Raw genomic sequence first — 70,144 nt, 5'->3', positions numbered from 1 at the left:
GAAAAGGAGAAAAATAAATATAAATATAAATAAATTAACTGCATGACTGGTGCCCACTTTCTACTTATGATATTGGTGATATATTTTTTATGTCAATATTTCTCTAATTGAATGGATATAGATCTCCTAATTTTGCCAAATTTTTACCAGATTTGCTATGAGCAGATGATACTTATAATCAATGTCTTATAATATGTGTTACATAGATGCTTTGTTTAAACTTATTTTTCCCTATATTCATCATTTCCTTCTCACACAGGGATTCTCAACTGGTTTACCAGAGAGACTACAATTACCACTCTTGAGGACTTTGCCTGGACTTGAAAATTGTTCAATGCTGAGGCCTGCTTATGCTGTAGAGTATGATTTCTTGCCTGCTCATCAATGTTCTCGATCTCTTATGACAAAGAAAATTGATGGGCTTTTCTTCTCTGGTCAAATAAATGGAACTACAGGCTATGAAGAGGCTGCAGCACAAGTAATTATTTAGAGTACCTTTATTCAGTTGATGTATTGTGGAATACAATCTGTCTATAGTTGTTGATGTAATGGTACATTCGAAAGTATTGCATAACATAATTAACTTGGTTAAAAGGAATTTTTTGCTTTCTGGTTATTGTTTATAAAAAATGATTGCTTTCTGGTTCTTTTCTGAAGGGCATTATTTCTGGTATTAATGCTGCCAGACATTCAGATGGCAAGTCCCTCATTGTTCTTGAGAGGGAAAGCAGTTTTGTAGGAACATTGATTGATGATCTGGTCACGAAGGACCTTCGAGAGCCTTACCGCATGTTAACAAGGTAATGATCTCATGAAAGTATCTAAATATTCATAAGTTCATTGTGATTTCATACCTTTAGTTTTGATAATCAACTATTGAAATGGCATCAAGCGTATGAGGAATTTTGTGGGTTGGTTGAGGTTATTGCATATTTGATGGTTCGACTTGATTACTTCATAAGTGGTTACATCAATGTTTTGCAAGATACAAGCAAAACTTGTAAGACTGTTGAATTTTGTAGTTTTAGATTCATCAAAGAAGTGGATATCATCTTCCTTGAGTTGCCAATGGTGTTGAACAATAGGTGCATAATGAGAGGAGGTCACTTGATAAGAAGCAAAAATGAACAGATAGAACCTAGACAGGGAGGGTGCAGCTAGAATTTATGGGGCTTTAGGAAAAGGAAAACCTCTCATATCTATATGGGGTGCTGGAAAAGGGGCTGATGTTCACCCTACCCTGACTCGAGAATTGTTTGTTAAAGGTTTTTTTTTATTGGGTCTTTTCCTTGTGGTTTTATTTTATGACTTGTTTGGAAGATATGCTCATCTATCTAGACATGGAAGTTTTCAGCTTGGGCATCCTTCATACTATCCAATTGGTTAATATGGTCAAGAAAACCATGTATGTCCTATCTAAGATCTTCCATGTCCTATCTAAGTTTGGGTAAGATGCTGTTTTCTTTTTCTTTCTTTTCGTTTTTTTTTTTTTTTTTTGGGGTTGAAAAACAGGGCAAAATAGGCAATGTAAATAGTTGGAAGATAATTTTAAAAGAAGAGAGGAGAATAGCTAGTTCAAACTAAATTTATAAGATAATACAACTTTTAAGTTTGGTTCTTATGGTGTACAAACGTTCCGAACATGATTTCATATAATTGTTGAGTTATGGGCCGTGTGATAGTTTGACGTATCTGCTTAGCCACAGTCATCTTTGCGGAAAATAAATATGTACTTTATATGTCAATTCTTGAGCTTATTAGTATTAAAATTCCATAACATTGTATCGTTTATTTTCCAACGTAGCCGCTCAGAGCACCGGTTACTTCTTCGATCTGACAATGCTGATAGCCGTCTCACACCATTGGGGCATGAAATTGGGTTAATAGATGATAGACGATGGAAACTCTACCAGGACAAACAAGCTCGAATTTCAGAAGAAAAGAAGCGATTGAAAAGTGTCCGAATTTCAGGTTGTCATCTTTATTTAATGCTTCTTATATTTGGCAGCTTCTTTACACCTTTAATATTGTTGTATACTGTTGTGCACTTTGCTCTGTTCAATCTGGCATCTTTAATAAACTATTATAGGAAACGTACGCTTTCCACATCTAGTTTACTGAAAGTTTCAATTTGGCCTTGATTTCAACTTCAACTGTTAACCTTGCAATTTAGGGTAAAAAATATTTTTGGTCACTGGGGTTAGGTTCAAAGACAATTTTGGTCACCATGATTTCAACTTTCTCAATCACGTGCAGTCGTTAACAAATCAAGTTCAATTCCTTAATTCTGTCAATTTGAACGCACTTGCTGCATACGTACCGGGCAATTATTGAACTTTCACCCCAGCCCAACTATCAGAACCTCATTTCTCTCGCAATTAACGTGGAGGATTAGAAAAGGGGACTTAGGGTTTTTACTAAATGGGAAAAGGGGGCTCAATTTGCAGTCAATTTTGATCTGATTTACGGTTTGTGAGTCGATGTTGTCTCTCTGGTTTCAATATGAACAATGATGCCAACCCTGCATTTTTCAGTTTATGTCAATATTTTCCTTCCATTTAATTGTCTTAACTAGAAGGAAGAAACATCCAAACAATTTCATTCAGATCTGAAGTCCAAGTAGCTAGGCAAGCATATCATTCACTCTCTGTTCATGTGAGCATCATGTGGTCCGTATCCCACCTTATGATCTATTATGGGTGTATAAATTTAAAGAGATTTGTATAAGAAAATTTATTGAATGTATCCCTTTCAATTTTGAAATATTTTCAGATCAAAAACAAAAATCTTGAAATATTTATCAAGATAGGCATCCCAAATTGCCAAAACTTAGGGCTTGCAGGTTACAGCAGAAAGTGGTGGGATAGTAACTGCGTACTGCTCAGGAACATGGTTCTCAAATCTGCGTACTGCTCAGGAATATGGTCATGTTAGGTTGAGATCATTTTGGAGACACCCAAAGTCATTTTTTGTCCAACTAGATTAATAGAATTGCTTGGAGGGACCTAAGCGTGAAAAATTGAGTACAGTGTGTTGACATTGTTTAAACGGAAAAGGAGGGACCAAATAAGCACAAGTTGGAAATTATGTGGTTGATATTATTCAAATTGAAACTTTAAAGCAACTTGTGGAGAAAATTTACAATGGGAAGAAACTCAGATGTGGGAAATAACTCATGGAGCATTGTGGTACAAGTGACTGACTTGTTCTATTGAAGTTATTGAATTAGAATCTCTAAGACAGTCTTCTGAAACTTTTAAAACCGTAATCTTGTTATTGTTAATTGAACTCACTCCATGGCATAATCTTCTCTAGTGGTTTTTTATCAAATGCCTGTCTATTCTGTCATTGAGTAACAGGAAAATATGCCTATCATATGTAATGCATTATTTTGATCCACATGTTTCTCTTATAGGAGCAATAGATAAAAATGTGACCTCTAAATTTCATTGCCTTTTGGAATGCTTCTTGCAAAGTATTCATGTCATTTGTTGTATACTACTTTTTATCATGTTTTAATTTATAAAGTTATTGTTCTCCTTTTTTTTGTCACTTAACCATTGTTCATTCCTTTTTATTTTTGCCCGTTTAAATAGTTCATTAAGTTGGGTATAGTATTAAAAAGTTGAATAAACTGAGATCTGCGGGTTTTGGGATATATAACTGGAACTTTTAGTTATTGTTTTGTACTTCTATCAGGAGGGGAATTGGCTGCTGATGTTACTCGTCTTTCTAGTCAGCCAGTGAAGGACTTTACTACTCTGGAGAGCCTTCTCAAGAAACCACACATAGAGTATAAAGTTCTTGATAAGCATGGTTTTGGGAGTAAATTGTTGTCTAGAATAGAAAAGGAATGTGTGGAGATTGACATCAAGTATGAGGGTTTCATTTCGCGGCAGCAGATCCAACTCCAACAAGTGAGAGATATTATCTGTTTTCAAGAAATCCTCATTACTACTTTAAATCATGCAACTCACTGATTGATTTCGTATTTTTAATAATCTCAAATAGGATTTTTAGATACTTAGCGATTTTGTATTTTGTTTATCCATCCTCTCATATTATCCAACTCGTGTTCTACTTATAGATGGTCCATCAACAGCATAGACGACTTCCAGAGGATTTAGATTACTATGCAATAACAACTTTATCACTTGAAGCACGTGAGAAGCTCGCCAAGGTGCGTCCGATATCTAATTTTATTATGGCTTAACCTTTTACCAAAATGCCTAAAACTCTGCAGTATGTGGCAGAAATGAATTTTCTTTATTATATTATTGACAAAATGGTTGTAGTTCCAAACTTTGTTCTAAATTCTTCCCTTTTTTTGGGGTCATTGTACATTCATAGACACCCTAATGTAACGACTGGTGGATGAAAATTGGAAGCATGATACTGAATCTGTTACATGATATTAAATCGCCCTGGAGAAATTATGATTGTTGATGACTAAGAAGATGCACTGATGTAGGAAAACAAACGGTTAAAAAGTAGAAGATAGAGAAACTTAAAAGAGATTGATCTGTTTGATACCAAATATATTGAGTCTCGCTAACTCTTGGCATTGAACTCTTAGATTGACCATTGATTTATTATTTATCCATTTGTGCCAACCCTTTTACTACCATGGGCATTTCTCTTCGGAACCAAGTGACCTCATTGTCATACTCGGGTAACAGGCTTCGTCTCAGACTTGCTTCTGAAAGTGATCTTTCCACTGTTACCAAGCTGTTGCTCTCATTATGCATCTTATAGCAGTTGTATATTGCTTTTGTCTGAAAAATCTGGTTTAATCGAAATAACACGTTCTCAGGTGAGGCCGCAAACCATTGGTCAAGCAAGCAGAGTTGGTGGGGTGAACCCTGCCGATATCACCGCCCTCCTCATTATCCTTGAATCTGATAGGAGGAGAGCGCAGGAACAGAAGAAGCTCCAGCTGCTAAATTCTATCAAGACAGATACAGATCCACATGTACCTGAAGAAGTTCCTTCGACTGGGACCCTCAGCTCATGATATTTCTGTGCTTTTCAGAATTGGCATTTGAGTTGTTGTATTCAGGTGTATCCGAAAGTATCACGGTAAAGGAACCACTCTGAGGATCGAGCTATCAGCTGCTGTGTGTTAAACTGCAAGTCTGCAACAGAAGTGAAGATAGAAGTTAACGTACTAGTGTAGTTGAAGTGCAACTTTTATATAAGATGTTTTCAGGCTATCTATATTCTCAGTGGAAACGGAAACTATCTATTTAGGTGTTCTATTTTTACATTTAGGAAAGTAGATTAGGTAACAAATGTTTTCTTTTAAAATTCGAAAATGCAATAAATCTATCAAAGCCATTTTCACACTCTAATTTTCTCCTCGTGCACCCCTCTTTTTTAATTTCTTTTCTATCTTGTGATGATTGGAATTCCGAATCTACCCTTCCAACTGACTGAAGAGACCTCTCTGGTCTGGCCCTTTTTCTTTTCGGTTACACTCATCTGGTCTTCATACCGAATATGCAACAGATTGTGTTTATTTTTTTTATTTTTTTTACGAGATATTGAAAAGAGAAATAAAATTTAGGACCTCGAATGTAGGTGTAAATGTTCTTAACCACTTTAGGATTCGGCTACAAGCCCCTTGTATCTGTTTATTTTTTTTCATTCGGCTACAAGCCCCAGTATTATTGTTATCCGTGTACTGGAAATCTTGTGCCCCAATATCTTTATTTTTTTCAAGAGTTGTATTTGTGAAGATTTAAATCTCTATAAATTGGGAAAGAAATACAATTGGAAGCAACGCGTATAAAAAAAACAAAAAGGCTTAAAGGAAATGTAAAATTGAGATTCCAATTGCCATTTAGACTTTGAGACTTTTTTCAAGCAAATCCCAATTTTGGTGTTCTTGGAAAATTTGAATTAAGCAATGAGTTTAACTTCTTTGTTATTAATCATCTTACTAGGAACTCTGGCTGTATCCCAAGCCACCACGTCCACGTATGCATTGGCGGACCTAGAAATTTTTTAGCGGATGTGCAATATTGACTAAGTATGAAAAATAGTTTTTCGGAATAATCATTTTCTCAAGATAATTTTTGGCGGCTTTTATTCCTTACACATCAAATAAGAAAACTTGATTTTATGGGATTTTAGTATGAAGTATATATTGACTTAATGAGCCATCATTTTCAGCATAAATCGTATTTTGCACTAAAACCGATTTTTCATATTTTGATTATATTTGGTGGGAATTTGATTTTCTAGTATTTTTATTTGAATCCAAATGGGGGGTACTTTCTTATTTACATTGTAAACTTAAGCAAATGGAGTAATATAAAAATAAATGAAAGTAAAAGGACAAAGATATGAACGAGATGCAACGTAGCTACATAAACAGTGAAGAAAGAGACGCTTTGCAATTTTCAAGGACAGGTTTTTGAAGAATTTGAACAAGCAAAGTGACAACTCTTCGACAAGGAGCTTTCATGGCTTTTCTGGTAGTTGTGTGCGATTCTCCATCTTCGATTTCATTACCCCTTTTTGGATCCACCTCTTTAATATCTTTCTGCTTCTTTGGTAGAACCTTAGATCTGAAAAGGAAATTCAAGCAAAAGAGAAAAGGAAATTCAATTCATTTCATTACTACCTCTCAAGCAAAAGAGAAAGAAGGTTAATACAATTTCTGATCATGGCCAGCTAGCTATGATCTAGCAAAGGTTCTAACAAAATTCCTACAAATGCGGAAAGGCCAAAGTTGTTATTTTGTGGAGATTTAGCTAGGTGATACTAAGGCAATACTAAGGTGATAGCAAGTGGGCTGTAAAGAGTATTAGGCCCAAATGGGGTTGGGTCCTAACATTCCCACCCGCTTAAGAATAGCCATGACCTCAAGGCTGAAAAGATGGAAAATGCTGCTGGAGAACTGAAGCATCTTCCGAGGTTGCATCCTCTTCAACAAGGCCCTCCCACTGAATGAGCCAGTGAGCAACCGGTTTGTTCTTGCGCTTGAAAATTCCCCTGTTCAACACCTTAGCTGGCACCCAGGTAACTACCCCAGCAGATAGAGGAGGTAGGGTAGGAGACGAAGTGACATGGGCACCCACCTTCTTTTTTAGCAAAGATACATGGAACACATTATGACGTTTGGAGTTGCTAGGCATCTGTAATTTGTGGGCTACCGAACCCACTCGAGAAAGCACCTGAAATGGACCATAGTATTTGGGAGACAGTTCGGGATGTTGGGGATTACGGATGGTCGCCTAATGATACGGTTGTAAGCGGAGAAAAACCCAGTCACCAGGTTGAAACTCCCAGTTTAGTACGGTGCCGATCGGCGAAATGTTTCATCCGTTGTTGAGCTACTTGCAGGTTGAGATGAAGTTGGCGAGGAATGGTGTCCCTATCCTGGAGTGTAGTATTCACGTCGTCAACTGTGGAAGTGCCGGGAATGTAAGATTGAATAGTTGGAGGTAATTTCCCATAGACAGGTTCATGATGGGTCATTTGAATGGCAGAATGGTATGTAGTATTATACCACCATTCGGCCCATGAGAGCCATGTGGGCCAGCTAGTGGGTTTTTCCCCTACAAAACAACGTAAATAATGCTCAAAGGTACGATTTAAGACCTCAATTTGGCCATTGGAATGGGGATGATATGCAGAGCTGTGGCAAAGCTTGGTCCCCTGTGAGTGAAAAAAGGTTGTGCAAAACTGGCTCAGGAACGTAGGATTACAGTCACTCACTATGGTGCGAGGTAGGCCGTGAAGACCAAAAATCTTATTGATAAAGAGTTGAGCTACTTGAGCGGCTGTGTAACGGTGTTTGAGAGCTACGAAATGGCCATATTTCGACAATCGATCAACCACAACCAAAATACAGTTCTTGCCGTGGCTTGAAGGTAGTCCTTCCACGAAGTCCATGGCGATATCTTGCCATATGGTTTCGGGAATCAGCAGGGGTTGTAATAAACCGGGTGGGCGAATTGATTCATACTTGCTGCCTTGACAAGTATGGCAAGTAGCGACGAATCTCTTGACATCGACTTTGAGCCCCAGCCAATGAAAAGTATGCATGATGCGTTTATACGTGCGCAAATAGCCGGAGTGCCCTGCAGATGGCGTGTTGTGGAATTTTGCCAAGATCTTGTCCCTCCAAGTAGCAGTAGAAGGCACAAACAATCGGTGCTTATAATATAGCTTGTCATGAGTCCAAGTGTAGTTAGGGAGAGAAATTGGATTGGTACGTACTGTTTGAATAAGCTGAAGCGTAAAAGGATGTTGGAGACATGCTTCTGCGATTTGAGGAATATAGTGAAAAATAGGAGTAGTTAACCCAATTAAAGCCAGTAACTCATGTTTTCTTGAGAGAGCATTAGGTTTAGCATTACCTAAACATGTGCGGTATGCAATTTCATAGTTGTAACCCAACAGTTTAAGTAGCCATTTTTCCTGAGTCGGAGTCGTAATTTGCTGTTCCAAGAAGTACTTGATGGTCTGGTGATTTGTTAAAATTTTAAACTTCATGCCCAAGAAATAGGGGCGCCAATGCTCAACGGCATATACAAGGGCCATCATCTCTTTGTCATAGGCAGACAAGGTCTTGTGTTTGTCGGATACAGTCTTGCTGAGGTACGCAATGGGATGACGTTCTTGTGAAAGAAATGCTCCAATTCCACCATTAGAAGAGCCGGACAAAATCATTGTTGAAATCTAGCAGTGCAAGAACAGGGGTTGTTGTCTGTGCCTTCTTAAGATCCAAAAAAGCTTGTTCGGCAAGTGTTGTCCACTCAAACCCATCTTTTCGCAGCATATTAGTCAAGGGCTTGGAAATAAGGCTGAATCCCTTCACAAACTTGCTGTAGTAACCTGCCAAACCGAGAAAGCCTTGTAGCCGCTTGATTGTTGTTGGTTTTGGCCATGATTCGATGCACTGGATTTTTTTGTGATCAACCCCAACCCTTGCTGCAGAAATGGTGTGTCCCAAGTCAACTGAAGCTTGGCCAAATGAACACTCGGATAGCTTCACCTTTAAATGATTAACCTGTAGCACCTCAAAAACCAATTCTAGATTACCAACGTGGTCCGAAAGAGTACGGCTATAAACAAGGATGTCGTCAAAGAACACCAAAACAAATTGTTGTAAGTAAGCATGAAAAACAGAATTCATTAGTTTTTGAAAGGTAGAATGGGCATTTGTGAAATCAAACAGCGTCAGGAGAAACTTATAATGTCCCTCATGGGTACGAAAAGCCGTTTTGTGGATGTCGTCCTCATTCATGCGAATTTGATGGTAACCGGATCGAAGGTCAAGTTTGGTGAAGCAGGCAGCCCAATGTAACTTATTAAGCAATTCGTCAATCACTGGAATGGGAAACTTGTCCTTAATGGTCACTTGATTGAGAGCTCTATAGTCTATACAAAATCCCCAGGTGCCTTTAAAAAAAAAAAAAAAAAAAAAAAAACTAACAGTACTGGGGACTAAAAAGGACTAGTATTACGGTGAATCAAGCCTGTCTTCAACATGTCTCGAACTTGAGCCTCTATTTCTGACTTTTGGCTGTGGGCATACCAATACGTTCTGATAGAAATTGGTGTTGTGCCAACCATTAGAGTGATTTGATGATCAATGCTTCGAGCAGGAGGAAGGCTCGTGGGTTCAGCAAACAATTCCACATAGAAGTCAATCAACTGTTGCAGAGGTTGCGGCAAAGGTGTTGACACAGAGGTATTTTTTGAGTGCCACCCGTATTGAGCTAGCTCCACGGTAAAAGGACATAATTGGGCTGTCGATTTGAGTGAGCCAACAGCTCCCACGAGTCTATGATTAACCCCATCCACGGTGAATTCCATAGTTTTATGCTGAAAATTCCATCCAACCAGTCCCAATGTCTCCAACCAATCTACTCCTAAAACCAAATCACACCTAGCTACAGTAAGAAGCCGATAGTCATGTTGAAATTGGTACCCCTGCATTTGCATTGTAACCCGGCGAATCACGCCCTTTGTACTCAAAGGTTTTCCCAAGGCTACAACCACTGTTTCTGTGATAACCCGATACTAAATTAATATTAAATTATTTAATTATTTAAGTAAAATACAATTTTACTCCGAGAATATTTTAATGGTTTTAAAATTTGAATTTTTTTTGGGAAAGAATTTGGGGATTTTAGTAGTACCGTTGTGTAGAGCATGTTGATACAAGTTCGTAGACACATAGTTGGCTCAAATCGGAGTTTTAACGAAGAAGTTATGGTCAACAGAAGTGTAGTGACACAACCGTAAATATTTCGAAGCAAGATTTTTTAAAATACCATATCAGCCTCTTCCACGTTATTTTTCTCTCTTCTCTTTAATTGAGTGCTACAACAACCTGAGAGCTACAGTACCATCGATTGCTATAGTAACTTCCATCTTCCCGTCGGTCATTAGTCGTCGTCCGGCCATCGTTGGCCACGAAATTGGTACCAAAAGTTTTGGCTCGACGTCCTCTTTCTATTCCACTCATTTTTCCTCTTCGAAAACTCGAGGATTGACAAAAAGTTTTGCCTGTTTTCCTCCTATGTTTTTCGACGACTCCGGCTAACAATTCTGACGGGAAGATGATATGACACAATTAAATGGCATACTAATAAAATATTATATATTGGGTTTATCACATCACACACTGGTATTTACATATGCTTAATTGCATCGTCCAAGTTGTGTATATCATTGTGGAATTTATATATCCAGTATAGAATAAATTATCATATTATGGGCAATATAGTTGCGCCACTAAGATAATGAGATGGGTTTTAAAATCACACCACTCCTTTTATTACAATAATACATGTTACAACGTGATAGGCAATGGAACTACACCACCATATAATAATAGGAAGGGAGATAAAACCGCACCGTTCCAAATTACAGTACGAAAAATAAATTAAACAAACATGAATAGACATATGACAGAGAGTAAGAAAGTTTGCATGTCGTCGTAGTAGTAAAATGAGAGTAGACATATGAGTATGACAGAGAGGAGACAGAGAAATAACCATATAGTGTTTAGCTGGAAAAATTTAGAGGTAAAGAAAGGAAACTATTGTGCTAATAACATGCTATAAAATAGGCAGAGTATGAAAGTACCACTGAATAGTAGGGTCGAATTGTATTTGCTCTTGTGGTTTTACACTGATAGAATATTCTCACTTAGATAAAGCTTCCTAACTCTCAGATTTCTCTCTCTCTTTTCTGTTCGGATTGGTGTCTCTTAAAAGTGTGAAGATTGCTCTATTTATAGGCAGATGATATATGCTTCATAACTAAGCATTCATTCTAAAACATTAACTCATAATTGCTTCTTACTATTTGCGAAGGGTGGGATTAATCTCCATTCGGAGTTCGGTTTGACCCTGGCCACAAAGTGCTTCCAACGAGTTTCGAACCCCTGTCATTAAGGCACTAAGCCTATAAATCTTCAACTTTCTGTTAAACATGGTATTTCACTCAATATTGCTCCTCATTTTCAATATGCGTGCCATACATCATTTACAACAGAGAGCAAATTGAAATTCAGGGAAGCAACACTTTAACCTTGAATTTATTAAGGGTTTTTATCACAAATTGTCCCTGAGGTTTGCCAAACTATCATCTTTGGTCATTTATGTTTTTTCTAACATTATTGGTCCTTTATATTACACATCACACATCAATTTGGTGTCGCCGTCACGTTTGGTCAAAAATTTTCATTACATTGCGTGGACGCCACATAGATTAAACATTTTAGGTCACAAATTGTGAAATTATCACCTTTAGTCCTTTATTTTTATTTTTATTTTGTTTGACATCATTGGTCCTTTATATATATATTTTAAATAGTTTAACATTAAAAATCTTTTATAAAAAATTTAATTAAAAAAAGATAAATTTTCAAAACATAATTTGTTTTTTATTCAAATCCACTTGACATGTTATTATTGGACATGTAGGCTCCATATAAATGTCACGTTAAATCTGTTAGGTTATGTTGAAATTTTTGTTAAATTGATGAAAATTTCAACAGAACGTAACAGATTTGACATGATATATATGTGGAGCCTACATGTCCAATAATAACATGTCAAGTGGATTTGAATTAAAAAAAAATTTATATTTCTAAACTTTTCTCTTTTTTTAAATTTTTTAGAAAAAAATATTTTAAATGTTAAACTATTTTTAAAGGGTTTAGGGTTTTTCAAAAAAAACTTAACAGATTTTACGCAACATGTATGTGACGCCAACATGTCCATTAATAACAAGCCAAGTGGATTTGACTAAAAAAAATGTATGTATTGAAATTTTTCTCTCTTTTAAAAAAATGATTTTAAAAAGATTTTAAATGTTAAACTTTTATTTATTTATAAATATTTCTTCATTTGGATCCACTTGACATTTTCTCATTGGCTGTCATGTCAGTAATTTAATAAAATCTCACAATGTGATCAAATTAACGTGTGAGGTGTAACATAAGGACCAATAATGTCAAAAAACAATTATAAAGTTCCAAAGGTGATAATTTTGCAAACCTCAAGAATCATTTGTGATAAAACAAATATTTAAAATATTGTTTAGTCCACACGGCATCCACGTTGGCAATCTAACAGAAAATTTTGACGGAATGTGACTGCGGGACCAAATTGATGTGTGAGGAGGTGTAACATAAAAGACCAATAATATCAGAAAAAAAATATAAAGGACCAAAGATGATAATTTGGCAAACCTCAAGAACATTTGTGATAAAAAAGCCTTTATTAAATATTGGAAGGATAAAGTTTGATGTTTTCCTCTTTTGACAAAGATGGTTCTGTACAGACTGTGTTCAATTTCAACCAACAAAGCGATGAATCTCTTGTCTAATTGTGTAAAAATACAGAACTCTGTGAGCCAAGGCGCCCAACCCAATCAAACCCGCATGAACTCTCGTCTCAATGGCTCTGCTCGTCTCATGCTAGTCTCGGATCTTGATTACACCATGGTACATTTTCACACTTACATTCCTTCATTAGCTAATGCTTTATTTCCTATAACAATAATTAAAAAGAGAGAGAAAAACAAATGGGTTTGTGATTCTGATACTGTTTTTCAGGTGGATCATGATGAGCCTGAAAATCTGTCTCTTCTGAGGTTCAACGCGCTGTGGGAAGCAAATTACCGCCATGATTCTCTGCTGGTATTTTCAACCGGAAGATCACCAATCACTTACAAGCCATTGAGGAATGAGAAACCCTTGCTAACGCCTGATATAACAATCATGTCTGTGGGAACTGAGATTATGTATGGTTATGGTGAGGCTATGGTTCCTGATGATGGGTGGAAGCAACATCTGAATCACAAGTGGGATAGAGACATTGTTGTTGAGGAAACTAATAAATTTCCTCAACTTACTCCTCAGGTACTTTTCCTTTGCTAAGATTATTATTATTATTCGGTTGTTTTGGGACCATTATGTTAGAAATTTGTTGTAGGATGTTGTTGAAAATTCAAGCACAACCCAATTTAATCAAATAGTATCTATGTGGGACCCATGAGTGCAAGCAAAAGCAAAGGGTGTTTAGATTAGGAACGATTTATACATACGTCGGTAGTCGGTTCCGTGAGTTTGGTTCGGTAACCCCTAGTTTAGATACACAACGTGGCATGCTGTAATGTATCGAATCGAAGCAAAGAAGGGTCATGATTCCCACATTGTAACTAGTGTGATATTAGTTCTTATATTTACCAGTTAAAGGTAAAGACTTGTATGTATTTCGAAATTTGATGTCCCCATATATGAGATTATTGCAGGAAGAGGGAGAGCAACGACCTCACAAGGTTAGCTTTTATGTAGAGAAGGTTGTGGCATCGGAGATAATGAATGTTTTATCACAACGGTTGGAGAAACGTGGGGTAAGAGTACATTTATTTTCTTTATAAACCTCATGGCTAGAGCATTGACAGTTTCATTTTAAAGTGCTACTGGCAGACTCTTACTGAAAATTGTTTCTTATATTTCTCACTGATACTACTCAATAGATAGATATATATAGGATTTTTCTCTTATCCGGACATCCGGATTGTTTAGTGTGCGGATTCCAATGTTTGCAGTTGTGTTTCATTGTAAAAAATGATTTGAAGATGTATACTTCTACAGCACCGACTGGATATTTTTATATAGCAGTGTAGTGGCTTGGGATTTGGCAGCATATATAAGAGGAGAAAACTGAAGAAACATTGAGGTCCGCATGCTAAACAATCCGGACATCCGGATAAGAGAAAGACTCTATATATATATATATATATATATATATATAGGAGCTTCAGTTGAGGGATCACTCAAATAAGCTTATTTGAGGGACACTCTTGTAGAGCCTACTTTGTATTGTATTTCACTAATCCAAACTATCTATTTTGTAGATATTCATTCAAAGATCATCACTACAACAAATCACTTGAATCCAATATCATTTGACCACTCAATTGAAATATTGAAATTTTACTATTTTCTTGAAGCACCATATTATTGATTTTGTAGGACACATTTGGATGTCGAAATGGTTTCTGATTTATCTAATTTTTTGCAAGGATGATCAATGGATGTAGACTTAAAAAATATATGGTTTGGATTGTTGAAAAAAAATTCTTAGGGGACCCTAAAGGGTGCCCCTCAAATAATTTGAGGGATCGCTCAATGGAAGTGGACTGGCTTTCACTACTTGAATGCATCTTTCTCAATGTCAGTGATATCTGTTTCTGATCTTCATATATATTTGGCCAGTTAGATGTGAAGATAATTTATAGCAGTGGGATTGCTTTGGACGTTTTACCAAAAGGGGCGGGCAAAGGGCAAGCTCTTGCATATTTGTTGAAGAAATTCAAACTTGAGGGGAAGCTTCCCTACGACATTCTGGTTTGTGGTGACTCTGGAAATGATGCTGAACTATTCAGTCTTCCTGAAGTGTATGGTGTGATGGTCTGTAAGTTATAAACATTGCCTATTTCGTTTTGTTTGGATAATAATATTCTTAAATTATTCGTAAGGAAAATATTTGAATTGTATGGTCATGATGTCAAACGTCACGCAGGTCAGTAATGCAAAAGAAGAATTGTTGCAGTGGTATGCAGAAAATGCACACAGAAATTCCAATATACTTCATGCAACAGAGAGATGTGCAGCTGGGATAATACAAGCCATTGGAAATTTTCATCTGGGTCCAAATGTATCTCCAAGAGATTTCAAAGATTTCCAAAAGTGCAAAGTGAAGAATTTTAGTCCTGCACATGAGGTTGTAAAGTTCTATTTGTTTTATGAGAGATGGCGGCGTGCAGAAGTGGAGAAATCTGAGCAGTATTTTCAAAACTTGAAATCAGTCTTTGTAAGTGTCATTTCTAATGATTTTTCTCCTTCTATATGCAAAACTTAAAAACAGTCTTGACGTGTCATTTGGTCTTTTAATTCTCCAAGCACCTGAATTCTTTCAACCTAAATTTTTAGTCTTGAATACTCAGGGTGTCTTGGTCACGTGCAATTAAGGTTGCAATGCTGTAGTAATACCTGATGCTGCAGGAGTTGAAGATTTAGTGCTGATTAATGAATGTATGTGAAAAAATGTGATTAATGATGAATGACCAAACCGAAAAGTGAAAAAGGAAAGGTTAGACCAGTAGCCATGAATGCAGTTGATTAGCTAGTAATATGACCCTAGACTGGGAATGACCGCAGATAGTTCGGATATGGTTTCTTTTCTAGAGTTTTTGATTTAAATCTTTAGTACTGGAATCTTTGCACGACCATTTTATGCTTGCCAACTTATATTGAAGACTTATGCTTTTAGAGAATGAAATTTGCACTGTTAAGGATTTTGCTATGTTTCCCTAACAGCTTTCAATTCTGAATACACCAAAAACTCTCTTTTCTAGACAATATTTGCACTTCCACTTATGATCGACTCCAGCTTCCCTTACACTTAACCTAAAGCTGAGGAGGCTTCGGTCTCAGAGATTTGGTTGAATTATCAGATCTTGAAGTGCTAATCGTTTCTTCTCTTTCTTTTTTTGGGGTTTTCTGTACTTTGTAGAAGTTGACAGAATATTTTGGTGCTGTTGCAGTTGTGTTTTGGTAGATTGCTTACTTTCTCATTTTGGTTTTGCTATTTTTCCCCAATTCTCTAGCACCCATTGGCTATCTTTGTCCATCCCTTGGGAGTTGAGCTACCTATCCACCAGTGCATGGATGCAATGGCAAAGTCGTATGGAGATAAGCAGGGAAAACAGTTTTGGACATGGGTGGATCGATTATCCTCAACTCAAATTGGCTCAGACACATGGCTTGTGAAGTTTGATAAGTGGGAATTGAATGGTGAGATTGCCTTTCTGGCACAATAAGTAGATTTATTCAAAGAATGGAGAAAAAGTAATACATATTCTTTTAGTTTAACTGGTCGCTAATTGTTGCAACAGATAAAAAATGGAGGCTAGTCAATAGGTAAATATCTGAGAGAAAAAAGATAATGAAAAGTGTTTGCTATTCAACCTGTGTATGAGCTCTATTAGTTCTAAAGGTAGGCAGAGTTTCTTTGTCTGTCCCAATAGATTAATAATTTTCCTTTTCAGCTCATTTCCTTGAAACCTCTCATTGGACTCTCATCTAAGGGGCAACTAAATTCGTGAATGATAGAATTGTTATTTTGAATTCCCCATGCCCCTTAGGTAACGGATATTGTCTTTGTCATTATGTCATTTAAACTAAAAATTCTTTATTTCACTGATTTGTATTGATGGGACATTGATTGATTGTTGCAGATGATGAGCGGCAATGCTCTCTGACTACAGTCCTGATGAGTTCAAAGGTACAACCTTAGCTGGGTGTTTCCTTCCTTTTAAAGTCATGTCCCTTGTTAATTTGGTAACGTGGAGAGATCTTAATGTGGTAATTGTCTTACTCATGATCTGTTGTGGCTTCTCTAGTCAGAGGTACCGGATGCTTATACTTGGCTGCACATGCATCAAACATGGTTCGATGGTGTAGAACTTAAAGAACCAGAAAGATGGGTATTCTAGGTTCCTAATGAGATCAGCATCTATTTTTCGCAACCCCAATAAATGATACTGATTATATGCAACTGACTTATGAAGGCAAGTTCAGGGTGCAGCTAGAGCTTACCCCTAGCTGTTCCTGTGGCAGCTAGGGTTTGCCCCTCAGGGTCTTCTTACTTTTATTTATAGAAACTTACAAGTTATTCACTGATCTTTCACCAGTTTCTTAATAATTTTGCTTTTCATGTGATTGTTTTTAGGTGGGGCTCTGATTCCATATTGCTTACACATTCCATACTGCATGCTGTTTCTTAAAGAATTCAGTATCCCTTTCCACGTTTTCTGGTCATGCAAAGACAAATGCAACTCGCTAGGTCAAAGGAACATGATGATTTGAGATTGAAGATTAATTTGGATTGTAAGTCAATTGCAAAATCATGAGTACTCAGTATATAGATACACTAAGGTGCTCTCTTACAAAATCTTATGCATTAAATACTACATTCAGTTGTGGTAATTTAATTCCCAAGCAATTGAAGAACCCAGAAACTTAGATGAATGTTTGCCAGGATTGTTAAGTAACCAGTATCCGCCAGGGCCGTAGGTAGGAGAAGTGAGACAGTGATTGGTTTTGTGCCCCTGCAAGAAATTAGTATAAACATGCCTTAAGATTACATATGGTATATTGAATTGCAAATGTTAGAATTTTCTACTGGAAGGTGTAGAGGGAAAAAGATAAGTCCGTTATGATTCATGACTTCCGGGTTTGTGGTCATGCTTTCAGATGGGGCAGCTAATGTTGAAAGAACTTCACTCTTTGTTGTGCAATAATACTATTAGGCTCTGGAATACATTCCAGTAAAGCATTTAAGGTGGATATTTTGTTATTGTTTTTCCATTGATTTTTTTATCTGTTTTTATACATCATGTAGAAAAATAGTGACTTTGAACATATCACCTTGGTTTATATTTGCCTTGTAGTTCAAATGAAAGAAAAATAGTGAGCATTTGGAGACAGGTAATATATTCCATTGCATTATATGCTGAAATTGAATGATCATCATGCCTTTATTTCCGTTTTTTTTTTTTTCTTGCCATACTGTTTAGATAAAAGATTTTGTACAAAAGAATCCCTTCATGTGTTATTATGATGTTATCTTTTTTATTTCTGTTGCAACTTTTTGTGTGGGAAATTGAGACAAGAGGAACACCCCCCCCCCAAAAAAATTGGTATGTTAAGATTCTGTTTAGTTTGGTTGGCTTGTTATAATGCTTAAGATGACAGTTTGTCTACAGAAGTTTCCAATCCTGACTGTTCTCTGACATACACGCCCTCTACTTGTGCAATTTCTGGTCGATAGAATTATTTATATACCGAAAAAGTGTGTAGTTACTGATATTAGCTTATTTGTTTTCCCCTTTCTTTTGATGGATGGGAAAGCCTCATTTAAACTAACATAGAAAGTATAACAGAACACACAAGATCCTTCAATGCAGGGGCGTAACAGCCTTTGAAACAGGCAATCAGCTAGACCAATGTACAAACGACAACAAAGGCATGTTTACATACGTGGGGTGGGACTGGAATGCGAGTCCTTCACATTCCGGATTACCCCTTTGTTTATTGGCATAATGGGAAACAAAGTCAAAGCGGGCCCCACATAAAATCAAGAGTCTAATTCCTGGGAATTGAATTCCGGAGGGAGGAGGGAGGAGGTAGGAGGTAGGGTTGGGTAGGGATGGATCAGAATGAGTTTTTTTGGGTACCCAAAATTGCCCTCATATTTCATATTTCAGAATTTTTTTTTTCTTTAACTTATTTATATTTAGATATATTGGAAGTAAATAATTAAACTTATAAAAATGGTTCCTTTTATAAATTTTGAATTTGATTTATCTATATATATATAAAGCAAAAGACAAAGAATAGTAAAAGAAAATGTCTTTGGTTAATACAAACATTAAAAATTAAAATTATTAATTAAATGAGGATAATATGGTAAATTCACACTTTTTGTATTAAAAAAATTAAAATTAAAAGAAAAATCAGATAATGAATCTTATTTTTATAGAACACAACTATCCATTTTTTTTCTTTTTTAAAACAAAACCTTCGGTATGACAGCCATTTTAGCATTTGACATTGCAAAAACAAGTTATGTTGGAATTAGCAAGTGTTATGTAATATAGCCTTGTAAAAGGAAATTTTCTTATTAAAAAAAACATCAAACTACGGTTTACAGTTCAAGCTGCTTGGTATGGTAACCAAGTCCGCAAGGAAAGGAGCATCAACCAAGAAATCCACATGGATGGCAAATGAATCACTCTTGGACCCACCCTCGCCATCTGCAATAAATAATATATGGGAAGATATTTTTTTTTTCCAGGTGAAAGAAAAGATGGATGAGCGCTGAGATTTTTGGGGGAAGGGGACGTGCTGAGAAGAACGAAGAAAAAAAAATTGTTAGAGACGTTAAGTTAGGGTTTTTTTTTCATTTTTAATTAGGAGTAAATTTGGTTTTTATTTTAGGGAGGTGATTTTCCCACTTCTCTTTTCTCCATTTACACTCCTTTTTGTTTTTTTAGTACTTTTTAATTAATATTGTTCTTTTTAGTTCTTTATCTTTCCTATTCTACCATTACCCTACATTAAGGTTTTGATAACTGAAATTAAGAAAAGTTAATAAAAAATTTAAAAATAAACAAAAATAAATCTGGAAAATGGATAGAAATGTGAGTATTTGTATGCCAAATTCTTAGTTTTTAAAAAAAAAAATCAAGTATGTGAGTACTATTTATCTTTGTTGTAGTTAATAGATAATAAAGTTTTTGGGCTAACATATAAATATGGTAGAAGAACCAAAGAATGATGCTAACCAAACTATCATTAGGAGCTTAGATATGCAGAGAGCAATGTATGCATAATAGTCTCAAATTTTTATTCTTTCATAATATTAGTAAGTGATTGTACATGTCTATTAAAGAGAATTGTAGGGTAAGGGTAGAATAAGAAAGAGAAAGAACAACAAAGAACAAAAGTGATTAAAAAGTAAAAGGGAGTGTAAGTGGAGAAAATAGGAGTGGGAAAATCACCTTCCTTATTTTAAAGATGATATGTATAATTTATATCCCTTAGATTAAATTTTAATTAAGTGTTATGTGGAGGACAAAAGTCAAACAGATCATGATAGATAAAATCAAAGTAGAAGATCCGAATCCGCTAACTAGAGCCTAGAGGAAAAAATCTGAATATGTTTTACAAGGCTATTGGTGCTCATTAAATCCATCCATGCTCTAAGCTTCAAGTTGTGCTTCCATGCGTGATCTTAGAACCGTGTCCACATATCCAATTCCACAACTATAGATGACAGCTTTTGGAGAGAGATAACTTTTGTTTTTTTTTTCTTTTCGGAAAAAGATAAGGAAATTCATTGATAACAAGACCAATTATATAGAATTGAAGAACAATAAAGCACCAATGAGGGTTGGTTGAGTTGATAAGGAGCATTTTCTTCACTAGTAAGGTCTAGGTTTGAGTCCCGTTGCCGACAATCCTTGTTGGTGGGTAATCTGTAAAAACTGAAAAAATGGCTAAGATCCCCTTTGTAAGTCCTCAAAGAGACCTTAGTATGTCATGGCCCTATGGGATAGCCTCCCCTCTTCCTAAACTTCTTTTCACCAAAAAAAAAAAAAACAAACAAAGCTCCTTACCAGAGGGTTCCAGCCAAATTCAAATACACATGAAGCACTAAGGCCAGAAAACAGTAAGCAAAACAAACACAATAGAACTTGGGATAAAAAGAAATATATATATATATATTAAACTTATATATTTGCCTTCTTTCAAATATAGTCCACTGTGCATTAACTTCTTAAAAGTCCAAAAAAAATCCAATTATTTATGAATGGCTAAATGTCACTTTTGGTCCATGTAGTTTGGCAGTTCAACCACTTTTGATCCTGTTGTTTCAATTCCGTTAATTTTGCCATTGTAGTTTCGTATTTGTAGCAATTCAATGATAAGTTAGTATTTCTGTCACTTTCTTTGACGGTGCAAGAAGCAATTTCGTCAACGTAAAATGTCGTCTGAAACACTCCCAATTTCAAATTAGGGCCCGAAATTCAACCACAAATCTCAATTTTTGAAGAACTCGAAACCCAAATGTCCAATTTCGAGCCATAAGAAGTGATCCTAGTTTTTTCATCGAGTCGGGGTAGAGACCAAAGGTCTTGAACGACCGATCTAGCATAACAACTCAAAAGATAAAGAAGTATCCTTAATTTCTTCATGCTTGTTCCAAGTTCGAAGTACCAATTGTACAAATAAGAATCCCATTTGTTACATGAATTCTTCTTCATATTAATAGATATAGGATCTATGGAGCAATTACTTAGAAGTACATTTTGTGCAAGAGCCTTTCCAATCTGATAGAAAAGGATCCCATAATCTTGAACCGATCTTACTTGGGATCGCAACCACGTTTGTCTAAGAAGAGCATATCTAATTATATTAGTGTCTATAATTGATTTCTTCTGCGTAATACTAATCGATAGAGCCTCATTGGTAAGAGCTACAAGATCTCCTACATTAGAACCTATGGTTATGGACCCGAACATTAGTATGGAACATTTTCTTTTCTAACTGAAATCCCCTAGTGTATGAAAGAGTGAAAAAATACTTTCGTTGAGGCCTTCGTATCTTTATGCATGTATTTAATTTATTCGGAGCTATTAGTGCAGGATCCACTTTTTTGGGAATATGAGTCAAAGCAATAACAATATTTCTAGTGGAACATCTTCCACAATCCCTGGAGAGATAGTTTACTAATAGACCGAGGGATAAGTAATTCAACTCACACATCTAATTCAAATTGAAGGGTGATATAAAATCGGTCTTTTTATGGCATCATATCCATAGTTAGTGCATTCATCATAGTTAGAAGCTCTAGCGCCCTATCAAAGTCACAGTCGTCACTATCATCAATATCGTCCCTATCATCAATATCGTCACTATCATCAACAAGAAAACCCTTGGGCTTGTTTTCCAGGAACTTGTTCAGAAATACTGTAATGAAAGCTACATAGGAGTTTGTCGCTAAGTATTTGACCAAATAGGATAATCCAGTTCCTAGAGAACTATCAGTAAAATCCCCTTGAGAGGTATAGGGCTAAGTGGAGCGAAAAGGGTTTTCCATGAGATGGGAAATGAAAACTATTAGCCCCATAGGAGGTTTGTGAATAAGTGATTGTCTGATCATGAGCAAAGAATACCTATCTTTCTGCTAAACATGATGTATTGAACTCATAATTCATTAGATACTTTTTATGAATGTCAACTAAGTATCGTAAGTAAATTGCTCCCAGTTGTTCAATCATTTGATAACCATAGTCATTCTTTGATAAATGCTCACTGTGAGTTAGACTCAATAATTTGCTCCCAGTTGTTCAATCATTTGATAACCATAATCATTCTTTGATAAATGCTCACTGTGAGTTAGACTCAATCGAATTTGATCAATCCTTTTTTCTGTCATTAAGGTGGATAACTGAACCAAGAGTTATCTTTCTTTATCATCAATCGAATTACTCTTCGAGGTCAAGGATTCTATTTTATCATCGATCCAATCACTGTTGACATTTTTTCTTTTTCTTATCAATCAAAAGATCTCTTTACTTGCATGACTTAGATGTCTCGTATTTCTCGAAAAAGCGATTCGATTGATGAGATTTGGTATGATACTTATGAAATCGATGATATCGATGAGATTGATATTAAAATATTTCTTATTATAAACTATTGATTTGACCCCATAAGCGGGACCACCACCCGATAGCATGTTGCCGACAGAAGCAAAACCCCATATTTCTTCTGGAGAATCTCCTAATTATTTACAAGCAATTAGAAAGAGATTCTTTAACTATAAAAAATACAGTTCAGATGTAGGATACCTATCTAAAAGTTTTCGCAACTCAATTATGTATGATGGAATCATCAAAGACGACGCAGTACATGCAATTAGGTTACAAGCATAACCTAGGAAAGAACATAAACCTAGAATCCACTAGAAAAATTAGGGAGAAAATTCTCACTATTTGTATTATTTGATTAAAAAAATGAGTTCATACCAACCATACGCGAGGGATGTCTAAATACATCATTCTCACCCATTGGACTGCCATGGGGAGTTATTGAAAGGTTAACAGAAAATAAATGAAAAGTTGAAAATTGACTACAACTTTTAAATGCTCTTTTGGAAGCCCAAACAACCTTAGAAGCCCAAAATCCACCTTATGTCAAGTGAGTTGAACTCGCAGCGTCATTCCCTTTTCGGAAAAGTATCACACATCCCAATGGGAGCTCGGACGCCAAATCTGTAAATTCCTGTTGCGTCCTTTTTCCATTCTTCGCTCCAATTTTTCTTCAATCCATTCAGCCATTTGCTCTACATCAAAAGATTTGACCCTTTCGAACTCTGTTTGTAACTCACTATAGGCTCGAGAAACAAAGAGAAGATGTGTACGAACGAGATTTCTAGCAACAAGAAGAAGCAAAAGAATTGAATAGAGGAACTCTCGAATATTTGGCAATCTCAGATGTGTTGATATCAATGATGACTCATTATTTCGATGAATCATTTCTTCGAACAAAAGAAGATTATGCATACTCGAAATATCACTTATCAAATTCCATTGTGGAAGACATAATTTTTTCTGAAGAATTTGCCATGGTATATCTAATCCGTGCATAATATCATGAAAAATGGATACACATTTTTGGCTGCTACTTAGTATCGGCAATAGGTCTGAAAAAAGTCTCTAAAAATATAAAATTTAGATATTTGTATCATGTCAAAGCATGTAACATCCCACATCGACCAACGGAGAGGGAGTGATGTGCCTTATATGTACATACCCGCCTCCATCTAGCACGATGCCTTTTGGGATCTCACTGGTTTTAGAGTCATGGGAACTTCGAAGTTAAGTGAGTTAGGGCTAGAGCAATCCTAGGATGGGTCACCTACCGGGAAGTTGCTCGTGAGTTCCAATAAACAAAACCGTGAGGACAGAGAGGGGGGCCTAAAGCAGACAATATCGTGATACGATGGAGTCAATCCCTTGATGTGACAATTTGGTATTAGAGCCACTCTACTGTGTGGTGCCAATGTGCCGACGAGGACGTCGGGCCCCTAAGGGGGGTGGATTGTAACATCCCACATCGACCAACGGAGAGGGAGTGATGTGCCTTATATGTACATGCCCGCCTCTATCTAGCACGAGGCCTTTTGGGAGCTCACTGGCTTCAGAGTCATGGGAACTCCGAAGTTAAGCGAGTTTTGGCTAGAGCAATCCCAGGATGGGTGACCCACAGGGAAGTTGATCATGAGTTCCAGAAACAAAACTGTGAGGGCAGAGAGGGGGGCCCAAAGCGGACAATATCGTGCTACGGCGGAACCAATCCCGGAATGTGACAAAGCAAGTTCTCTTCCCTTCTTAATTAGACAAATTTATATATGAAAGAGGTTGACAATAAGTTCTTTCAAAATTACTATTTATCTCTCTGTTAGAAGTGTTCGAGAAATGTATGCGATCGAGTACATAGCTCTACAAACGAATGGATCAGATCGAATTGGGAAATGGAAAGATTTGTACAAGTTATACATTTTGTCACCAATTTCGAGCCCTAATATGAAATGGGGGGAGTTTCAGACAATTTTTTACGCTCAAGGGTTTTGGGTCGATGAAATTGCCCCTTGCACCGTCAAAGAAATTGACAAGAATATTAACTTGTCTTTGAATTGCTACAAGTACGAAACTACAATGGCAAAATTGACGGAATTGAAACTACATGGTCAAAAGTAGTTGAAGTGTCAAACTACATGGACCAAAAGTGACTTTTGGTCTTTATGAATTTAGTTGTAGGGCAACAATAAAAATACACAGAAAATAAGTACACTTTCAGTTCTCTTGTTGAACATATTTTCATTTTGATAATATATGGTTTTTAGTTGCATTTAACATGTATTTGTCTTAAGTTAAAGCTTATTGGAAATTGCAAGGGGTAGCTCAAATAGTTAAGACCATTTACCCTTTTTTAAGGTTCAATTTTTCCTCCCCCAATATCACTTGTATCCAAAGAATTTTTTAAAAATGATTGGAAATTAGTCAAGCTATAAACTAACGTGGTTTATATGATTTAATATACACTCTTATTTTTACAAAGACTAGAAATTGTAAGTAGAAAAAAAAAATGATCACTAAAATTTTAGCTAATAAATATAACTAGCCCACTCTGAAAAATTCATGATTCCTCCCTTGATTACATACATAATCCTTTCCCATCTTGCAAGTCCTTAATGAATGTAGAAACATATTAGATAAAGGTCGAATTATTTAATTAGTATATACATGCTCATAACCATAATTCAAGCAGAAACAGAAGGTATAGAAAAGAAGGCGGAGTGGAAGCTGCTTGCTCTGCCTAACAGTAACAGTGTTTCTATTGGATATTGGGTCTGAGATGACATAGTGACATACCCGCACGCCACGCAACATCTATTAGTATTACTCTGGTTCATTCTTGTCGGGAGATGAATTCATTTGGGATGGGAGAATCTGATATCTGGCGTATGCATCGCTAGATTATATTTAACAGCAGCAACCAATATGGAGAGAGATGAGGCTCTTGGCACCCCAGGATTGTTGGTTTGTCGGTGATTCTTAGTTGTAAATTGCAATTACAAGTCAAAACAGATGGCTTCCCTTCCTTGGAAACTAATGTGTGAGTGGCCAGTGGTAGGTTGTTCCAAAATTAAGTAATGGCCCAATCATTTATCTTACTTTGGCTTTTTCTTTCACATTGGCAAATTGGCAAATTGGCAACGGCAACGGCAACCGAAGAATATTATCAACAATAACTGCAATGATTAGTGGTTGAAGCAATAGCGCATATGCATAGGTCTCTTCACATAATAGACCATTGCATTGCCATGACAACTGTACCTACCTATAAATTATTTATTTGTCATCATATATATATATATGCGTAGTTTATGGCTCAATATATGGAATGGATGGTAATGTCTACTTATTACAACCTGCATGTAATGCATGGGGTATTTTTTTTAATTTTCATTTCATTTCTAAGGGCACCTCCAGCGCAGGCCCTTTTGCTAGGGCAAGAGGCCTCTTTTCAGGGTTTGGATCTCCAGCGCGCCAAGTAGCCCGGACAAGCTCTGGGCTTTAGCCCGAAGGTGCTGACGTCAATGAGCAAAAAAAAATTCAAAAAAATTCAAAAAAAAAAAAACCAACAAATTATGGATGTTTTCCCTTTAAATAAATAACAATTTTATTTACTTTCCCTATAAATACATAACAAGTTTATATTTTATTGCATATTCTTTTTTTTTTTTCTTACCCTTGCCAATACTAATAGCCCTTGTCTTGTCTTAACTTTACCCTTTTAGGGTTAACATGATCTAATGTGTATAAAGAATATAGAAGATAAAAAACTGGAGGAGGCATTGGTCAATTTACTGAATTGATTCTCTTTGGAGCTTGGAGCCATCATATTCATATCACATTAATTTCTCTTCCTTCTTTCAACTTCAACTTTGTTAAAAGAGTTTATTTTTTGCTGACTGGCACTGCTCTCACTGCTCTGTGTGGTGACAACTGATTTTAATAAAATGATATAAATCAGCGACAGCTGTTATTCGTTTGGCAATCCATTTATGTAATGTTATTGCCAATCACAAGGCCCCTCAACAATCCTCAATTAAATGAGAAATTGCGAATTTAAGTTAAGTCAATTGATCAAAATAGCGAGCACTTCTCCTTGTTTGAATCCCTCTCCTGCGGATTTAAGTTAAGTAGCATGTTTCCTTGTTTGAAATCCCTATATCTGTATCTTAGATTAATCTAAAGTAGTTCAAACTATATAGGTTGTAAAAGAAAAAGAGAGAGAGAGAGAGAGAGAGAGAGAGAGAGAGAGAGAGAGTCACTTTAGCCGAATCAGACAGACTCAGAATGTGGGTCTCGGATGTGGACCCAATTTGACCCTCTTTCCTCTGTCTCTCGATATCTCTATTCTGTTCTATACTTCCATTATTGCTACCAGTATAGGAGTACAGGAGAGTAGTAGTACCGTTACATTATAATCGATCCATCTGCCAAAAGCCTAAACTCCACCATCACCACCAGCCAGCAGCACCGACAGAGAATTAGCCAACCCAAGCAATGAGGAAGGAAGGCCCACCATCCTCCGTCCCCGTCGGCCCCGTCGCTAAACTATTCGGCAGCTGCTTGGAGAGAAAGCCATTGGTGCTCACATTGCTTGCTCTCACCTTTGTCATGCTCATCTGGAACCTCCCTCCCTACTACCAAAGCCTCCTCTCCACCACCACCCGCTCCTCCTCCTCCGCCACTGCATTAACTGCCAATGCATCTCTGCTAGCTGTTTCTTCTTCTTCAATTAACCCAGCAGTGACAGAGCAGAAGCTTTCCACCCCAAAACCCAACGACCCCTACAAGCGCGTCTTTCAGTCATACGGCAACGCCGCCGCTCTCTTCGTCCAAATGGGGGCCTACCGCGGCGGCCCCACCACATTCGCCTTGGTTGGCCTCGCCTCCAAGCCCATCCACGTCTACAGCCGCCCCTGGTTCAAGTGCGAGTGGATCTCCTCCAACGGCTCCTCCACCCGCGGCTTGGCCTACAAGATGCTCCCCGATTGGGGCTACGGCCGCGTCTACACCGTCGTCGTCGTCAATTGCACCTTCCCCGTCAATCCCAACCACGACAATTCGGGCGGCAAGCTCAGCATCAACGCCTACTACGGCGAAAATCCCAGAAAGATGGAGAAGTTCACGGCATTGGAGGAAGCTCCGGGGGCTTACAACGAGTCCAAGTACCGCCCGCCTTACCAGTACGAGTATTTGTATTGCGGGTCGTCTCTGTACGGGGACCTGAGCGCAGCGAGGCTGAGGGAATGGATGGCATATCATGCGTGGTTCTTTGGAGAGAAGTCGCATTTCGTGTTCCACGACGCCGGTGGGGTGTCGGATGAGGCAAGGGCAGTACTGGATCCGTGGGTGAGGGCCGGGAGGGTGACGATGCAGGATATCAGGGCTCAGGCGGAGTTCGACGGCTATTACTACAACCAGTTCTTGGTGGTCAATGACTGCCTCCATAGGTACAGATACGCTGCCAACTGGACTTTTTACTTCGATGTGGATGAGTACATATATTTGCCCCATGGCAACACTTTGGAATCTGTTCTCAGTGACTTCTCCGATTATACCCAATTCACTATTGAGCAGAATCCAATGTCCAGTGGGCTCTGCCTCAACGATCCCACCCAAGATTATTCCAGGTATTTCCATCTTTTTGTTTTTATCACACAATTCATTTGCTTCAATTTCTTTTATTTTCCTAGTTCCTGCCTGCCTGCCTGCCTGCCTGCCTATTTCATTACTTAATTAGTATAAGTAGAATGGATAAAATTTGACCAATTGTTAAATTACAAGTTTCAAAGGGACAGTTGGTCTATGGCAATGTTGCTTTGATATATGTACAATGTAGAATTGAATTGAGTTGAATTATAATTCAGGCAATGGGGGTTCGAGAAGCTACTATTCAGGGACTCGAGAACAGGGCTCCGTCGGGACAGAAAGTATGCAATTCAGGCAAAGAACGCCTTCTCGACGGGCGTACACATGTCCGAGAATGTGACCGGAAAAACGTTGCACGACACAGAGACTAAGATCCGCTACTATCACTACCATAATTCTATAACCGTACAGGGTGAGATCTGCAGGGAGTTGGTGCCAATATCGGCCAAGAAGAACGTCACATGGTTCAATAAACTCCCTTACGTCTACGACGACAACATGAAGAAGCTGGCATCCACCATCAAGCAATTTGAGCTCAAAACCATTGGCAATGTACAGGAACAGCAGTTGCCTCAACCTCAACCTCTGCCTGCCCACATGAACAGTATTAATACTCCAAGGACAACGCATACATAAAATTGAACAAGGCGCCCTAGATACTGATCATATAATCTTAGCTAATGCATGAAAATCTGTCTACGGTTGATGGCTTAATGGTGAAGTACTACTGAGACTGCCGAAGCGTGCCTTGGTTGAGATTAGTGTGGCATTGTAATGATTTTAGATGCATATGGTCCATCAAAAATGAGTTGGGGTTGCTCCAACTTCACTACTCTTTCTACTCTTTTCCTGGTGGTTGTTAGGATGTGGGCCCCCACCCTTCCCTTGAGTGGTCACAGACAAACTAAATGCTAAAACAAGAAGAGCAAGAAGAAAGGGGGGGCCACAATTCCAGGTCTGCAATTGATTTGTTTGTCAATAGAAAGAATTTCTTTTTGTACACCACAAACACCAACTGTTTATTTATTATTTGTGGTGTGTAGATGGAAGTTATGTATAAAAAGGAGTTTGGTAAGGATTTTTCTCTGCTTTTCATGGGGGCAATTTCGCTTTTATAAAGTCCCAAGTAATCAAAGAGGAGAGGACCAACCAACTGTGCCGTGTGATTCGTCAATTAACATAATTTAATTAGGACGACAAGATGATTAAATTTGGACAACAAGGATTTTCCTCAATGACTGATGCCGACATCTTTCTTTCTCTTTTTATCTATCTATGTTACAGGCACGGATCTACATAGTGGTCTGTCTGGGCTAAAGCCCATATGAATCTTTTTATTTTGTTTTTAATAACATGCAGTCTTCATAAATCCATCATATTTGTCACCAAACTACATTCATTCGATCTGCAGGAATTGCCAAGTGATATTGTGGCAGCCCACTGGTGGACTTGCCTGGCTCACTGAGGGTTGCTCTTTCCAAAGGAGGGAGACTGATGCTCAAGCTTTAATTGAATTGACGTGTATTTGGAGATTTGCAAAAGAACTTTTTGAGGGTTGATTTTAAGGTTAAATGTGAGTTCTCCTCATTTTACTGTCAACTCGTAAGTGTTCACGATGTGATTCAATTAGTCATTATCAACAAATCTGCAAGAATTTGATTGTATTTCATCCTATTTCGTAGACAATGGAATAAACTTTTACTCTTTATATTATAGATTGCAATAGATAAATGTTTAACTTTATAGTTTTTTTCCTTTCTTGATCATCTTCTTGATTTTTTGTATTGCAATGCCCTTGTTATCAACCCCAATCAATGATCTTTCCCAAGAAGCATACCTTTCACAATTTTCAGCTTCTTTAACCCCCAAATATCTCCAATTTTTTCAACAGAAAAAGAAAAGAGTAAGCCTATTCTCTCACCTTATCGAAGTGACCCACATTGCCTTCTGCCGTCAATTCCATACAAAAGTTTGTCTAAACTAATGACGTGGCAAAGGTGTTTAAGTAACTGCATACATATGGGCTATTTACCCACCAATCTTAGTGGGTGATGTAGCAAAGTGGATGCCCACCTCTACATAAGGAAAAATAACAAAAGAAATTAAAAGAGCCCTAATTAAGAAAAGATGAATTTTAAAAAATAATATAATGATAAATTTAACTACTGTATTGTTTATGAATTAAATATCTAAATTTAATACTTTTTCTTTTACACATAGGATTGTATTCAAGTATTTGTAATTCGTTGTTCAAGTCTCAAATATTTTGCAAAATGACAATTTGACAGGACATGCTCCAATTCTCTCTTTTAATCTGTGATGAACTCTGTGTTTATTCGACATCTGGCATATGTCGGACCCACTTACTAAAACTCCCTTGACCTTTGTTTTCGAACCAAATAATTAATGATTTCTGCTAAAAATCATTCAAACTCTCCAATATAATTGGAACATTTCTCAATTTTACCACCTATATAAGATCACAAATATCAATCCCAAAGTCTCAGTATGCACAATTTAAGGCTGATGAACATGTTCATGGGTTTGTCTCAACCTGTTTTTCAATGGTGGTATTTATGTTTTCATGGTGGCGATGTTGGCGATTCTACTTTCTGTCATCTCGGTTGATTTTGCAATTTTTTTTGGGTTGTAATAATTATATTAAATGTTTTGTGAGTTTGGTGTTTTGTTTGTAGTTGAGTCTCTACTTCTATTTTTATTTGTGAGAGTTTAAAAGTTGTAGTTGTATTGGCATTGCGGTCCATGTATGATTTGTTCAAGCTTGCATCTTTCATGTCGAAATTTCTTTGGCCTTATGCTACTATTAGAGGAGATACACCTTGTGGTGTATTTCTATTTGTTTGGAATCTCTCTGTTTATAGATAAACAAAGAAATAATATTTGGAGTAATAAATTTATAGATTACCATATCTGTTTAACTATTATGTACAGAATATTCTTCTGATTTGATTTCGAAAATAATTAATATTCAAGATTATCTATCAACAGTCACATTTAGTCGTTTGTATGTATGAGACTGGGTGCAGCCGTTCAATTCAATTATGTTAAGAAAAAGAAAATAAGAAGCCCTAATTGAAATTTGAGGCTTTAATTTGGGCTGATGGTTTGGTTTGACTAGCAAGGTTTGGACTCCGTACCCGGGCGGTGCACGATGCTACAAGCTTCCTTGGACTCTTGGCGGCGTTGAAATCAACATCCATGCATTATAAAAGAGGCCCCATTTGCCCACATCCAACGGTGGAGCATATAGACGCTGAGATCGGACGGGTAATAAAAGAGGAATATCATGTGAATGCTGCATTCGAGTAGTCGATAAATTCGTCTGTTACCAAATGGGGGCACGTTTCCTTTTCTCGTGTCCTGCTCCTCCTTTTAAGTTATAACTTTCCTTTTTTATCCTTTTGCCTTTTTTAAAATTAATTAGTAAAATATTTGGAGATATGCAGCTTTCTTTTAGTGACCGCCTTATAAATTTCTTAACAATTATCGTAGGCATCTGCCGCTGTGTTTCCCATTCTCCAGTGTTTTCCATCTTTTTTTATTAGGCCAATACAAATAATACCCTATTTATATATACAATATATATATATATAGTCTTTCTTTGTGTGCTGGAGCAGCAGTGTCCTCTTTTTACCCTAGTTGTTGAACACCTCCACTTTCCCACCCCTTTTGCTTACTGCCGATTCCACTACTTGCTACTTTCCTTGTTCAAGTTCTTGAAGGTCTGCTATTATCTTCATCTTCTCCACATATTCGTATCTTGGTCTTTCTGTAATTAATGTGTAATTATTTCAATTTTGTTTTTGTTTTGGCTTTCTTGAATCTGTGTTTTCAGATTTCAATCTCCATCTTGGAAAGGGTTTGATTTGTTTTGGTAGAAGCTGGATAGGCTGCAGGAGCCTCTGCTTCGTCATAATCAACAACAAGAAGAAGAAGAAGAGCAGAACAGAGACAGAGCCATGGTATGTATCATGTTATCTTTACTTACACACACTCGCATGGCATTGCTTAATTTGCTCTGCTTCAGTTAGATTATTAATTCATTCGTATTTGGGTTTGATTGTAAATGTAATCAGGTGAGTTCAATACCAATAGGGCGATTTGGGAACGAACTGGACGCGATGAGCCCGACGTGGTTAAAGCCAATGCTGACTGCAAACTACTTCAGGCAATGTGAAATTCACGGGAGGGCCAATAAGAGCGAATGCAACATGTTCTGCTTGGATTGCATGGAAGATGCTATGTGCCCTTACTGTTTAATTCATCACAAGGATCACCGCGTTGTTCAGGTTGGTTTCCTTTGATTGATTTCCACCAATTTAACATGAGCTAGCTGCAGATTGTAAACCAATTTCTTATCTTTTTTGTTGGTTGATTTTGTTTAGAATGTATCAAAAGATTTATTGCGTGGTGTGGGTCCTTGTTCTTGATTGTAGATAAGGCGGTCCTCATACCATGATGTGGTGAGAGTGAATGAGATTCAGAAGTTCTTGGATATATCGCACGTGCAGACGTACGTCATCAACAGCGCAAAGGTTGTGTTTTTGAATGAGAGGCCGCAGCCAAGGCCTGGAAAAGGGGTCACCAACACTTGTGAGATTTGCTGCAGAAGCCTCCCCGACTCCTTTAGGTTCTGCTCCTTGGGTTGCAAGGTAATTCATCGTCTGTAATTAATGTCACATTTGTTTTTATTCAAGAAATTGCCTTTACTTTTTATTGTTCGAGTTTCGCGTTATTTGCTTTCTAGTTTGTTGGTTGATTTAGGGGGTTAGAAATTACAAGTTTTTGTTTTCTGGGAATGGGGGGCGAGTTTGAATCCCCTGTTTTTCTGCCCTGTTTTCTCGTCTCCAATGTATTATATATAGACACACGTCATTGACATTGTATTGATTTGGTTTGTGAATTGTAGCTTAAAGGAATAAAGCGCGGTGACGGTGAGCTCACATTTACAGTGCTGAGGGCGAAGCACTACAGGGATGGTTTCTATGGCGGGTCAGAATCGGATGAATCAACAACTCCAAAGAAGATAGCAAGGACGGTGCACATGTTCAGCCGTCTGATGGATGGCAATGCAATGAAATACGAGGGCAGGACTCATGGAGAGGGTACTAGCTCAAGTTCTGGTGATGAGGAAGGCACTACCAATATGTCTCCGTCCACACCTCCCATTTACAACCACAACAATGCCAGAAGACGTAAGGGTATACCTCACCGCGCACCCTTTTGATCAGTTTCCCATTCCCACTAAGTTAAAAGTACATAAACATATAGATACATACATATATATGTACATATAGTAAATCATCGACATAAATTAGCTTTTAATATGTTAGTGGCTCAAATAGAAGGAACAAAGTAAGGATGAAGAAGTACATATGTAAATGTTTGAAAGCTACGGAATGATATGTTCGGAAAGCATCATGGATGGTCCCTTAATCCATCACTCTCTCTGTCTGGGATTCTGTTCTGTAAATGAATCAGAAACTCTAGGATACATATACTAGCTAGCTAGCTAGCTCCCCCTCTGGTTTTTGTACAGCAATATGACATATAGCTTGTGTTTCTTTCTGGTTGTTAGAAAATATAACAGTGATCAAGTTTGAGTGGGTTTATATGTACATGTGACTATGTAGAGAACATATTTTGTGCATATAAATGGTGTTTCTTATATACATGTTAAAAGAGAGAATGTTTGATTGTGTTGGTAGGCTTGTAAATTGCAAGTTCTGGTTCATTCCGTGTGCTCTGTGGCTGGCTTGTTTGTGTGTGGGAAGTTGCAGATGCATTTGGAGCCATACTTTCGGACAGAGTAGCGATTTGATTTGTTTGGACTAATATTACAGTGAGGACAAGATAAAAGTCGGGAGAGGGAGGCTCCAATATTATGTTAATTGAATGTTTCAGAATTAAGTTATTAGTTATTAGTGGGAGGGAGTGGCGGTGTCAGATGCATAGTTTACCAATTTAGGCTATGTCCTGCCTGCACTAGTGATTGATATGAGGCAAATATCAACTGCTAGATATTTCATTCTCTTTTTTGGGAAATTCATTATTATACCCAATATAGGAGCTCAAATTATAAAAGAACTCTACGTAAAATGAATTTTAAAAACACATTTAAAGTTCATTTACAACATAATAAAGAGGCTTTGAATTTTTTATAAATTATAAAACTGTCATCGATTTTTAAAAACAAGGTTAACTTCAAAATCTCATAAAAAATTTAAAATACTCGATAGGATATTAAAATAATTTAATAATTAAAATTCAATTCAATAAGGTTAGTTGTATTTTTTTAGATTTATTTATAAAAATTAAATGGTATAGGGTTTATTTATGTCATTAGTGCTAAAAATGGATAATACAACTAAATATCTCTTCTTGTCTTTAGCAAGAAAATGTTGGTTGAGATATTTAATTTTATATTACATTAATTGTGAAAGTCTAATGGTTAAAGAATATGGTGGGGATGATTTGGGGCCAAAGTGTAGTAACAATCTTATTTTAAGAGAAGAACTTACATATAACATGTAACGGGATGCTAAATGAAGCTGTCTTGGTGAGATGGGTTTGATGAGATGATGTGATGCTGAGCATTGTGTTTAGAAATTAATACATAAATGAATGATGTTGTGTTAATTGATTAAGATGCCTCGTCTCTTCCCCAGTCCTCAACACAAGATAGATGGGGTTGACTGAGCTAATTAGTGATTTTGAAATTAGGGTTTAATTAATGCTAATAGGGATGGAATGGTACTTGGACACTTCACGTAAATGAGTGAAGACAAGATAGGTAGCTTTGGGGCTACGCAGTTGGCTTATGAATGTTGGATGAGAGACACAGGGAGGGAGAGGGATCTACGTAGACAAAAAAAGATTCTTAAAAGAAAATTAATATTCATCAATTGTGTTTTATGGTTGAAATTAATAATAAATATTGCAATCGATGACAAATTGAAAATGATGGAGTTTGGACATTTGGAGTCTCTATGAAATGGAGGTTGCTATCACCGAAAAGAAAAAAAAGAAGAAGAAAAGAAAAGCTTGGTAGACACGTAAACCCCACACACAAAGACAAGGGCAAGCATTGGTAATTTTGTGGGTCTTGTCCAGATGAAGATTCTCCCAGTCTCTCTCTCTCTCTCTCTGTGATTGAATATAAAAAATCATAGAATGAAGAATAATAATATAACAAGTGAGCAGACAGAAACAAGTGGATGAATGAGAGCCGTGAAGAATCTGGAAGTGAAAGAAGGCTGCTGTTGGTTGTGTGGTGGTGTGTTGTGTTGTGCCTTCCATCCTCTCTCATCCATTCGTTTATTTATTAATGGGATGGGTGGGGCTGGGCCTATTCATCTCTTATCAATAAATTTTAATCAATTAATTAAGTATTTGTTCGATTTTTAGTTGTAGAAAAACAAAAAGAAACAGAAACAGAAACAGATATGAATGAATGATACTGCTTGTCTCCTTCTATTCTATGTATGTAAGTGAAGAGATATTCTTTCTTCCTGTAAATTACAATTTCAAATATATATAATTAATTTATTAAAAATATAAAAAGAAAAATTTATATATATATATATATATATAAAAGCTCTTTCTATCTATCTATAGCTCAAATCAAAATGTAATAAATAATAAAAAATGAGAAGGAGATTGGGATTGGGATTGGGATTGGGATGAGGTTGGTCTGCTCTGAGCCTCCGTCTGTGTTCTTCCCTGTTACGTTATTACGAGAGAGAGTGAGTCAGGACTGAGGGTGCCAAATGGCTGCCACGTTACATGACTAGTGTTGTTGGGTAGACACGTCGCTTTCCTTTCTATAATTCTGGAAGGAAACGGGACCCACTTTTATCCTCTTGTTGTTTTACGAGGGAGTCTTACGAGAACCAACGATGTGTGTTGTGTTAATGTGTTGTGTGTAAGGAAGGATTGTTACTCACTCCAATGCTGGATGTTTCTTAATTTGTTCCACTGAGTCAAAGAGAGATATTGGCAGTGAGTGGTTGATTAATGATACATTGGCAGTGTTAGCTAGTGCCTAGTTGGGTGCGTCCCACTGTGGATAATGGGGGGCTTTCTTTACTTTACCATATAAACTTTTCATTCATTATCTGCACCCAAATACCATCTCATGCTCTCCTCTTCATATGAACATGAATAAAATTCAAGTAGATAACGGAATCTAGCTCATTAAAAAATACTTTATCCGGATTGTATGTGAGAGAAATCACGGTCATATTGATTTGATTGGGAGGAAGAAGGCAGTCTGTGATGGTGTCTACCTGCATTTGGCATGAGATAGGTCCGCGGTCCACCTCTTTCTGTGACCTTTCGGTAACCTACATATCTATGTATTTATGTAGTGATGACTCCCTTCACTTTTTCTTTGGGTCGGTCGGAGAGAGAGGCCTGCGAGGGGCAAATAGGCTTTTAGTCATTAGTCCATTAGTGCTATTTGGACTTTGGCCTTTTTCTGATAATATAATTGAGATTCTTCATCAAAAGCAATCATAACCTTGTTTGAATCATGAGCCTCCCTGCCAGCGGTGCTTCTGTTAAGTACGTACAAAACAGCTCCAAATACATATATACTAGTAATATACTGACCTACAGCAACCATCAGAAACTCAACAATATAGCCTTCTTCTACCTCTCTCTTAATGGGGCTAAGTTCGATTTCTAATGCTTAATTTGCCAACTAAACTGATCTTGTCCGTTCCTAAACTCTTTTCTTTTTTGTTGTTGTTAAAATCCAATTCAGTGTGCGAATATTGTCAAAATTGAGTTGAATTGGATTGGATGTCGTTTTTGACAGATTGATTTGAATCCGGTACAGCCCTAATTGCTGATTTGATTAGTGCAAAATATTCCATTTTAAACGCTAGAGAAATGCCGGGACAGGCTAGGGACATGAACCACCGAAATTACAATTACAATATTAATGATCGATGAATTGTGAAAGGATGCAATGAAACAAAACTTCGAAAGAAAAAAACCAAGGTCTTAATATGAGAGAGAGAGAGAGAGAGAGAGTTCAAAATAATTTAATATTCAGAAGATGTTATTGGTCAAATAATTAAGATTTACCGTGACTGGTCCTAATCAACTAAGATTTGAAACGTGCACATATCTCATCATTGTGTATATGGTCGACATGTATTAAGGTTTTCTAACGTAAAAATATCTAAAAAGATTAAATTGCTTTCTCTACACTATTACTGACTTATACGAATGTATAAATCATATCATAATTCTCTTTTGGATTATAAAAATAAAAGTATAAATCATAATTCTCAGTTTTTGCAAATATATATTATGTTATTGTGATTAGATCCAAAAAGGGAAAGGGCAAAAAAAATATGCACTTAAACACAAAAAAAAAAAAAAAAGAAAAAAAAAAAAAAGGTAACGTAATTGTGTTGGGATGCTGGCTAATACTGATTCAGGGAGTTTTAAGCTTAATATTGATGGAGATTTTCATCCGGAGTCTGGTTGATGTTGGTGTTGTTATTCGTAATGACAAAGGGAAAGTTATGATAATTGCAGCGAATAATGTAATGGTACCCCCTTGATTTCAATCAATGATTAAAGGAACTCTAGTTTTCCAATATGGACACTAATTTTAACTCAAACATGTTTGAAATGCCTTGCAAAGCCAACAAATACCACCTAGAAGACGCATTTGCACCTAAAAGGTACATCAATGTGGGTTAAAATTAACAAAAAAACTGAAATGGACTAAAGTGACAGTGTATGTTATCTTTACCTTAGGCTAACGTGAGTCGGATGGTGTGAACAAAAGATAATTCACAAAACAAATTTAGAGGATAATGTGACTCGGATGTTACTTTTAGGCAACTGTTCAAACCTAACTCTTACTTTTATTTTGTTGAAAAAGAAGGTTCTGAGTCCAATCCCTGTGTAGATGTTAATTTTCTGTTGATCTCTGTTTGTAGATTTTTCGGTCAACTAGTGTTGTTGGTCAATGGTCAACTAGTTTCTGTTTGTAGGAGAGGAGGTGTTAGCTCTTTTTGAGTTTGAGCTGGGATTTGTTCCCTTGTTGTGCATCGGGTTGTCTCTTGGTTCCCTGGGACTACTTGTTGGGCATTTTTCTTTTTATCGCGTTTCATTTGTTTTATTTATATATATATATTTCTTGCATGGCAAGCAGATATAGAGCGCGCAGCACAAGTTTTACTACGCGTTTAGACGTCATCGCTTAGGAGGACGCCTGCATTAAGAGCAAGGGGAAAAGAGAGTCAAGCCTGCCTGCCCTTTGTATTGGAAAAGTTGTCGTTATTGCCTGCTATTGAGTCTCCTGACGACCTCGCTTACGCATTCACATTCCCTTTCAGCACTGCCCATACAATTTCCTTTCCTTTTTCTGTTACTTTCCCTTTTCCTTTCCCTTATTAATATTAACCCACACACCCCTCTCTCCCTTCAAATTTCAAACCCCTCTCTCTCCTCTCTCTCTCAAACAAACAAAACCTTCTTCATCTCCTCACTCATCACCCCTAGCTATCTGCTTGATTGCTTCTCAGAGTAATATTACTGGAAAATAATGGGTGGATGCTTGTCGTCAGTGATCAGGAGTAGTCATAATGAAGAGCTTCTGCTCAATTCGCCAACCGCCAAAGTTATCTCCATCAATGGAAGTCTCCGCGCATACCCAGTTCCCGTGATTGTCTCCCAAGTCCTCGAGGCTGGCCAAACGGCATCCTCTTCGTCTTCGTCGTCGTTTTTATGCAATTCAGACCGTTTGTATTACGACAACTACATCCCGGTTTTGGATTCGGAAGATGAACTTGAGGCCGATCAGATCTACTTCATACTCCCGAGATCGAAGCTCGAACACCGCCTCAGCGCCACCGATATGGCGGCCTTGGCTGTGAGAGCCAGCCTCGCCTTCCAAAATGCCTCTTCCTCTTCTTCTAGTTACAAGACCAAGGAGAAGAAAAAGGACCTTCATCCTCGCCGTAATTACAAGAAGGCCCGCGTTTCTCCCGTTCTGATTAATTATGCAAACTCCGACATGGACAGAGATGACTTCAATGAAATTACCATCGGAGACTCGGCCTACAAAGGGCAGATGAGCCAGAAGCAGCAGATTTCGAGATCTAAGTCGGTTAAGAAATTGCAGAGATACACATCCAAAAGGGCCAAGATGGCCGTCCGATCTTTCAGACTCAGATTGACGACCATAGACGAAGGCTCTGTCCTCTGAATCTCTGAGTTGCAACCCCAACAAACAATTATATTCCGGCTCACGACGTGTTTTTATGTCATGTTGTTGTGCACAAACACAATCATACAAATTTACAGAATTACGTTTTATTTATTATATAAATTTACTACGCTACTCCTTTCATTTTCCTTTTTCTTTGTTTCTTGTATTTTAAATTTATAATTAAGAAAAGGACACATGCACATATAAATACTACGCGGATATTTTCGGTCTTGGCTTTCTTCAGTTTTTAATTGAATGCCCTTTATTCTCATTCTGAGTTTGCTCTCTGTAATCTAATAACTGTTTGGAAAGGAAAGGCAGTATCCCGGTTTTGAGAGGTGAAGCGTGTAGAAGCAAAGAAAAATCAAGATATTTGGCAGAAATTTCCTGTAAAGTCTACAGAAGGGAACACATTCCTAAATTGACAGCAATAAGTTCACATCTTAATTGCGTCTCTTTTCTCCAACTTCATAAAATCCCGTTTGAACTAACTTTCAGTTGCCTGTGTAGTTGTAGAATGTAGACCAACAACCTAAACGGTTACACCCCAAAAATGATATCACCAATTTGAAAAATGATGAACGTGTCTGCATGTTCACACCACATTGGACCCTTCTTCTTGTGTACGGTACGTACAGTACGTTCACTTGCTGATGAATCATAGCTTCAAAGAATCGTGCTCAATTTTCTTTCTTTTTTCTTTTTTCTAAAGTATGGAATGGCGCCGGAGCTAGGATTTCACATTAGAGGGGCTCCTTATAAAACTTGTCTTCTCTTCATAATTATCATGAATTTCATATTTTAAATTGGTTAAATACTAATTTCATCATCTACACTAAAGACTTAAAAATTATTTATTTATTTTCCAACAGAGAAAAGAAATGGAAAAGAAAAAAAGAAGAGAGAGTTTATAAAGCGCAATATTAAGACAACCAACTCATACATTAAAAAAAAAATGAGAAAAATAAAAAATTCACAAAGTTTTAGTTCAAATATCATAAACTAACCTAGAAGATTTAAGGGAGATGAGTAGAAGGGAGATCAAGAAATTTTATGGTTTATTTGTATAAAAAAAAGAACCTAATATATTATTTTATTTTAGGGTAAATATCATAAAACTAATATAATATATTATAATATAATATATCATCATATATAATATAGAAATAAAATAGGTAAAAATGGAGTGGGGGCCTGGGGTGACAGGACCTGACCCAAATTTCACTTTGGAATCCGGTCGAACCTTATACATGTCTAACACCTAGCAGGTGTTGGGCACAAATGACCAAACTACCCTTCTTGCCTTAATCCAAAGACTGCTTTAGGGTCTAACTTCTACTGGAAAACTAACAGAGTCTCCCCTGAAAAAGGCTCAAAAACCAGAATTCTACCTGCACAACAAACTCAATTATTCCCAAGTGTTCAACACATTATTCAACTTTACAAAACTAAATATAACAAGCAAAACATAAACTTGCGGTTGCACTAGGTTGCTTACGTACCCTTATTGAGGGATCAAGCCACACATAATTCTTTTTACCATGAATCACAATTAAGATAGTACAAAATATTTAAAATGGAACTAACGATGAAATTCTAGAATCATTCTTTATCTTGATCTCCACAAGCTATATAATTGAATATCATGCCATTAAATCATGTACCTAACTGTTCAATTAGTTTATCATTGTACATCCAAATACTTGCATAACCAAACTTTTTACCTGAAAGTCATATCTGCAATCATCTGCATAGTTCATATATCATGTAATCACCCACCAAGGGGTATATGGGAACACCATCAAATCCAAAGGCAAGAAGGGAAGGGTAAACTAGCTAACCACCTGTGTAGATAAGTCAGGCATGTGGCTATGGATCCTGGCCAACCCTGCGCAGATAATATGAGTAAGGTGGTGAATAATATCCTATTAACTATATCATACGTTGGTACTGCACTAATCTCCGCACAGATGTACCTTAAACATAATCCGTCAATTCCAATAATATATCGTCAATTCCAAGTACCACACATGTGGCCACGTGTGTGATACATCCTCGCAGAACTCGGGGGGACACAAGGTCAACCAGAGACGCAATCTTCACAAAACTCAGGGGACACAAAGTCAACCTGAGACATATTCCTGGTAGAACTCAGAGGACACATGGTCAGCGTGAGACGCATTCTTTGCAGAACTCAGGGAGATATACTCCACCTGAGAAAGCAAATCTTCATAGGACCTAGGGAGATGTACTTAACCTGAGAACACAAATCCTTGCACCACACGGTTCGGGAGTCCCTGATACTCGTGGGGCAATGTCATACGCGCGTAGACAAAACTGAAGGCAACCATATGTCTGAAGATAATCCGAGGGCAGCCATATGTCCAAAGACATTCCGAGGGCAACTGTTTGTCCAAAGACATTAATATTTCCGAAGGCATCCAGGATGTCTGAAGACATCACTATTTCCGAAGGCAACAATATTTCTAAAGGCAATTAAGATGTCCGTAAACATCAATATTTTCGAAGGCAACCAAGATGTCCTTAGACATCAATATTTCCAAAGACAACCATATCTCCGAAGGCAACACAATCCAATTATTAATCTATTTAACACATATATATCATGCTTGGAAGGTAAAAGCCATATAACAATAATTCACAAATATTTAATAAAACTCTCAGAGCAAAAATATCAACTTAAAATCAAACAACCAAGCCCCAAGCACCTCAAACCAGAATTGAAACTGGTAATACTTAACCGATTCAATTTGGTCAGGTTTTAGTAAATTTTTTTAAAACCAACTAGCTAGGTTTGAATCGAATTTCAATTTTGAACCGAATAATAATTACTATTTTTATACAAATTCCAACTAAATTTTATTTTTTGGGCTTGAAAATTAACAAATTATCCAATTTCATACAAAGATAGACATTGGGCCTAGAAAAGAGAGATGTTTAGAAGTTGGGCTTGGGGAATATTAGTGATGAGATTAAAAATGTGGAATTGGATTTAAATAATTTTGTAAAAATAATAAAATAATACACAATCGGTATGGCTTTTTCACTACAAGAATAGAAATTAGAACGGGACCCAATCGATCTAGTTTGGTTTTTGGTATACTCGGTCTAGTTTTTGGTCAAGTCGGGTTTTTCTGATTTTTTTCGGCCCAATTCAGCTTAGTTTTCTGGTTTGAATGCCCACCCCCAGGTGGAAGACCTCTAAGGCCAAAATTATGAAATTGTAGCTAGCCCACCCGTTGAAAAATTCATGGTGGAAGACCTCTGAGGCCATCTCCAGTCATAGAGCTAAATGTATGCCATAATTTTAGCCCTAAAAAATATTAATTTTTAAAGAAAAGTGTAGGGCTAAATTTTTCCATCTCAACTCATGCATGGCTATATTTTAGGGCCCTCCATATTTTATTATTTTGAGAAAAACTATAGTACAACACTAATACATTCCACAACTATGTATTGTTTAATTTAATTAAACTACTATTTAGAGACAATATTCTAGATATAACACGTGTACGTTGATAAGAGAATAAATTTGTAGGACATGTTTGAATGAAATGAGTGTGGAAAATATTTGACAAAAAAAATGAAGTGGAAAGTTGTGAATAACTAGAGAATGTGATAGAATTTGTAAGAAATGTGGAATGAAATGAGTGTGGAAATAATTGAAGAAATTTTGAGGTATTTTTATAATAATAAAAAAAGAATTTAAATACATTTAAAAAGTTAAAATGAAAAAGAAAATTAACGTCTAACTAACATCAGCACGCACAACCTTTAGATGTGCAATTGCACGAGATGTTCCATGCACATGCCCATGTGTGATTTTCTTCTTGGACAGCACATGCGCTGGGCTCACAAAAAAATTTGGCATGGGCTATAGCTAGGCTACGAGTGGCATGGGAGGAGAGCTAATGGGCTAAATGTGGCCCTCCAAATTTGGCCAAATATTTTTTTTATAGCCCATGATTGAAGATGGGTTTTACATATTTTAGGACTACATTTGGCCTATGCCCATGACTTGAGGTGGCCTACAATGTATGAAATTGTATAACTTTATGCATTTTTAAGTTAATATTGGGCCATATAGGTATTATATTTTTTTGGACAAACTACAGTAAACCCCCCAATGTCACACCCCGGACCGGCTCCGCCGTAGCGCGATATTGTCCGCTTTGGGCCTGGCTACATTCTCACCAGCCCGCACGGTTTTGTTTCTGGGAGCTCATGAAGCAACTTCCCAGGGTGGTCACCCATCCTGGGATTGCTCCAACCTCCAACTCGCTTAACTTCGGAGTTCCTACGAACCCGAAGCCAGTGAGCTCCCAAAAGGCCTCACCAAGGTCAGAGTGGCGCAGCGGACTACCCAAACTCTACCAAGCATGATATTGTCCTCTTTGGGCTGGGCCGACGCCCCCCCTCAAGGTTTTGTTCCTGGGCCTGGCTACGTTCTCACCAGCGCCCAGAAGGCCTCACGCTATGAGGATGCGAGGTGTGCCATATAAGGCACATCACCCCCTCTCCGTTTGGTCGATGTGGGATCTTACAATCCACCCCCCTTAAGGAGTCCGACGTCCTCGTCGGCACACTCGCACCACACGGCAGAGTGGCTCTGATACCAAATTGTCACACCCCGGACCGGCTCCACCGTAGCGCGATATTTTTCGCTTTGGGCCTGGCTACATTCTCACCAGCCCGCACGGTTTTGTTTCTGGGAGCTCACGAAGCAACTTCCCAGGGTGGTCACCCATCCTGGGATTGCTCCAGCCTCCAACTCGCTTAACTTTGGAGTTCTTACGAACCCAAAGCCAGTGAGCTCCCAAAAGGCCTCACCAAGGTCAGAGTGGCGCAGCGGACTGGACCCAACTCTACCAAGCATGATATTGTCCTCTTTGGGCTGGGCCGACGCCCCCCCTCAAGGTTTTGTTCCTGGGCCTGGCTACGTTCTCACCATCGCCCAGAAGGCCTCACCAAGGTCAGAGTGGCGCAGCGGACTGGACCCAACTCTACCAAGCATGATATTGTCCTCTTTGGGCTGGGCCGACGCCCCCCTCAAGGTTTTGTTCCTGGGCCTGGCTACGTTCTCACCAGCGCCCAGAAGGCCTCACGCTATGAGGATGCGAGGTGTGCCATATAAGGCACATCACCCCCTCTCCGTTTGGTCGATGTGGGATCTTACACCCAACCTATAGGGTCATTTATGAGTGCATACCCGATTTTAGGGACATTTACCAGTACATACTCAACATCGCGGAAAACCTACAATTTGCCCCCTCTGTTCGCGAGATCGTCAGAAAATCTGTTATCCGCCTACGTGGCATTTGTGGGACCCTTTTTTTTTTTAAAAAACTGACGTGGTCTCCACATAAGACATAAAATTAAGAAAATAAATGAAAAAACAATTTAAAAAATCTAAAAACCGAAAAAAAAAACCTCATATTCTCTCTCTCTCTCTCTCTCTCTCTCTCTCTCTCTCTGTGGCTTGATATGGGCCAACGTTTGGCCAACGTCTTTGTCAAAGTTGGAATTGAGTCTCTGCTCTTGTTCGTCCCCTTCGTCTGTAAGTTCTGGTACAGAGCGAGCCAGAACCTCGTGTGCTGGGAACGCCTTGTCTTCCCAGACAGCGAAGAAGAAGCTACAAACGATCCATGGAGCCTTGACGACTATGCCGCCAATCTTCCATGGACCTACGCCAATCGCATCGAAGGCCAGTCCTTCAATTACTTCACGAGGAGATTCGTGCGCGAGTTTGAAATCGACTACAGCCGTTTCCCAATCCGTAGCTTTATCAAAATGGTCATCAATCACAGCTGCAACAACGCTAAGTTTCTGAAAATCCCCGAGATTTGCAGCTACTATGTGAACGCCATTGAAAAAATACTGGAGCGAGATAGTCAGATTTGAGTTGGAGAGAGTCAGATCTAATGACGGTGGGGCGAAGCTGGGGGAAGGGTGGGTTGGAGGTCTCGCGTGTTCTTATTTCCCCTCAAACTCTCTTTCGGCCACCACTCTCTTGTTTCCGTCTCACACTCAGTCGTCTTTGCTCTCATCTGCCATTGAGGCTTTGCTGCAGAAGCTCTCTTTATTCAGTCTTAGACGGTGACTTTTTTCAAACTCTCTCTCTCTCTCTCTCTCTCTCTCTCTCTCTCTCTCTTTCTCTCTCTATTCATATGGGTGTGCTTCAATTTCTTCTCAATTTTAGCCAAACATATAGTTGATTGAATCTGGATATTTTTAGTGCATATCTTTGAATTGTGCTAGCAGTTCTTGTAGATTGAGACAAGTTTTATCGACCTTGGTAATGAATTTTATGTCTTGCAGATAAATCATGTCTTCCTCGCTTTTTGTTTAATTCAAATTTTTTTTTCCCCTCCAATTCGTCTTCATCATCTTAATTGGCAGTGATTTTTTTGGGCGGTAGCTGGATTGATGGGTTTTGGGAGATGGCTAGGCGGTTACGCGACGACGGGAGAGTGGTGTGGTACATGGGTTTGTTTGGACTGGAGGAGCGGGGTGGGGGAGGGAGAGAGGGTTGGCTAGGTTGGAGGAGAGAGATGAGAATTTATTATTATTATTTGGGAAATGCTAGCAACCTTCCCTCCAACTTTCTCCTTTGGACCTTCTTCATTTTTCTCATGACATGTGTCACTTTCCTTCATTTAAAACAATATAACTAATGCATCAAACAAGCTAACATTTGTTTTCCAAGTTTACCCTTATTAAATTTTTTCTCCTTTAATTTGTTCAAAAACAATTTTACAACTCTCTTACTATATGTAAAAAATTAAATAATAAAAAATGTCAGTTTAAAAAAAAGAAAATGTCTATTTTTTTAGAGATAAAACTTTTTTTTTTTTTTGAGGTCCTTTCCTATTGAAAGAGGCGATAACATATTAAACTCACACACACAACACGGATGCTAGGACTTGAACCTAAGACCTTGCCTGAAGGAGTAAATACTCTAAACCACTACACTAGCGGGTCCTTTGTACATCTATTTTGTTTTAAACACAAAAGAATGACCTAGAAAAAAACACTCAATAGAAAGATCACATTTTTATACCCAAAAAAAAAAGACTTTCTTTAAAAGGAAGTTCATTAATTGCATTTTTTTTTATACTACTAAATAGAGTTAAAGAGCATTTTCAGTGACAACTAAATATATATATATATATATATATATAAAACCCCAAATAATCAGATTCCATAGGAAGTTCATAGTTTTATTTATATTTATTTATATCCCTTGCTGCCTTTGGAGTCTGATTATTTGAAAAATAAAATTTCCTAAAATTCTGGCATACCAAATTTTCTTTTGAAACCAATGTCTCTCCTTACTCCCTTTGGAATCTTTCAGCCAACAAAAAATAGAACTAACGTTTTTTCTTATTTAATTTTTAAGTCTTATTTGAATGTCTCATTGCCTTTAGAGTCTTTAAAAAAAACGTTTTTTCTTAATTAATTTTTAACAAGGCGGTAAGAAGTTTGTATTAAAAAAAAGGATAAATTAAAGAAAATAGTAAAATTAATATATTTAATAAGGGTAAAATGGGAAAACTAATGATAGCTTGTTTGATGCATTAATTACATTGTTTTAAGTGTAAGGAAATGAACACATGTCATGAAAAAAATGGAAAAAGTCCAAAAGAGAAGGTTGGAGAGAATGTTGCTATCATTCCCATTATTATTCATTCTTTATGATTGTAATATGATTTAAAAGTTATTTTTAACATGTACATAATTTTTTATTTGTTTTTTGTCTACTTGGAAGTCCACGTCATCAAACAAAGGGGTCCTACTTTTGTCACGTCAGCATTTAACAGATTCATTAACAGTTTGGTTGACGGAGGGGGGCAAATTGTAGATTTTTCACGACGTTGAGTATGTACTCATAAATGTTCCCAAAATTGTAGAAAATCTCCCTGAGCTATAACCTACTTTGGAGCCCAATTGAACAAATACCTTGGTGCTAAAATGCACTACAACGCTTTTTGAGGTGAACACTTATATGCCTTTCTGTGCAAATTTTTGAACACCTCTACAAGTTATTCTCAAAGAAAAACAAAAGCAAACACAAATTCTTCAGCTTCATGCCCTTCAATGGCTTTCTGGATCCCTCCATCAAAATGCCAGTTAACGATTACTCTTCAGCAATAAATTGTTAAATTTGATGGAAGGAATTGAATTTTACCGGTGAACTAATGAAAAGGTTGTCGCGCGATTCATGAAAAGAATTGTTGATAGAAATTGTATTGAGGTGGCCATAATTGGAAATGTCTTAATCTAAAGTTCCGTTTGATTCGCAGATTGAATTTCCAGTACAATTTTGCCTTAACTCCGCGAAAGAATTGATGCTATCAAAAAGGTCCACGTGCATTTAATGTTGATATGAGAAACAGCTGTAATGCTTCGTGTACTTTGCTTACCAAAGAAAACACTAGATGGACTTTGTTGCTAGGTACCTAGCTTTATTATTATTAGAAAAGACAGTCCAATGCAAAGACATTATTATTAGAATTTAAAAAGTTAGGCCGTTAATAATAATAATAATAATAATAATAATAATAATAATAATAATAGTAGTGTGATTTAACATTGGGTGGTAGTGGTAGATGAGATTATGATTATATTATAAGCAGTTGAGTTGTTAATTATCATATACTAATGTTTTATTTGTTAGTATAGCATAAGTAGGTGGTTCACTGGAATGAATATTGTTTAGTTTGTTTGGTATGTGATGTGATGATGCAATGCAACAGCAGAAGCAAATGGTCAGGGGGTCTTTGGGGTCTGGGGTTCTGGCGGGGGAGGGGACGGTGGAGTTGGCGGAACCAGAACACCTACTCCTCTTCAGCGCCAGTGTCCTAATCATAACTGTTTTCGTTGTTTGCCAGCACTCTCCTCTTCCGCCACCTAATTAGCAATTATAATTGTGTCTTTGTGTCTTGAAAAACTCGTCTGAACATGACATGTGGTTATTGACTGGAGCAAAACAAGTGATATCTTTCTCCAGTGTGTCGGTAATTCTTTTTCTTTTATATTTATTTATAAATAATAATCATATCTCTGAAGAGATAGTAAATAAATAAATAAATAAATAAATAATCGTTGCTGCTCATGATTCATTATTATTATTCATATGTCACCAAGAAAAGGAATCATGATGATATTCAATGTTCATCATTATTGTTGTTTTGTATTGCCCTGTTCAACCCGTCTCCGTGGGTTGTCGTCCCCGCCGGTCCCACAATCTCATTCATTCTTTACTAATTTAATTCTCTTCCCTTCCCTTCCCTTCCCTTCCCCTTATGCTCATAGATCCCACTCCCCGCCATATCTTCTGGTGTGGTGGATCATCTAATTTTTTATTTTTTATTTAGTCCGTGGAGTGGAAGGTTTTGTTGTCTACTTGTTTATCTTTAGGCTACTCAATCTCGTGCAATGTCAGCTTGTTGACTACTTGTTCGTTTCTTCTTCATCTTCGTCTTCTTCATTTTTCTTCTATAAGATACAAAGAAAAATAAATGATGATGATATACGCAAGAGCCCAAGTTTAATTATATATATTTCTGGAAATACAGGTCCTTTCTTACTTGGGTTTCAAGTGTCCAGCACCACTTCACCAGGAGAACAGGTAATTTTATTAATTGATTAATGCTGCTCCACTTTCCAATTCATTGTCCAATTTGTAATCTCATTCTCCAATTTTGCCCTCTCTTTCTTCTAAATTTGTTGCCTTTTTTTAATGCTAACTAGTCTCTCTCTCTCTCTCTCTCTCTCTCTCTCTCTCTCTCTCTCTCTCTCTCTCTCTCAGATTGTTACTCAGAAAGACTTGTTTCTTTTCATACTCTCTAACAGACGGAGACAGAAGATGCTGGCTGTGAATTGCAGCTCTTCCTCTTCCACTTGTCCTCCTCCTCCACCATTGGGCTCCCATTTAAGGTAAAACAAAATTACAGGATTTTACAGGTTTGATTGAGTCTTTTCTGTTCTGGAATTAATTAATTAATGTTGTTTTGGTTTGGTGAAATTGCAGCGGACCTGACAATGGGGTTCTAGTTAACATGTCACCTACACTTTTCTCCTACTTCAACCCTGTAAGTAGCGCTATTTCCCTTGCAGTTTAGGTGATTCATCTGATGCTTGTGATTCTTATTTATTGAATTCAATTGATTCAGCACACCATGTTTAGGATATGAAAGGCTTGAAAATAGGCTATATCACTAAAGAATGACCATAACAAAAAATAAACGGGGAAAAGAAAGAGTAGGCATTCATGGTTGATATTGGCCTCTAGAGCAATACTGAAACATTCTATGTATCTTTTGACACAGATTGTACAGTTGGATAGGACCTTATCTAACAAGGATTCCCTTTGTTGTGACTCCGAGGAGGCACTGGGTTGTACTATCATCAACTCTTTTGCTTCCACACCAAAGGTTTGTTTGTTTGTTTGTTTGTTTTTTTTTTTTTTTCCGTACGCATCTCTGTTGGCTGTAGTGAATTTCAGCAGAGCAGTTTACTAGTTTCTCTCTGCAGTGATTTTTTACTCCAACTACCATTCCCAAGTCATTCCTGACACCTTTTAGTTTTCCTATTGTTTCAAATATAATGCATTCATATTCTAACAAATGTTGTTAGTTTGCTTTAATTTTTACATTCGGCAATAGTTTGTTTGTTTTGATTTGTATTTTGGCTTTTCGGCTCTGAAACAGTCTTCCACGGAGCTGAAGGAGGAGATTGCCACGCTTGAGCTTGAAATTATGCATTTAGAACGTCATCTTCTTTCACTATATAGAACCACTTTTCAAGGATGTGCCTTGCCGAGTACCCCAGAAAGCCATTTACAATTTAAGACGGGACACTCCAAATTGGAGCTGCAAGTGCACAGAGGTGGATTGGTCCATCATGATCAAACTTCCCCTGCACATCGCCGGGTCAGCTCAGATAATTGGAATAGTGCCACCAGCATAAAAGCCCCATCTAACTGGGTAAATTGCCTGCTAATCTAGATTAGATTTAGATATTAATTTGTTCATACACATTTAAATTTCTTTTTTGAGGGGCTAAAGGGGAGTTTACATTATTGTGCCTATTTATTTTCTCCCTAGCTATCATTTGTTTATAATTAAAATTTATGCATTTGCAGGACCGGAAAATTAATTCTCGTCATCGCAGCCTAGCTGATCATCTTGGTGAGACTCGCAATGATAGTACCCTTAATACTCCAGATAGACTTTCTGAAGATATCATAAGATGCATCTCTTCTATATACTGCAAACTTGCCAATCCCCAAACCCACACATGCCCGTCAGCGTCGCCTGCTTCCTCCTTGTCCTCCTCAAGTATATTTTCTTCTAAGAATCCTTGTGATAGTTGGAGTCCACATTGCAATGAGGATGCTACAATGCATCATCAAGGGTTGAAAGAAAACAGTGGACCCTATGCCACAATGATAGAAGTGTTGAAGATATGTTTAGACGATGACAGCTTCAATTATGCTGCTATGATGCTGCAAAATTTCAGGTTGTGCACATGTACCTCAACATGAAATTTATATATATTTTTCCTTATGGTAAAACTAGGTTGGTATAACCTTAAAATTTTTGTTGGTTTGATCATTAGAAAATAAGAAAAAAGAAAAGGGGAAAAATATATTTTGTGGTTGTGATTTCAAAACTTCTTTATATTTGTGATTCTTTCAAATGTGACAAGCTTCAATGCTTTATAGGTCATTGGTGAGAAGTCTAGAGAAGGTTGATGTCCTAAAGATGAAGCGTGAGGAGAAGCTTGTGTTCTGGATTAACATTCACAATGCCTTGGTGATGCATGTATGGCTCCAGATGTTCAAACTATATACCTTTTTTTTTTTTTTTTTTTTTTCTTTCCATTATATATTTCTCTGTACAATAAAACTTTGGTTCATAACTTCATATTGAAAACTTTTACACTGAAGTTGACTTGTTCTATAGGCATATGGTTATTTGAAATGTCAAGAAAGTCATGGTATTTGCTTAACTATTCAAAGAATATTACATAATGATAAAAACTGCAAGAAGATATTCTTCATAGGTGTAAATGCATGTCTGGTGAGGCTTATGACATTTCTTTTGCAGGCATACCTGGCATATGGAACTCACAGCCGTGTGAAAAGTACTTCAATTTTAAAGGTAAAAGTCCCATCCTATAGCATACTGTGATTAAAATGATATATGGGGCTCACCAGTAAACACACTTGTTGTGTCCTTTAAATCCCATTTTCAGGCAGCATACAATATAGGTGGACATTGCATAAATGCGTATATCATACAGAGCTCCATATTAGGAATTCGAGCACACCACTCAGCACCGGTATGCACTGTTCTCTGAAACCCTACTTACCTCATACGGTCTGCATGCTTTATGAATCTTAACACATCCCGTAAGCCAATCATGAGATTTTATGACTGCTAGTTGAGTAGTACTGAAAAAGTTTTGGTGATTCTATGCTCTTGAAAATATCAGGCCTCTGAGCTAGAATTAGTGTGCTCTTCTGCAACACCATTGTGAACAAAGGGCCAAGAAACTCTAAAATTACGTGCCTATTAATATCCTTACTGAGTGTTTGAGCATCGTCATTTTGGACGTGCCTTTTGGTATCCTTATGGATAACTGAATAGCATGCCATTATCCTCAAGGAGCTTTCAATTATAATATGTCGAGTAACCATCATTTGAAGCTAATTGGATGCCTATCCAGCAATTCACAATTTCATTGGCCATGCTGGGAACAATTTCACTTTATAATGCCTTTCTTCATCCTATGTAAATGCAGTGGCTACAAACGTTGTTCCATTCCGGAAGGAAGTTGAAGACAGGGAGCATTAGACATGCATACTCGTTAGAATACCCTGAGCCACTAGTCCATTTTGCTCTATGTTCAGGGGCGTACTCTGACCCGGCGGTATCAGTTTTCTCCTGTTGAAACTATTTTTCAGTGACATTTGTATATAAAAAAATAGTTGTGGCTTTTTCTATGCATCTATTTCTAGCTTTGTCTGAAGTTGTGCCGCTTTACTGGATGCAGGTTCGAGCATACAGAGCAAAGAGCATATTTCAGGACCTGAAACTTGCTAAAAAAGAATTCATTCAAGCTAATGTCTATATGTACAAGGAGACAAAGCTTTTCCTCCCAAAAATTCTTTACTACTTTGCAAAAGACATGTCACTGGGTATGCTAGGGCTCTTGGAGGAAATAAATGATTGTCTCTCAGACATTCAAAAGAAAGCTATCAGAAGCTGCATGGCAGGAAAGCTTGACAAGTACATACAATGGCTACCTCAAAGTTCAACCTTTCGGTATGTAATCCATGAGGAATTAGCCAACGTAAAATTAACTTTCTAATTCTTCAGTGTGAAAGAGAGGAGCAAGGAAGTGTTTGTTTCTGATAGGAGCCACAAATAAAGGGCAAATGTTAATCTGTACAGAGTTGGATTGAGGAAATTAAGTACAGAATATTCTTCACCATCCACTTAAATTGAATCACTTTGTTCTAAATAAAGTGTTCTAAGAATGCTTTGTGGTTATGGATAGCCTTTTGGATTTTGGGCAGAATCATGCAGCAAAAACCAATAGCCGACCATTTCCAAGGACCGAAAGAACCTCTCCATCCTTCCAGAGATTGTTGTGGACTGGAGAGGAGAGGGTTGTGGTTGCTGCTGTTGACTGGCGTTTGCTGGCGAATCATGGTTGAAAATAGTTTTTCAGACTCGTCTATGGACAAAGTTTTTTTTTTTTTCTTTTTCTTTTTCTGTGGGTCCTTTTTTGATCTGGTACAAAGTAAACTTATAAAAGTGTTGTAGCTCAAGTAGTTAAAAGCATTTATTTATTTACCCGAGGTCCTAGGTTTGATTCCCCGTCCCCAATATCGTTTGTATTAAAAAAGAAAAAAAAAGGATCATGCTAAGGAGACGACATTATCAGACAACCTTGTAAACCAACTCTCTAATAAAGATAGAACCTACCAATACAATGGGTCTCACCTCTATTATAAATGCGGTATCCCTAGAATTTTCCAAAAAACTAAAAAGTTATACGATTATAATTGTTGGGAGTTGGCCAGCCTGTGTAATACTAATATCCAATATATGGTTGCAGCATTCTTCTCTGTGCACTCCGTTGAATCGGCCGACTCTCTTTGAATCCAAATTTGTAGCACAACTGCCCCCCTCCGTCAGTTACGTTTACCCTGACCATGAGTGAGTCTAGTCTAACATAAAATCTCATGTATAATAAATAATAAATATATATATAATTAAACTTGCTAATTAAGATTATTTACACAAAACAAGAGCATCAAAAGAAAGAGTACGCTTGCTTCTTCATTAGCAATGGTAATTACGTCTGTTCATTTCTGTTTACTGGATCTCAAACATTTTCATTGCTACGCTACGCATGATTTCTTTAACCAATTAATCCCACTATAATATTATTAATTTGTCAAAAGCATTTGCTTTAATTAGTTCTTGAATGAATCCATATGGATAAGTAGTTTAACAGCTTCGATCCGCTTTTTGAATTGTTCCAGATTCATTTTGTCATTCTTGTTAGTCGACAAGGAAAAGTGAGGCTGACCAAATGGTTTTCACCCTATACCCAGAAGGAACGATCTAAGGTACCAGTCACTTCACTTCCAACGATGTCTCCTTATGAAATTAGATAGACTTTTTCTTAGTTTGCAAGTGGGCAATTCTTTTCTAGGCGTTTTCAGCTAACTAGAAATACTTCTGGATGGGAAATGACCTAGACTTGGATGGGAAATGATTGTCTAAACCACGGCGGTTGACTAGACGTCGGTTTTAGAACTTAAACCACGACGCGGCCGGAAAAACAAAATGTTAAAAGTACTTGTAGGTGGTAAAATTGGCTATAAGATTCTTAAACAGGTCATTGTGTCGTCAATCCTACATATCGTGTGACGGTGTTGGCATAGATTTTGTATTTATCTTGGTGTGGAAATGTTCCTGCTTTATATATAATGCATTGCTTTTGCAAATTTTGTGAGAAAAAGGTAATGCGGGAACTGAGTGGCATAATACTCAATCGGGGCCCCAAGTTGTGCAACTTTGTGGAGTGGAGGGGGTTTAAAGTTGTGTATAAAAGGTACAAGATTACTGTTTTTCCCTAGCTACTCACACATTTAATTAGTCCTTAATTAATTTGAAAATCAAAGCTGCACATTGTAATATTGTTCTTGAAGATTCATAATTGTTTTGTTTTTTTCCTACGGATTATCATGCTCAGATATGCCAGCCTCTATTTCTGCATGTGTGTTGACCAGAACGATAACGAACTGGAGACCCTTGAAATAATTCACCATTATGTTGAGATACTGGATCGCTATTTCGGCAGCGTGAGCTTTATTAACTTTGCTCTTGCAACAAATAAAAGATTTTTTTTACTATTAGTGATCTTGGGATGAATTCAATTGATTTAACTATGCCATGCTTAATTCTTCTTGTTAAATAGGTTTGTGAGCTAGACTTGATTTTTAACTTTCATAAGGTATTCCTTTTATCCTTCTTTATATCCCCTTTAATTGGCTTATGTATTTCCTAACTTTAATGGAGGTTGGTATATTTGCAGGCTTACTATATATTGGATGAGCTTCTGCTTGCTGGCGAGCTTCAAGAGTCAAGCAAGAGAACAGTCGGGCGGATGATAGCTACGCATGTATATACTATAACATTCCAATTTTCTCATATTACAGTGGATGTATGGACGTTGTTACCGTACAGACGCCATTGTAAACATAAAGGAAAGTATGGAGGAACAATAAAAAAATACATGGTGTCCGCACAATAATAACGTACAGACATTCGTAATATGTGTGTGTGTATTTTGATAACTCGGGTTTCATACATAACAGGATCGATTTGTGGAGGTTGCTAAAGAGGAGGCGAGTTCAATAGGCACTTTCATCGCACAAGTCCGCATGTAGGAGAGGAGATTGATTCATATTAAATGCACAAATATTGCTATGAGTTCTACATTACTTGATTAGAAATTCGGAACTGCATGCCCCAACCTTCCTTTGGCAATTGCCGTTTGACAGATCCGAATGTTGCTTTTATATTATAGCTCCAACGCTGGAGACATTGTATTTAACCCTACACCATGTCAGTTCAAATCTCTCCCCTACCCCTTTGGCCTCCTGTATACTTACTACACATGCTGCTTTATATTCTCTTATACACTTGATTACTGTCTAGTAACGAGAATAAAGGGGCACAACTTTGCATCCATATCTTCGCTAAAATATGAATATAGTTTGAATACTTTGGGTTGGATTTTATTCTTCTCCATAAGGAGGTATATATAGGAGTTTATATGAGTGTTTTACAAGGAATTAGATACAGTAAAGAATTAGGAAAATATCTCATAATTGTACAATGATTTATCACTTATATAAAAATAGGAAAGTAAATCCCTTAATTAATCAAGGAAACTTCCTTGATTAATTAGGAGACTCACGTCAACACTCCTCCTCAAGTTGGTGCATATATGTCACCAATGCCCAATTTGGTAAGTGAGTTATGAAATACTCTTCAACAAACAGCTTTGGTTAAGATATCTGCCAGTTGATCTTCTGATTTTACGAATAGTAGGCGGATGATATTTTTCTCAATTTTTTCTTTGATAAAATGTCTATCCACCTCAACATGTTTGGTTCGATCATGTTGAACTGGATTATAGGCAATATCGATAGCTAACTTCTTGTCACAATGCAACTCCATTGGCTTTTCTGGCTTGAAGCCCAATTCTATCAAGAGTCTTTTGATCCACAATAATTCACAAACTTCGTGAGCCATTCCTCGATACTCTGCTTCTGCACTAGACCAAGAAACCACATTTTGCTTTTTACTCCGCCAAGTGACTAGGTTACCTCCCACAAATGTAAAGTAACTTGAAGTAGAGCGTCTATCTGTAATGGAACCAGCCCAATCAGCATCTGTGTATCCAACAACTTCAAGATCTCCATTTTTTGAGAACATTAATCCTTTCTCAGAGGTTGACTTTAAGTATCTTAAGATCCAATCAACTGCATTCCTATGAGAAACATTGGGCGAATGCATAAACTGACTAACCACACTCACAGCATATGCAATATCTGGTCTTGTGTGTACCAGGTATATCAACCTTCCAACAAGGCGTTGGTACTGTTCCTTATTGGTTGGTTCTTGGTCCATGTCTTCACACAACTTGTGATTCATCTCAATGGGTGTGTCAGTAGGCTTACATCCAAGCATTCTTGTTTCAGTGAGTAGATCCATTACATACTTCCTTTGAGACAGAAATATACCAATTTTTGATCTTGCTACTTCGATTCCGAGAAAGTACTTCAGATCACCTAAATCCTTCATCTCAAATTCCTGAGACAAATACTTTTGCAACTTCAGTTGCTCTTCTGAGTCATTTCTAGTTACGATTATGTCATCTACATAACAATCAATGCAGTAAGTTTTCCTTCATCATGTTTCAAGAACAAGGTGTGATCTAAATTACTTTGTGAATATTCGAAATTCTTCATAGATTTAGTAAATCTGCCAAACCATGTCCTGGGAGATTGCTTTAACCTATATAATGACTTTCTAATCTTGCAAACTTGATTTTTCTTGTCAGGAGCTGAATTACATCCTGGGGTAAGTCCATATATACTTCTTCTTCCAAGTCTCCATGTAAGAATGCATTTTTGACATCAAACTGATGTAGTGGCCAATTGAGATTTGCTGTTAGAGACAATATGACTATAATAGTTTTAATCTTGGCTACTGGGGCAAAGGTCTCCTCGTAGTCTATCCCATATATTTGTGTGTACCCCTTTGCCACCAAACTAGCTTTATATCTTTGAACAGATCCATCTGCTTTGAGTTTCACAGTATAAATCCACCTACATCCTACTGTCTTCTTTCCATGAGGTAAGGGCACGAGTTTCCATGTGACATTCTTTTGGAAAGCTCGCATTTCTTTATTCATAGCTTCTTTCCATTTTGGGTCTTCTAGTACTTCAGTTACACTGTTGGGGACAGATATGTCAACCAACTGCTTCACATAGTGCACACGTGACTCTAATAATATGCTGAGAGATATATAATTATTGATGGGGTATTTCCCTTTGGCTTTAAGATATGCTTCATATTGTACTCGAGGTTTACCACGGTTTTTCCTTTCTAGAAGCTGATATGTAGGCTCTGTGCCTTCTAAAATCAAATCATCATGGGATATTTCATTAGTGTTATCAGTTTCAGGAAAAGATGTTACCTGAATGGCTTCCTCAGCAGGTGATTGGTTCGGTATCGGAGCTGAAGCGGGCAAAATCTCATAAAACGGTTTAATTTCCTCTCCTGATTTTGACAGCGTGGAGACAACTGATCAGTTTTCTCTGGCGACCGGTGGTTGTCTGCTGGCGGCCGGTTGTTTTGAAGTATGTTCTCTGTAGTTGAAGAACTAAGGGGGGCGACCGGTTGCTTTCCACTGGCGACCGGTCAGTTTGATGTAGAGTGACGTCTTGGGGAAAAAAATTGAGAATTGGAGCAGTGGTGGATTCTCGATTCTCCTCATGAGCTGTTGAAAAATATAAGTCATGTTCCCAAAACACAACATCTATGGAGGTAAAGACCTTTTGACTAGGAGGATGAAAACACCAGTATCCTTTCTTATGAGGTGCATAGCCAATGAAAACACATTTTTCAGCTCGAGGATCCAATTTGTTTCGTTGGTGATCATATAAGTAGACAAATACAACACAGCAAAAAATTTGGGGTTCTAGGTTCGGGGTGGGAGGTGTTTGGATATGGTGGTGAAGTGTTTGAAGTGGTGTTTGGAAATTTAGGATACTAGAAGGAATCCGATTGATAAGGTATGCTGCAGAGACGACTGCTTCGCCCCAAAAGGATCGTGGCATATTGGAATCAAAGAGAGAGACACGAACGACTTCCAATAAGTGTCAGTTCTTTCTTTTAGCCACCCCATTCTGTTGGGGAGTGTAAGGGCATGAGCGCTGATGTATGATGTCATGATCTTGTAAGAACTGGTTAAGATCATGGTTGAGAAATTCTCCGCCATTGTCAGAATGAAGAACCTGAATTCTGGCATGAAACTGAGTCTCCACCATTTGATAAAATTATTAAAACCTGGAACTGACTTCCCCTTCAGTTTTGAGAAGGGAAACTCAAGTTATGCGTGTACAATCATCTATAAACATGACAAACTATGCTTACCAATTTGAGCAGGTCTCCAAACATCAGAATGAACAAGAGAAAACGGAACCAAACTCTTATTTGAACTTAATGGGAACGGGATACGATGACTCTTAGCCAATTCACATGTATCACACTGGAAGCTGGAAACATCAGGACTAGAAAATAATGATGGAAACAACTTCTTAAGATAACCGAACGAGGCATGCCCAAGACGTTTATGCCATAACCAAATTTTGTCTCTCTCCTCCTCAGAACGAGTTCCACTGGTTCTGAAAACTTGACCAACCTTGACCTCATTATCTGGTGCCCAGTCCAAGTAGTAGAGTTTGCCTCGTCGAGTACCACAACCAATCGTCTTTCCTGTGAGGATGTCCTAAAAAACCCAATGATTCGGCCAAAATGTTACGGTACATCCCAAAGTAGTAGTAAGTTGTGCAACAGATAACAAGTTATGGTCCAAAGATGAAACAAGTAATACAGAATCTAGATGTAGGGAAGTAGAGAGAGATATAGAGCCCTCCCCAACCACAGAGGATGTGATACCATTGGCATTAGACACCGCCAACAGAGTGGATGATTTGCGACTAATAAGTTGGCTAGGATCAAAAGTCATGTGATTCGTAGCACCCGAGTCGATAATCCATGCTGATTTTTGAGATGACGTATGAAAAGTAGAACCTTTGGTGGTGGCGATAGAAGCATGAGTCCGAGTAGCCGGATCAGCAGAATTGATCACATGCTTCTTTGAGTCTGCAATAAGGGGGAGAATCGTAGGGGTTCTTGACATTGCAGCGGATGTAAGATGTGATATGAGAATGTGAGAAATTGTGATTTGTGGAATTTGATTTGAGGAATTTGATGTATTAATTTAATGTAGGAATTTGATTTGAGAGGTATGTGTATAAGATTTGAAGGTATGATTTGAGGACTTTAGATTTGAGGGATTTGGATTTGGGAAAAAAATATGATGAATTTGATTTAGGGTTTTAGATTTGAATATAAGAAATTTGATATAAGAGTTTAGAGACAACCTAGGATCGATTGCTCTGATACCATGCTAAAATATGAATATGGTTTGAATACTTTGGGTTGAGTTTTATTATTCTCCATAAAGAGGTATATATAGGAGTTTACATGAGGGTTTTACAAGGAATTAGATACAATAAAGAATTAGGAAAGTATCTCCTAATTCTCCTTGATTAATTAGGAGACTCACATCAACAATCTTTAATTAAACATTTTTTTTTTTTGCACTTCTGCACATATGTTCATAGAATAATTTTTTATAGTTTTTTTAAATAAATAAGTCCATTTTAGCATGACATATTATACAAAAACTCATATAGAATCAACTAGAAAATGACAAGTGGTTACTTTTGGATTTTTCTCTCCAAATAGGCTCCCTAAGGATTTTTATATAATATATCATGTTAGAATGTGCCTATTCATGCAAAGCCCAAAATTTTAAGTTAGAATGATGTAAACATCATCATTCCCAGGGTTTCCTTCATTCACAGTGAGGATGTTCTCATTTTTCTTACATCTAAATGTCCTTTTCAATAACTGTCTATCTTTTAGATATTATCATTTATTCAAAAAATCACTTCACTCAAAAATTATTTGACCAATCAATTATGTGGCATACACCACGTCACTAATACTAAATTAATAAAATGGTGATGGTTAGGTATTTCGTTTAGTAGAGAAATTATAAAAAGCAATAATGTTTATTTTAACAAAAAGTCACCACTGCCTATACTACCGTTGTTGCGCCCCCTGCCACACCACCATGGTACCCATCTCTCGAACATCTTGGCTTTCCACATTAATTAGAAGCCTAAGGCCATGAGAGCGGATCTTCAAGAGTTGTAATCTAAAAATAAGATAAACTCCTCCCACTTGAGAACTCTTAGCAAATTTATTTTTGCTTGTAACATTTAATCTCAAAATTCAATACTATATCATCCATAAATCAACCAAATAACCTTCAGTTTCAAATTTTCTTATCGGATGGAGCACCCAAATATTCAAAAAGTAAGGATCTTGATAGGCATATTGATGTAGAACAGCTAGCAGAGGCGATCAAGGAAGAAGTGCAGTGACATGTTGGCAAGGGCAAATCAAGTACGTTGATGCTTAGTTTTTGTACCACCAATCAGAGTGCATGTAAACCCTATAGTCAACCCTTCCTCGAGGGCGTTCTTCTAGGCTTTAAACAGCACACTTTCGTAGATCTTCTTTTCCTTGCACTTGGCCCAGCGAGGTGCTGCGGTCGGTGACTTTAATCCTTTGAAAAGGAAGACAAGCAGGGATCATTGAAGAGGTGGTAATGGGGCCACCAACCACCCTCCAATACCTAAGTCAGATTCTAAAGTACTGTACTCAAGTCTGAAGGGATTTCAACTTACCTATTTAGGTGAAAAGTACTCCTTTCTATATTGGGAGTGAAGGACCTATTTTCCATCCTTTTTCAATATGGGAGTATTAAGCTTCTGATGATGTGGCATCTTCGGATTGGATGGCCGATGAGATCCTGGCGAGTGTTTATGTCCTCTTGGGATCATTGCGTGCTTTGGAAAGACACGCAGCGGGCCTCACTTCTGACATTTAAGGTTGTTATCTCTATTTTCAAATTAAAAAAACTTTGAGGTTTTCTCAATTCTGGTGGATACCAATTGACCCAAATGGTACATACTCTTATTGGGAGCACATGCAGTTGCATGTGTCAATTATATTAATGAGTTCTTTTTAATGTATGCTACTTAAATCTTATTAACCACACCTTTTGACATTACTTTCGCAAGTGGAAAGTTTTGATAAGTGACTTTCATTTAAGGGGTGTACTCTATTGAGATTTTAAAAGACTATTTAGGGATAAAAAAAGTCTTTCAGATTTAAGCAGAATATAATTACTTATAGGATTTTTTATAATGAATTTCTATAATCAAGATTTTTTACTTTTGGATTTTAAAGATTTCTATTACAAGATTGATAACATTTGAAAGGACCGCATAAATTTCTTCTGGGGTCGACATAAGATTTTTTTTAAAATAAAAAATATACCATTAAAGGGTCGTTTGGTACACCGGATTATTATGGATTGGATTAAATTCTGGGGCTGTCTTGGATTAGCTTGAATTGACTTAAACTGGATTAAGTACTGACCTACGTTTGGTGCTGCGTCGGACTAAGAAGCTGGATTGTAAAAATAGTGAAGACCTATGTTTGGTGCTGTATCGGATTAAAACAATTATTTAAATATTTAAAATTCATTATGGATTTTCACCTAAAACTAAGTAAATGCTACAAAGAAACCAATGAAACATGCATAATTTATTAAATAAAAAAATTATAATATTTTTAAAAGCTAAAACTATATTTATCTCATGCCTTTCTTCTTTTTTCTTCCTTTTTTCCCTTTTTCTTTTTCTTTTTCCTTCTCAGGGCCCCTTTCTCTTTTCTTTTTTTCTCTCTTCCTCACGATCTTACTCTCTGGTTCTCTTTTTTTTTTTCTCCAGTATTGATACAATGATATTCTTCTCATTCTCTCTCCTTTTCTATCTCCCCCTCCCAACCTTTCTCTGCCTCCTCATCATTTTCTCTCTCTTATTCCCCTTTGAAGTCACAGATTTTCATCTCGTTTGAAGTCACAAATCCCCATCTGATTTCATTAGCCATGGTCGATGGTTGATGATTTTTCATAGGGTTCAATTGGGTTTGACAGTGGTGGTTGAATTTGGTTTTGGTTCCATTGGATTTGAATTGGTGGTGGTTGATTCGAGTGGCTGGGTTTGAATTGGTGGTGGATGGTTTGAGTGACTGGGTTTGACGACTGTCTGTGGTGATTCTTGTGGTTCGGCTGGGGATATGGTGGTGAAAATTCTAGGTGAAGAAGAAGAATAAGTTGGTTATCGTCGGACTCGCTTGCTCTGTTTAGCAAGCTCGCTATTTTGTGAGCCATGTTTCAAGCTCATTATATTGAATGAGCGAGTGAGGATTAGTAGTTTTTTTGTTATTAGAATTACCAAATTGACAATATACATTTCTTTTCCTCCAAACCAAATTCACATGTACATTTCATATGTGCAAAAGTTAGAAATTTTCATATATGCCAAAGTCATCTACATGACTCAGAAATTAGAGGTTTAGTTCGCTACACACAATTCTACCATTAATACATACAAATAAACATCCACAATTTCAAAATGAAACTAATAAACCCCACAACCATGAACCATATGGCTTTAATGCTAGCAAAATGTTATACAATTTGTGGTGTTTCCAAAATGAAGCCAATCTTATCAATGCATCATTTGTGGTGTTTCCAAAAAGATAGATGCATCAAACTTAGCTAGGCCATTTCCTCAAGCATTGTCACTAAGCAACTGCTCAACAAACACTTTCTTGATATCATCATCCAAAGACATGAATATAGAGATGTTTTGTGGCTTCTCCAAAATGAGCTTTAGTGCTGCAATTTGATCTAAAGGAGAAAAAGTGTTAGAAAAAGTTAAATATGATACTTAAAGAATCAACAAAATGCAAAACGAATATGCTTGTGCATTGAAACAGCCGAGTGTTAAAATGTTGATTATTGGCTAATTTTTTATATTCAAGTTGTAAAATCAACCCCATGTGCTAGGCTGCTGATCGCTTTGATACCTGACAATTCATTCAATATGGAACCATGATATTTCTAGAAATAAGTACAACAGTTCCTAAGAAACTCATGACATAGAGTACTTTTAATTTCTCAGAATTTACCAACACAATCTAAACCATGAAATAGATGCAAATTCCGTGACACTGCTGGAATGCAGAGCACAAGCTAATAGCTATTGTTGATGCTCAAAATGGCTCGGCCACTATTTGAGTCCAACTTAGTGATTAGAGGTACTAGGTCTTCAGCGGGGAAGAGGGCTGAAGCCCTTGGGTGAAATGGATTGGTAAGACCTGCAGAAGGTAAAAAGAGGAGAAGCAACCGATTACTCTCCACACCCAACAATTTTTGGCCCAACTATTTTTGGCCTAGCTATTTTCGGCCGTGCTCTTGCCAAATGGCCTCTCACCTTTGAACAACTCAACGATCAAAATAAAAATTGCTCAAGGCACCCTTGCCGAACGGCAAGGGTTATACAAGCATGAAATAGGACGGAAAAGGGGCCATACCAAAGCACACGACCTAGCCAAGCCACCCGGATTTGCGAAGCACAAACGGTACTGCTAACATAGCCAATCACCCTTGCCGAACGGCAAGGGTCCTCCAAAACAGAAATGGTACTGCCGCAATACCTTGCCGAAGACAAATTCAGATTCGAAGCCAATCCAGCTGCTGAAGCACCCACCCAAGGCCTTGCCCAAGCTTAGATCAACAACAAACAAGCTGTGGCCAAGACCTGCCGAACGGCAAGGTCTAGCCACTCAGATTTTTGGCACACATTCAACTCTTGCTCCAGCTACCAAGACTTCCTAGCTGCCAAAGCCGACTGCCCAGCACCCTTCGACACAACTGCCGAAGCTGCTGCCCACCGTGCTCACCGCAACTGCTGCCCACAAACTGCCGCAAATTTATTCCAATCACCCTTGCCGAACGGCAAGGGTCTTCCAAGTCCAAATCGGAGCCGCTGCTTTGCCTTGCCGATGACAGAACCCAACTCGGCGCTGATGCCTTGGCTTGCCGAAGACAACCAGCCACAATCGAGGTTCGCAGCAAGATAGCCCGCACGAACTACACCCCCAGCTGCTGCCGTTCAGCACTCTCCACCTTACCGATCGGTAAGGTCCAGCTGCAATTCCAACTCCTAGATTTTCCCACTCCAAGACAAGACCTAGACCCTCGCTCGACACTCCTTGCCGAAGGAACTCCAGCCGTTTCCGGACAAAAATTATAATCTTGCCGAAGGATTCAAGCCCTAGCTATCACAAGGTGCTGAAGGGACAAAAATTTATTACCAATTTTTTGTTTCTCCCCAATGTGCCGAACGGCACTTTGTTCCTATCAAAATTTTTTATAGTCCCTTCCCCCTAAACCCTAGCCTTTCTTGCCGAAGCAAGCTTGGGTCCAAACCTAGCCTCTTGCCGAAGGCCCAACTCAAAGCCCTCAAGCTCTCTCAATATGGCCCGGCCATTCAAAAAAAAAAAAAAAAGTATAGCTGGACCCTTGCCGAACGGCAAGGGCCATGGAAACATTCTTGTGGAGTCTTCAATTCCCAAATGGCCCGGCCATTCAAAAAAAAAAAAAAAAAAAGGGCTAGACCCTTGCCGAACGGCAAGGGCCATGAAAAATTTTGGAGAATCGAAAATTTTCACAATGGCCTAGCTCCCTTGAAGGCCTAACTTCCGAGCTCAAAACAAAATAGCTAGACCCTTCCCGAATGGCAAGGGCCATGGACATATCATGGAAGAATTCGTTCCTCTCCAACATTTCAACGGACCCGGCTCCTTTGAAAGCCTGGCTCCCCTACAGACCCCAGCTCCCATCTTGTCTGCAACATGCCCAGATACCTAGGTACCCAGCTACCATGTGTTGACGCAACTCCTAGCTTGCCAACTTGGGGGACTAGGGAGTGCCCTACGGCTCCCAATGAAGCTGGAATGCTCGGTTACAATTACAAAAACTCACAAGTTCCCAACCCAGAAGTTACTTCTCGACCGCGAACTTGGGGGACTCCTGTTTACACCATAATGAACCGAGCAGTCCCAGCCACAAAGCGACTAGCACCAAGGCAACCATGCCTTCTCCCATGCCGAAGGAAGACACACTTCCGAGGTCGAACAGACCCAGCCACAAAGCGACTAGCACCAAGGCAACCATGCCTTCTCCCATGCCGAAGGAAGACACACTTCCGAGGTGCCAGACACCTGCCGAAGCTCTCAAATGCCAAACCTAATTTTCAGGACACGTGTCGCCACCACCACGGCTTGCACAAAGTCCCACATTGGAACTTTGTGCAAAGCTCCCACTTTCACTTCCCTATAAATAGGGAACAGTACCCAGGTAAAACAGAGAGCCATTCCCCTACTTTTACTGTCACTCTGCCAGATTTACTACTCGTAACTGACTTAGGCATCGGAGAGCCTTCGGCCGGCACCACACCGGTGTCTGAAGCTTAACGGTTGCTTCTCCTCTTTTTACCTTCTGCAGGTCTTACCAATCCATTTCACCCAAGGGCTTCAGCCCTCTTCCCTGCTGAAGACCTAGTACCTCTAATCACTAAGTTGGACTCAAATAGTGGCCGAGCCATTTTGAGCATCAACAGCTATGATGAATAGGAAAATGGAAAGAACTCAGTCAATTTGTTCCTTGCCGAACTATTGATTAGTAGGGATGATTTAGAAAATGAATACATTCAAACGAGGTTGTGTTTGATAGATGCAAGACTGCATTACAAATATTGACAAAAAAACAAAATAAAACAAAAGTCATATCTTGAAATTCTGGTTGTACAACCAAGTTCAGATATCTTTGTTAGTGTGATACTGTTCAAGTCCTAGCTAAGATCCCCAAGATCACCACCTCTGATTTGTTTCGTAAGAACAAATTGGAAATAAAATACCTGACTATATCAGAATGTGCAAAAGCAAGCAAAACCTGTATAAAAAGAAAAAAAAGAAAAAAAAAGAAAAAGAAAAAAAGATAGATATCATGCAATGAATGAGGTGTTGATAAAGACACAAAAGTTTTTACAGAGTTGAAACCTATATCGGGAGGTTATCAGCAACGACTACTTTTACTGGTTCACTATTAGTTTCGGGAATGGTTCTGAATTATCAATGTCCTTAAATTTCCATCCTAAAAAAGGACCAAAAACGAAGTCAAAAATAATCTTGTATTAAAGACACAAGAATAAGCATTCAAAAAATTTATTCAGATCCAACCATGAATATGTTGGAAAGCTGTAGTGTCTCAGAGTCTGTACTGTTTTGAATGTTTTTTTTTTTTTTTTTGGCAATGTTTTAAACTTCATAAAGATTTCTAGTCAGGTCTTATGGGCAGGAAGACACCTTGTTTCCTGTTTCTGTACTCTTTTCTTTTTCCTTCAATGAAAGTTTGTTTCTGGTAAAATTTATATGTTAAAAAAATCAACCGTGAATCAAATTATTTTCTGCAATTTGATGACGAAGCATCTTCACAAGAATGACACAGAATGCACCATGTATTCCTTCAACCAAGGTGCAATGTGGGCAGCCTCCACATGTGATTTAAGGTAATTTTGGCCATCATTGGGTAGTATGACAATGAGAGGTAACTGATCATCCTAAAGTCCGAAGGACTGATCTTGCACAGAAACGTAATTAATCATGTCAAGCCTCTCGACTTTCTAGAATATTAGTTGTTATGTTTGATTTCCTGATTCGAATTAAACTAGGATGTCGCCTATAGCCTCTCTAGAGCACACCAACATGGTGACATAGATGTCAAATCATCAAAGCCTTAAAGCCTTGTTCAAAGAGTTGAGTGATTAATTAATCCCTAATCCCTAGACCTACTTCTCTGCTTCAATGCAATGCCCAGAAGAAGATGGCTCAATTCAAAGACCCACATGAAATACACGAAATTAAAGCAAATTGCAATTAAACTAAAATGAATGGCTTCTGATTTTGAAATTTAAACAAGACATAAACCACACAGAACCACAATGAAACAAATCGATTACCTGCTCTGCTGAGTTTGCTTCTTCCTTCCTCCCAACAGAAATGAAACCAACACCCACACATTCCAATGCCCATTGCCCATTGCCCATTGCCCATTGCCAATGCCCCACAACTTGTATGTGTTATGCGATAATGAGCCCACCATCACCCACACTATCAGAGACACCGATTAGAGAACCGGTGACACTGAGGGGCCAATTAACATCATGTATATATATGTCCCTACAGATTCTACGAAAATTAGAGAAGAGAAGAAGAAAATAACAGAGAAAAGGAAGGAGAGATTCTCATAGCACAGTCAAAATTATTGAGGAGATTTGCAAAAATCAAAGAGATGGAAGAAGGAATAAGAGAGGTATCCAAAGGGAATGACCAGAAAAAACTTACCTGCGTCAAGATTCGAAGAAGATGAGTCGATGTTGAACGCAGGAGAGGTGGAGTTACAAAGACGGAGTCGCAGAGAAGAAGTGAACTGGAGAGAGGCGTGTTCAATATAGCGAAGGCTTATTTTGCGAACTCATTTTGAGCTTCTCTGTATAAGGAGAACGAGTGAGGCATTTTTTTTACTGTTGGGCTCTACTATCCCATTTACGTTAGTCCTCTTGCTAACCAAACATGGGCTTCATGTCTAATATAGCACAGTCCCATTTAGTGAGCCATACCAAACATGCCCTTCAAGTGCTACTTAATCCAATCCAATATAGTGAGGGGTACCAAACATGCCTTCAAAGTGATGTTGGTACATTAATCAATTTCTAAGTGTTTGGTAAATTTTTGTGTAAAAGTATTGTAAGCTGTGTATATAATGACTAAAAAGGACATTATGTTGAAATCGTTTTTCTATTCAAGTGTTTGATTAAAAGAATAAGATTTTCACTTTCACTTATATATTTTTTGTGTTAAATATGTTTTTATCACAACCTAAAAATTATTGCATAAAAAAAAATCCTAAAAATTAGTTTAATTATATAATAGATAAAGTATCATGTTGAATTAAATATTTGTTTCCAAATGCTCTAAACTATTGTTTGAAAATAAACCCAACATATTCCATTAATAAGATCACCAATTTGAGCATTAAGACTCTGGTGTTGACATGAGTCTCCTAATTAATCAAGGAGATTTATTTTCTTGATTAATTAAGGGATTTACTTTCCTATTTTATGTAGTTGACAAATCATTGTATAATTAGGAGATACTATCTTTCGAGCATCACCAGTTGGGGGGTTGGGTTGTTTTCGCTCCAGTGGAGAAAGATGTAAATCCAAATATGTATATTCAATTGATTTGTATTAATTCATTTTTATGTTATTTTTTTAATGTTTTAATTGTTTAAAATTAATTTTCTATGTGTTAAGTTTGGTTTATTTTTCCAAACAAATGGACCTAAAAAATTAAAATTTGGTGAACATATGATTTTATGACAAAATAGGTGGGTATAAACTGGTGGCCTTTCATTTTGAATGAAAAAGCATCTCCATCATTGAATTTGGAGTCGTTGGCCTTTCCTTGCAAAAATCCTAATTTTTTGACTTTTTTATATAAAAAATCTTTGAACTTTTGGATGAAGCCAGGGTATCCCCCGCACGTTGGCGAGGACTAATCCCTCGAGCTGGGTCGAACCCCATTTTGGGGTCAAGCTCTCCTAATGATGGCTGCTCCATTCACAAGGCTCGAACTTGAGACCTTGTTTAAAGGGAACAAGCTCCTTACCACTTGAACCACCAAACATTGGTAAAATCTCTGAACTTTGAGTGTGTTGGCATGACTCTTGCAACTCAAAAGAACAAAAGTGGCGAGTTGCGTTTTACTTGCGCGTGAGTAGCGAGTAAGTTAGGAAATATTGTAGCATTTCTCTTTCCTCTCTCTTACTTTCTTTGACGTGGGGCTCGCTTCTTGGATGGAAAAACAGATGTAAACTTCCATATATTTTTCCATCTCACGGTGGCATGCTATATTTGCAGCAGGATACACCCTTCCGTTGCAGTTGATTCCGGTCAAATGAGGTGTAAATGTGCTATACACCCCCTCACTGGTGATGCTCTAATTGGTTACTGTATTAATTTCCTTGTAAAGTATTCATGTAAACTCTTATATATACCTCCTTATGGAGAAGAATACAACCTAACCTAAAGTATTCAAACTATATTCATATTTTAGCATGGTATCAAAGCAATCAATCCTAGGTTGTCTCTAAACCCTCATATCAAATTTCTCATATTCAAACCCAAACCCTAAATCAAATTCCTCAAATCCAAATCCCTCAAATCTAAATCCCTCAAATCCTTTTATCAAAATCCCTAAACACATACCCTCAAATCTTATACATATACCTCTCAAATCAAATTCCTACATCAAATTCCTCCAATCAAATTCCTACTTCAAATTCCTTCAATCAAATTCCTCACATTCTCATATCACATATTACTTCCGCTGTGATGTCAGGACCCCTTACAATTCTCTCCCTCTTTGCAGACTCGCAGAAGCATGAGGTCAATCCTGCTGACTCGGCTACCCGGACTCGTGCTTCTATTGCCACCGCCAAAGGTTCTGTTTTTCATATGTCCTCTAA

At 37.6% G+C, this 70,144-nt stretch overlaps 7 protein-coding genes and 1 long non-coding RNA gene across 14 annotated transcripts in view; 7 read left to right on the top strand and 1 right to left on the bottom strand.

The window, feature by feature from the left end:
• Window positions 1–5,351, top strand: part of LOC117627945 (tRNA uridine 5-carboxymethylaminomethyl modification enzyme MnmG) — a 12,651-nt gene extending 7,300 nt beyond the window's left edge. The window contains exons 8-13 of the mRNA XM_034360266.1: window positions 260–478; window positions 658–800; window positions 1,805–1,971; window positions 3,700–3,917; window positions 4,088–4,180; window positions 4,814–5,351. Coding sequence (XP_034216157.1) covers window positions 260–478; window positions 658–800; window positions 1,805–1,971; window positions 3,700–3,917; window positions 4,088–4,180; window positions 4,814–5,014 — 1,041 coding nt within the window. The 3' untranslated portion in view covers window positions 5,015–5,351. The remainder of the gene's footprint in view (window positions 1–259; window positions 479–657; window positions 801–1,804; window positions 1,972–3,699; window positions 3,918–4,087; window positions 4,181–4,813) is intronic.
• Window positions 5,352–12,748: 7,397 nt separating this feature from the next.
• LOC117628203 (sucrose-phosphatase 2-like) lies at window positions 12,749–17,890 on the top strand. 4 transcript variants are annotated; one of them, XR_004585925.1, is made up of 9 exons: window positions 12,749–12,976; window positions 13,088–13,393; window positions 13,786–13,887; window positions 14,756–14,950; window positions 15,063–15,353; window positions 16,150–16,336; window positions 16,591–16,686; window positions 16,780–16,826; window positions 16,945–17,001. XR_004585925.1 is itself a non-coding variant. In XM_034360595.1 (9 exons), the coding sequence occupies exons 1-8, from the start codon at window positions 12,800–12,802 to the stop codon at window positions 17,035–17,037; spliced, it is 1,398 nt and encodes a 465-aa protein (XP_034216486.1). In that variant the 5' UTR covers window positions 12,749–12,799; the 3' UTR covers window positions 17,038–17,049; window positions 17,274–17,890. The 4 variants fall into 4 exon arrangements, 2 of the variants coding, with proteins under 2 accessions (XP_034216486.1, XP_034216485.1); XM_034360595.1 differs by lacking the exon at window positions 16,591–16,686 and adding an exon at window positions 17,274–17,890 and having other exon boundaries at window positions 16,945–17,049; XR_004585924.1 differs by lacking the exon at window positions 16,591–16,686 and adding an exon at window positions 17,274–17,890 and having other exon boundaries at window positions 12,750–12,976; window positions 16,945–17,112.
• Window positions 17,891–27,094: 9,204 nt separating this feature from the next.
• Window positions 27,095–29,476, top strand: LOC117626970 (galactan beta-1,4-galactosyltransferase GALS1). The gene is made up of 2 exons (XM_034358821.1): window positions 27,095–28,382; window positions 28,620–29,476. Exons 1-2 carry the CDS (start codon window positions 27,250–27,252, stop codon window positions 29,035–29,037), a joined length of 1,551 nt encoding a protein of 516 aa, XP_034214712.1. The 5' UTR covers window positions 27,095–27,249; the 3' UTR covers window positions 29,038–29,476.
• A 2,416-nt stretch (window positions 29,477–31,892) lies between these two features.
• Window positions 31,893–34,111, top strand: LOC117627670. The gene is made up of 5 exons (XM_034359856.1): window positions 31,893–32,144; window positions 32,258–32,384; window positions 32,499–32,711; window positions 32,859–33,074; window positions 33,332–34,111. The coding sequence occupies exons 2-5, from the start codon at window positions 32,382–32,384 to the stop codon at window positions 33,647–33,649; spliced, it is 750 nt and encodes a 249-aa protein (XP_034215747.1). The 5' UTR covers window positions 31,893–32,144; window positions 32,258–32,381; the 3' UTR covers window positions 33,650–34,111.
• Window positions 34,112–38,801: 4,690 nt separating this feature from the next.
• Window positions 38,802–39,804, top strand: LOC117628053. The gene has a single exon (XM_034360414.1). The coding sequence runs from the start codon at window positions 38,993–38,995 to the stop codon at window positions 39,653–39,655; it is 663 nt and encodes a 220-aa protein (XP_034216305.1). The 5' UTR covers window positions 38,802–38,992; the 3' UTR covers window positions 39,656–39,804.
• A 9,019-nt stretch (window positions 39,805–48,823) lies between these two features.
• Window positions 48,824–53,547, top strand: LOC117628398. 4 transcript variants are annotated; one of them, XM_034360842.1, is made up of 12 exons: window positions 48,825–49,138; window positions 49,258–49,310; window positions 49,535–49,618; window positions 49,713–49,773; window positions 50,011–50,115; window positions 50,392–50,667; window positions 50,826–51,202; window positions 51,408–51,507; window positions 51,793–51,846; window positions 51,941–52,027; window positions 52,490–52,618; window positions 52,742–53,547. In XM_034360842.1, the coding sequence occupies exons 3-12, from the start codon at window positions 49,548–49,550 to the stop codon at window positions 53,057–53,059; spliced, it is 1,578 nt and encodes a 525-aa protein (XP_034216733.1). In that variant the 5' UTR covers window positions 48,825–49,138; window positions 49,258–49,310; window positions 49,535–49,547; the 3' UTR covers window positions 53,060–53,547. The 4 variants fall into 4 exon arrangements, with proteins under 4 accessions (XP_034216735.1, XP_034216733.1, XP_034216732.1 ...); XM_034360841.1 differs by having other exon boundaries at window positions 49,491–49,618; XM_034360844.1 differs by lacking the exon at window positions 51,941–52,027 and having other exon boundaries at window positions 48,824–49,138; window positions 49,491–49,618.
• A 1,181-nt stretch (window positions 53,548–54,728) lies between these two features.
• LOC117627487 (AP-1 complex subunit sigma-2-like) lies at window positions 54,729–55,959 on the top strand. The gene is made up of 5 exons (XM_034359604.1): window positions 54,729–54,817; window positions 54,959–55,067; window positions 55,184–55,219; window positions 55,301–55,387; window positions 55,584–55,959. Exons 1-5 carry the CDS (start codon window positions 54,729–54,731, stop codon window positions 55,653–55,655), a joined length of 393 nt encoding a protein of 130 aa, XP_034215495.1. The 3' UTR covers window positions 55,656–55,959.
• Window positions 55,960–62,999: 7,040 nt separating this feature from the next.
• On the bottom strand, window positions 63,000–68,108 carry LOC117628136. Its single transcript, XR_004585905.1, has 3 exons — window positions 67,960–68,108; window positions 67,575–67,794; window positions 63,000–63,400 (listed from the first exon to the last, which is right to left on the bottom strand). It is a non-coding gene; the product is annotated as an uncharacterized LOC117628136 (long non-coding RNA).
• Between the last annotated feature and the right edge of the window lie 2,036 nt (window positions 68,109–70,144).

The sequence above is a fragment of the Prunus dulcis genome, chromosome 5, assembly GCF_902201215.1.
Source record: "Prunus dulcis chromosome 5, ALMONDv2, whole genome shotgun sequence".
Lineage (NCBI taxonomy): Eukaryota > Viridiplantae > Streptophyta > Magnoliopsida > Rosales > Rosaceae > Prunus > Prunus dulcis.
Note: the sequence above shows the minus strand (reverse complement) of the source record. Positions and strands in the feature narration are given on the sequence as shown.

Bases quoted from the DNA above. Each gene is read 5' to 3' on its own strand.
- LOC117628203 (XM_034360595.1), top strand. From the start codon at position 12,800: ATGGTTCTGTACAGACTGTGTTCAATTTCAACCAACAAAGCGATGAAT. The intron at 13,394-13,785 runs GTACTTTTCCTT...AGATTATTGCAG, and splicing joins TTCCTCAACTTACTCCTCAG to GAAGAGGGAGAGCAACGACC. The intron at 16,827-16,944 runs GTACAACCTTAG...TGGCTTCTCTAG, and splicing joins CAGTCCTGATGAGTTCAAAG to TCAGAGGTACCGGATGCTTA.
- LOC117626970 (XM_034358821.1), top strand. From the start codon at position 27,250: ATGAGGAAGGAAGGCCCACCATCCTCCGTCCCCGTCGGCCCCGTCGCT. The intron at 28,383-28,619 runs GTATTTCCATCT...ATTATAATTCAG, and splicing joins CCCACCCAAGATTATTCCAG to GCAATGGGGGTTCGAGAAGC.
- LOC117627670 (XM_034359856.1), top strand. The intron at 32,712-32,858 runs GTTGGTTTCCTT...TCTTGATTGTAG, and splicing joins AGGATCACCGCGTTGTTCAG to ATAAGGCGGTCCTCATACCA. The intron at 33,075-33,331 runs GTAATTCATCGT...TGTGAATTGTAG, and splicing joins TCTGCTCCTTGGGTTGCAAG to CTTAAAGGAATAAAGCGCGG.
- LOC117628053 (XM_034360414.1), top strand. From the start codon at position 38,993: ATGGGTGGATGCTTGTCGTCAGTGATCAGGAGTAGTCATAATGAAGAG.
- LOC117628398 (XM_034360842.1), top strand. From the start codon at position 49,548: ATGCTGGCTGTGAATTGCAGCTCTTCCTCTTCCACTTGTCCTCCTCCT. The intron at 49,774-50,010 runs GTAAGTAGCGCT...CTTTTGACACAG, and splicing joins TTTTCTCCTACTTCAACCCT to ATTGTACAGTTGGATAGGAC. The intron at 51,508-51,792 runs GTATGGCTCCAG...TTTCTTTTGCAG, and splicing joins ACAATGCCTTGGTGATGCAT to GCATACCTGGCATATGGAAC.
- LOC117627487 (XM_034359604.1), top strand. From the start codon at position 54,729: ATGCGGGAACTGAGTGGCATAATACTCAATCGGGGCCCCAAGTTGTGC. The intron at 54,818-54,958 runs GTACAAGATTAC...TATCATGCTCAG, and splicing joins TTTAAAGTTGTGTATAAAAG to ATATGCCAGCCTCTATTTCT. The intron at 55,388-55,583 runs GTATATACTATA...CATACATAACAG, and splicing joins GGCGGATGATAGCTACGCAT to GATCGATTTGTGGAGGTTGC.